At 41.1% G+C, this 72,089-nt stretch overlaps 1 protein-coding gene across 1 annotated transcript; it reads left to right on the top strand.

Annotated features, from left to right (window-relative positions):
- The first annotated feature begins 26,329 nt into the window (after positions 1–26,329).
- Positions 26,330–65,740, top strand: ZDHHC9 (zinc finger DHHC-type palmitoyltransferase 9). The gene is made up of 10 exons (XM_036270360.1): positions 26,330–26,499; positions 28,072–28,372; positions 40,287–40,447; positions 45,700–45,858; positions 57,198–57,335; positions 58,255–58,303; positions 59,049–59,151; positions 59,923–60,026; positions 60,423–60,519; positions 64,627–65,740. The coding sequence occupies exons 2-10, from the start codon at positions 28,206–28,208 to the stop codon at positions 64,741–64,743; spliced, it is 1,095 nt and encodes a 364-aa protein (XP_036126253.1). The 5' UTR covers positions 26,330–26,499; positions 28,072–28,205; the 3' UTR covers positions 64,744–65,740.
- The last annotated feature ends 6,349 nt before the right edge of the window (positions 65,741–72,089 follow it).

Raw genomic sequence — 72,089 nt, 5'->3', positions numbered from 1 at the left:
AATCTGGTATTGTGATCCCACCTACTTTGTCCTTCTTTTTCAAAATTGCTGTGGCTATTCGGGGTCTTTTTGGTTCCATATGAACTTTTGAAGTATGTGTTCTAGTTCTGTGCAATATGCCGTTGGTATTTTGATGGGAATTGCATTGAATCTATAGATTGCTTTGGGTAATATGGACATTTTAATGATGTTAATTCTTCCAATCCATGAACAAGGTATGTGCTTCTACTTTTTTATATCTTGCTCTGTTTCTTTTTTCAATGTCCTGTAGTTTTCTGCAAATAGGTCTTTTACTTCTTTAGTTACGTTTATTCCTAGGTATCTTAATTTTTTGCCGTGATGGTAAATGGGCTGTTTTTTCAGTTTCTCTTTCTGTGAGTTCATCATTGGTGTATAAGAATGCCATTGATTTCTTGACATTAATTTTGTATCCTGCTACTTTGCCAAATTCATTTATTAAGTCTGGTAAATTTTTGATGGAGACTTTGGGGTTTTCTATGTATTGTATCATGTCATCTGCAAATAATGATAGTTTCACTTCCTCCATTCCAATTTGGATCCCTTTTATTTTTTCTTCCTGTCTGATTGCTGTGGCTAAGACTTCCAGTACTATGTTAAATAAGAGTGGTGAAAGTGGGCATCCTTACCTTGTTCCTGTTCTTAAGGGAAATGCTTTAATTTTTGCCCATTGAGTATGATGTTGGCTGTAGGTCTTTCAAATATGGCCTTTATTATGTCAAGATATGATCCCTCAATTCACACATTGCTGAGCGTTTTTATCAGAAATGGGTGGTGGATTTTGTCGAATGCTTTTTCAGCATCTATTGATATGATCATATGATTTTTATCTTTCATTTTGTTTATGTGGTATATCACATTTATTGATTTGCCAATATTGTACCAGCCTTGCATCCCTGCGATGAATCTCGCTTGGTAATGGTGTATAATATTTTTGATGTATTGCTGGATTCGATTTGCTAGTATTTTGTTCAGGATTTGGCGTCTATGTTCATCAGAATTATTGGCCTGTAGTTTTCTTTCTTTGTAGTTTTTTTTTTCTGGTTTTGGAATTACAATTATGCTGGCCTCATAAAACGAGTTTGGAAGTCTTCCTTCTTGAATTTTTTGAAATAGTTTGAGGAGAATGGGTGTTAGTTCTTTTTTGAATGTTCGGTAAAACTCCCCCATGAAGCCATCTGGGCCTGGGCTTTTGTTTGCTGGGAGAGTGTTGATTACCTGTTCAATTTCCTTTGTTGTTATTGGTCTGTTCATATTCTATCTCTTCCCGGTCCAGTTTTGGGAGACTATATGTTTTTAGAAATTTTTCTTGTTTCTTGAGGTAGGCCTGTAGTGTTATGAACTTTTCTCTCAGGACTGCTTTTGCTGTGTCCCATAGATTTTGTGTTGTTGTGTGTACGATAGAGTGGGGAGGGGGAGAGAGAGAGGGACATTGATGTGAAAGGGACACATCGAGTGGTTGACACCCTCATGACTCAACCAGAGCCAAAGACAGACTGCAACCGAGGTACATGCCCTTAGCAGGAACCAAATCCGGGCCTCCCTGGACCGCAGGCCGATGCTCTATCGCTGAGCTAAACTGGCCAGGGCGGTTTCCAGGAAGTTTTTAATTTCTTCCTTGATCTCGTTAGTGACCCATTTGTTCTTTAATAGCATGCTATTTAGCGTCCAAGTGTTTGAATGTTTTTGTGTGATTTTATTGTAATTGAGTTCTAGTTTCATGCCACTGTGATCTGAGAAGATGCTTGATATCATTTTAATTTTCTTGAATTTGTAGAGATTTGCTTTGTGTCCTAACGTGTGGTCTATTTTTGAGAATGACCCATGTGCACTTGAGAAGAATGTATATTTTGCAGCTTTGGGGTGAAATGTTCTGTAAATATCAATTAAGTCCAACTCATCCAGTTTGTCTTGTAAGGACTCTATGTCCTTGTTAATTTTTTGTCTAGAAGATCTATCCAGTGGTGTCAGTAGCATGTTAAAGTCATGCACTATGATCATGTTGCTATTGATCTCTGCCTTGAAGTCCTCCAGAAGTTTTTAAATATATTTTTGTGCTCCCGTATTTGGTGCATATATGTTTACCAGGATTATATCCTCTTGTTGAATTTCTCCTTTTAATATTATGTAGTGACCTTCTCTGTCTCTTTTTATGGCCCTTGTTTTGAAGTCTATCTTGTCAGATATGAGTATTGCTACACCAGCTATTTTTTCATTTCCATTTTCTTGGAAAATTTTATTCCATCCCTTCACTTTCATCCTGTCTGAGTCTTTTGTTGTGAGGTGGGTCTCTTGTAGACACTGTATATATGGGTCATGTTTTCTTATCCAATCAGCTACCCTATGTCTTTTGATTGGAGCATTTAAGCCATTTACATTTAAGGTAATTACTGATAGATAGTTATTAGTTGCCATTTTAATTTTATGCCTGTGTTCCTTTCTCTCCCCCCCCCCCCCCCCCCCGTTTCTTCTTCTTACAACAGTCCCTTCAACATTTCTTGCAATGCTGGTTTGGTGGTGGTAAATACCTTTAGCCTTTTTTTATTTTTTAAAAATCTCTGAACACTTTATTTCTCTAATTTTGAATGAAAGCCTTGCTGGATAGAGTAGTCTTGGATTCAGACCTTTGCCTTGCATTACTTTGTACTGTACACTTTATGCCACTCCCTTCTGGCCTGCATTGTTTCTATTGAGAAATCAGCTGACAGTCTAATGGGTGCTTCCTTGTAGGTAACTTTCTGTCTCTCTCTTGGTTCTTTTAAGATTCTTTCTTTCTCTTTAATGTTTGCCATTTTTATTATGATGTGTCTAGCTGTGGGTCTTCTGGGGTTCATCTTGCTTGGGACTCTCTGTGTTTCCTGGACTTGTGTGACTTTTTCCTTTATCAGTTTAGGGAAGTTTTCTGTCATTATTTTTTCAAACAGGTTCTCTATTTCTTTCTCTGATTCTTCTCCTTCCGGTATCCCTATAATGCGAATGTTGTTACGTTTTGCATTGTTCCACAGCTCCCTTAAACTTGCCTCCTACTTTTTAAATTTTTTTTTTTCAATTTGTTGCTCTATTTGAGTGTTTTTCTCTACCTTGTCTTCTAAGTTGCTGATTCGGTCTTCAGCTTCTTCTAATCTACTATTAAACCCTTCTAAGGTATTTTTTCATAACAGCTATGTCATTCTTTATTTCCTCTTGATTTTTATGCATAGCTTCTACCTTTTTTTAAAAGCTGAAGTAGTTGCCAGTGAACTCTTCATAATTCTTATTAAGTTGCTTGTAGTTCGCACCAAATTGTTTGAGCACCCTTAAAATCATTGCTTTGAATTCTTTATCTGACAACTTGCTGTCTTCCATTTCCTGTAGTTCCTTTTCTGGTGATTCCTCGTTTTCTTTCCTTTGGGTGTTGTTTCTTTGTCTCCCCATTTTAACTGTCTGGTAGCTCTAGACCCGCTGAGGGATGTTTGGATGTATATGCAGCTCACTGTATATCAGATAATTCTACTGTGTCTCCCAGACTGCTTTGTTGCTTGTTGCCTCTTGCCTGCTGTGGATCCTGGACGATTGACTACTGGGGGCTGGTATTGGTGTGTCCTGGTAGGTGCTGCTGCTCAATCACGTGGGCCCCTCTGGAGCTGTGTTCCCAGCTGGTCGCTGGTGCCACCTGTAGCTGTATAGCTCAGGCCCTCTTGGAGCCACGCTCCCTGACCGTACCACAGGCAGCTGGATCACACAGTCCCTTTTGAGACCTGACTCCACACCTATCTTGTGGGTATTTGGGTTGCACAGGCCTCTCTGGTGCCCCAGCACCCCACATGTCCTGTGGGCAGCTGGATTTCTCAGTCTCTTTGGAGACCCAGCTCTATGCTTATCTTGTGCGCAGCTGGGTCGCTCAGGCCTCTCTGGTGCCCCCGCACCCTGCAGGTCCCATGGGTAGGCAGCTGGATCGCACTGGTCCCTCTTGGGCTCTGGCTTCCCACTGCTCTTGTGGGCCGCTGGGTCACACAGGCCTTGGTGTAGCCCCAGGTCCAGTCGCTGGAGGCTGGGGAGTACTGCTGCCCCATGGGGCTCAACTCCTGCTCAGCCTTTGCTGTAGTTTTGGGAGATGGGTCTCAGCTGCTGGTCTGTGCTTCTGTTGCCTGGGGATGGATGTCTGCTTCCCAGCCTCTGTTGCTGAGGGTATATCTAGACTCTGATTGGGCTGCTACTGCTGGCCTACTGGCCGCCTGTGGCTTCCACAACCAGCACCTTGGCAGCTCCACTACTGTGCACTGGTCTGTGTTGACACAGGGTGTCCACTGGTCCAATTGTGCCAGGTGCACTGGTGGGCTCAGGCTGCTGGGCCCTAGCTGCTCCCACTGCCTCCTCCCAGGGAAGACCCAGGATCTTCCAAAATGGTGGGACCTCCCTGCAACACAGGGAGAAGCACCCTAAAGAGCCACTTACTGCAGTAGCCGGCTGCTCTTGTCCACAGCACAGGAACCTTCTGCTCCACATCACTGCACTGCAAGAGCTTGGTTGTCCACCTTCAAGTCCACTCACATTCTCTCACATACTAGTTCACTCTCTCACACACTCACCCTCTCTCCGGTCCTGCCTGCCACCATCTGTCACTGTATATCTTTATTTATTTATTCATTCATTTATTGGGTGCTTTTTGCTTCCTTATATTCCAAATCGATGGTTTGCTTCTTGGCTTTGCCTACTCTACTATCAATTCCTTGTAAATTATTCTTTATTTCAGTTAGTGTATCCTTCATTTCTGACCCGTCCTTTTTTATGTTCTTGAGGTCCTCACTAAGTTCCTTGACATTCTCATGAAGTTCCTTGAAATTCTCACTAAGTTCATTGAGCATCCTTATAACCAGTGTTTTTTTTTTTTTTTGTTTTATCTTCACCCTAGGACATTTTTCCATTTTTTGTTCCGATAGAGTGGGAGGAAGAAAGAGAGAGAGAAACATCGACGTGAAAAAGACACATCGAGTGGCTGCCACCCACACAACCCATCCAGGGCCAGGGACAAACTGCAACTGAGGCACGCGCCCTTAGCAGGAACTGAACCCGGGTCTCTCTGGAACGCAGGTCGACGCTCTAACCGCTGAGCCAAACCGGTCTTTTGAACTCTGCTCTGTTAGATTGCTTACCTCTATTTTGTTTAGTTCTTTTCCTGGAGTTTTGTTCTGTTCTTTCATTTTGGACATGTGTTTTTGTCTTCTAATTGTGGCTGGTTCTTTATATTTGTTTCTATGTATTAGGTAGAATTACTCTGTCTCCCAGGCTTCCTAGCATAGCCTATTGTAGTAGGTGTCCTGTAGGGTCCAGTGGCACAGCCTCCCTGATCACCCTAGGTGGGCCCACGAGGTGCACCCCTTGTGTGAACTGTACACCCTTCTGTTATAATTGAGTCTTGATTGCTGTTGGCACATCAATGGGAGGGATTTACTCAGGCTGATCAGCTCCAAGGACTGGCTGTGCCCACTGACCACTGACTTCTACCTACTTCGGTGAACCAGCTGTGCAGGGGCCCAGCCCACAGAGCAAGTCTATCTTCAGCGGGGCCTTGGTACCCCCTGAGTCCATTCTTTGAGTGTGTCACTTGTGGAGGTGGTTGGGTGGTGGTGCTTCAACATGTTCTAAAGCTGTCCACTGGGTGTGCTGGCTCTGGGGCAAGGTTAGCCACTGCCTGTGTTCTACCTGGGGCCACCAGGCATAAGCTACAAAGCTATCTGCAAATGGCTCCTTCTTGTGCTGGGCTTGGAGGTGCCCAGGAAAAGCCAAGTTGTGAACCAAGGCTGGTTGCTCCTAGTGCCAAGCCTGAGGCCACTTAGTGAGAGGTATGGGGCTCGCTGAGGCCAGATGCTGCTTTTTTGAGAGAATTTAGGAAAATATGAAGCAGGAGCCAAGATAGGCCATTCTTATGGTAAAACCACTGGGAACAGCTTGGGTGGGTCTGAAAATTGGGTAGGACAGGGCCTCTAGGAATCACCAGGGTGGGACAAATAGTGTGAGCCAGGTTGTTGGGATCCCAGCTATGGCAGCTGCCTGCCCTCCTCATTGTGAAAGGGCTCAGGAGAGGAACAATGACCTCCACCAGCCTGTCTGTCTTGGAGAAAGCTGCCTCTTCAGACCTCACCCCAACTAACAACTCAGTTCTTATTGATATGTCTCTGGAACCTTTCAAGCTGCCTCCCTTCCACACTAGCTCAGAGGGAGCAAGTCCGATAAATCTGGGCATGGGCCCTTTAAGAAGAACTGCATGGGATTCCAGCAGCCTTAGCCTCCCTCAGCCCCAATTCCCACTGGTTTTTCTAGCCAGAAGTTATGGGGACTTCTGTTCCTGGCACTGGAACCCTGAGATAGAGGGCCTGGTGTGGGATGGGGACCCCTCACTACTCAGGGAGGACCTTCACAGCTGAAGTATCCCTCCTGATTTTATATCAGCAACATGTCAGTGTGGGACCATCCCTTCTGCGCCTCCGCCCCTCCTACCAGTCTTCATATGGCTTCTCCTTTAATCTCACAGTTGTAGGACTTCCATTTGGCTCGATTTCAGGGGGTTCTGAAGGATGTTTGTTCTGTAGTTTAGCTGTAGTTTTGATGTGGTTGTGGGAGGACGTGTGTGCCAGGTTTACCTACACCACCATCTTTACTGGAAATTCCTCCTTGGCAAAAGCCTTAAAAGAAAAAATGGAGCCAGATTTCTGGCTCATCTCTCTTTAGATGCTCCACAGTCTTGGCCTCTCAACTCCTTTCTACCTGGGTGGCCCTTCAATGGTACAAAAACATTTTTTTAAATATGTTGATGGGCTTGTATACTTGTTCTCAGTGGAATGGTTAGTCTGAAAGAAGTTAGACTGCCATTGACAGAAAGAGAAATTGATGTATACTCATAAACGGTCACTTTGGCTATTGTGTGGAGAGTTAAGATGGGGCAAGAATTGAAATAAGGAAATCAGATAGGAGGCTTGATAAAATAAATGATGGTTTAGATAAGTGTGAAAATATAGATATGGAGAAATGGACATAGGTTGGGAGGTGGGGTAAGAAGAGCTAGAGGGAAATATAGGTCTCTAATGTCTTCATCTTTCAAGGTGGGCAGTTAGGAGAAACTATGGTTGATCAAACAGGAAATATAAATTTATGAATATTATTTATTTTTATTTATTTATTTTTTGGTACATGCCCCTAGTGGGAAACGAACCCGGAACTCTATGGTCCGCAGGCCGATGCTCCAAACGCTGAGCCAAACTGGCCAGGGTTATGAATATTATTTAAAACGAAAAAGATAACTAGTAGAAAAATGAAAATAATGTTAAAACTATATTGGAAGGGATTAATGGGAGGTGGGAGTGGTGGAAGGGAACTTAATCATCATCTCTCATGATGTTATTTAATAGATAATGTCAAAGAAGAAATATAGAGGAGGGAACAATTTGAAGAGTTTTTAGGAGCTAAAGTTTGCAGGGCTTGGTGATTGGTTTAATTTAGTGAACAAGGGAGAGGGATGAGGTGAAGGTGATTTTCAGATTTCTAGCTTGAGTGATTGGGTAGATGTGATATTACAACTGAGGTAAAAAAAATATGAAAGAGTATCTAGTTCAAGAGAGAAGATGTTAAATTCATTTTTTAGTTGTATGTGGTCCATTGTGGCTGAGATGTATAGTAGGAACACACATGTGGGCAAAGGTTCTTACTACAATAACATAATAAAAGACAAATAATACAACCACAGGGGGAACACATGGCCATTAGAAAAATTTAAAATAACTCACCTAAAAAACCTTGGATTAAAGTGGAAATGAAACAAGTGACAAATTATGTATAAATAAATAATAATTACAGCAAAAAAGGGAAAAGAACCTATGCTAATGTTGTTATAAATATCTTCACTTAGTAAACCTCTGTTATAGACTGAACGTTTGTGTCCCCCACAAATTTGTATGTTGAAACCTAACCCCCAAGGTTATGATGTTAGGTAATGGTGCTTGGGAGGTGCTTAGATTATGAGGGTGGAGCTCTCATGAATAGTATTAGTGCCGTTATGAGAGAGACCCCAGAGAACTCCTTTGCTCCTTCTGCCATGTGAGGACACATTGAAAAGATGTTGGCTACCTAGGAAGCAGTTTCTCTCTAGACACCAAATATGCTGGCAGCATGATCTTGGACTTCCCAGTTTTCAGACCTGTGATAAATAAATGTTGGTTGTTTATAAGCCCTAGTTTATGATATTTTGCTGTAGCAGCACGCACAGATTAAGACAACCTCATTGATAACTCTACTTAGGATTCATGGAGTGGGCAAATGAAATGAACTTTACCCTTTCTGTGGTGCTAACTGAGGCCTGTGTTTATCTAGCAGTGCCATACATTTCATTTAGACTTTGATTCACTTATAACCCCCAGCAACAACTCCCTCCCCTAATACTTTGATATAAATTGGCTTCATACTGTAACAGAACTTGGAAATGTTGATAACGCTCAGACTATGGTATCCCGATGTTTCCATAGTAACTAATGCACACCCAGGGGGAAAAGATGGAGAATAAATGAGAATATCATTTTAACAAAATAAGTGAGGGGCAAAGAGGCTTTAGACATGTGATTGCTTCTTGTTTAGGAATATGAAGATATTATACTCCATAATGATGGGGTTATAAAAGTTGTTACAATGAAACTTGTCAGTAGCCATTTATATTCCATTTTTTCTATAATCATCACCATTGAAAGCATTGAAATGCTTCTTGGGTCAATAATACTATAGAGATTATGTTAAAGGGACATAGTTGTCATGCTCCTGTAAGCCTGCAATCAGGGTGGGACAGGTTAGGCCAGCATTCGTATTGCAACCTTCCAGACAGAGCAAATTACTTTGTCCTAGTGATTATTGGGAGGAGTTGAGATTCAAATAAACCTATTCAACCACATGGAATTTATTTGTTTTGATGCAAGACTTTACTAGCAACTCAACGCTCTCCTGGTTAAAGACTGCCAGTATAGGGTGCCGCTGCTCCTTCTTTCCTACTCCACCAGCAGATTTTTTCCCGTTCCTCTCTAATGTTCTATTCTTCCTTTCCCAGCTGCATTCCGTGCACCATCCCCACCAATTCCAAAACAACCTGTTCGCTTCACCTCTTGGCCAGTTCTACCTATATATATGTAGGTAGATACATGCTTCCCACATATATCTCTGATAACCTGCTAATTTACTAAAATACAAACGTCTGTTTTAGTATTAAATCAATTCTTATGAACTGAATTGTGCCCCGCCCTCCCCCCGAATTCATATATTCATATGTTGAAGCCCTGACCCCCAAGATGACTGTATTTGGAGATAAGGCCTGTAAGTAGGTAATAAAGGTACAGTGAGGTCATAAGAGTGGGGCCCTAATCTGATAAGACTGGTGTCCTTAAAAGAAGAGGAAGAGACACCAGATCTCTCTCTCTCTCTCTCTCTCTCCCCCATGTGAGGATGCAGCAAAAAGGCAGTTGTCTGCAAGCCAGGAAGAGAGCTTGCACCAGGAACAGAATTGGCCAACACCTTTATCTGGGACTTCTAGCTTCCAGAACTGTGAGAAAATCCATTTTTGTTGTTTAAGCCACCCATTCGATGGTATTTTGTTATGACAGCCAGAGCAGATGACTGTATCAGTGTATATGCATAACCAATAAAGCTATTATCAGATAGGAACAGACTTTGTGAGGGTGGAGAGATGACTTTTAATTTTAGAATAACAGAGTTTGAATTTCTATAGATAAATATAATAGCTGGTGGGCTATTATTGAACTGAAAACAGAAGCACAGAGAGAAGAGGAACAGAGGTATACTGATTAGCTCCAGGTCAGTAGATAGCCTTGTTTAGCTAATTCAACTTAGCCTGATTCCTTTCCCATTCAGAAATGGGGTTAAGAAGCTCATTTTTAATGGAGTACTATGCAGCTGTAAGAAAGAAAGATCTCTTAACTTTTGAGACGACATGGAGGGACCTGGAGAGTATTATCCTAAGCAAAACAAGCCAAACAGAGAAAGACAAATATCACGTGATCTCACTTATTTGTGGTATATAATGAACATAACTGTCTGAGGAATGGGGTAGTCCCAGAGACATGGAAGTAGAATACAGACTGACAATACCAAGAAGAGGGGGTAGGGGGGAAAGATAAACCACAGAACTTATATGCATGTATGCATAAACAATAGACATGGACAACAAAGCTGGGGACAGGGTGGGAAGGGAGGGGGAGGACGTATTAGTGGGGGAAAAGGGAGAAACATCTGCAACAAAAATAAATAAATTAATTAAAAAAATAAAAAGCAAAAAAACCAAAACCATACATCACCTTTTGAAAATTAGTTTTCAGCTTACCTTCTGTGCAAATGAATTCAGAGATTAGAAACAAGATGTGATGGGAAGTGCCAGCAGAGTGAGGTTCATCAATGGGAATGAAAGTCAATTCCTGGGAGTTGCCAGGGGAAGGTGCATTAGGATATTGATCATCTACCTTAGATGGTTAGGTCTAGTAGGCAGGATCAAGTTCAGAAAGGTCTTAGAGGTCAAATAAAAAAGGAGTACATCTTCATACTAGAGGCTCAGTTTGGACAAGGGACATTTCCATGTTTTGTTTTGTTTTGAACTTGTGATATTCAGTATTATAGTCACTGGAGTAATAGGGAAATTCTGAGGAAATGGAGTTCTCAGTAAAGCATCCTTTTATCCCAAGAGATTTAGTCTTCATTATTATTACATCCAAATTAAAACAAGGCAGGGAACTATTTATTGCTTGATAGATTGGTCTTTGGTTACCTATAACACAGAAAGCTTAAACCTCCTGGTCAATAAATAATCATTTATTATATATTATATTAAAATGTAATTAAAATGTTGTCACTGCATTTTTTCAGGACTCCAATCATCCTTAAAATTGTTGCATTGGCCCAGCCAGTGTGGCTCAGTGTACTGAGTATCGTCCCATGAACTGAGAAGTCCCAGGTTGATTCCCGATCAGGGCACATGCCTAGGTGCAGGCTTGATCCCCAGTGAGGGGCGTGCTGGAGGCAGCCAATTGATGTTTCTGTCTCACGTCAATGTTTCTATCTCATCTCTCTCTCACTTCCTCTCTCTCTCTCAAAAATCAATAGAAATATATTTTAAAAAATTGTTGCTTTGGTGAGGTATATGGACATTACAGTTAGATCAGTTTTCTTCTGCTTATTCCCGTACAATTTAAAGAAAATCATATCAACAGGAACATATCATTACATACATTAATTTCTTTTTAGTTTTTTTTTTCTCAGTGTGGGATTCAGAGCCTAGATTAGATTAAATTAGATTGCCAGAACATGTTTAATAATTCAGTTTTGAATATAAGTATATGATAATTTTACATCCATTTGTAGCTGGGTAGAAGTTCAGGTTGAGATCCAAATACTGTAGTTTTGTATAGGACACTGATATAAAACCTAGTTAATATTTTTATATAGCTAATATATGCACATGGAGCAAAATTTCAAAATTATAAAATGGTATACACTGAAAATTAGGTCTTTCCCCTTTCCTTAGCTCCGAGTTCTCCAGTTTCCACCCCTGAAGAAAACCACTATTACCAGTCGTTTGTGTTTCCTTCCAGAGATATTCCACAGTGTACTGATTCTGGAACAGGATCTTTCCCCCTTCTCTAGCAGGTTCTCAGTATCTGGCAACATAAAAATATTGTTCTTTGAGGCAAAACCTAATGCTCTGAGCAATAGCATGGAATGGTGACAATGCTTGCTCCTTCTCACATCTTTTGCTTGGAAACCATATTCCCCAAATTGATCACCAGACACTTGTGCAAACCATGTTTAAAATTTATTTTTATTTATTTAGTTTTTAAACCCTCACCTGAAGATATTTGCCATTTATTCTCAGATAGAGTGGGAAGAAGGGGGGGGAGAGAGAGAGAGAGAGAGAGAGAGAGAGAGAGAGAGAGAGAGAGAGAGAAACACCGATGTGAGAGAGAGATCGATTGGTTGCCTCTCTTACAACCTCAACCAGGGCTAGGGACCGAATCGCAACCAAGGTATGCATCCTTGACCGGAATCGAACCCACGACTCTCTGGTCCATGAGCCGATGCTCTAACTGCTGAGTCAAACCGGCCAGGGCAAACCACTTTTAACTGGACATAACACTAACATAGACAAATTTATCATGAATGCACAGCAACCAAAACACCTGACAGATCCAACATTAAATATTTACTTAGTTGGGTATGTAAAAAAGGTAGGTGCTTTTGCAGGTTTTTGAGCAAAGAGGGGGTTCTGTTTCTATGTAGGATAGAATCTCTTTTCCAAGGAGTTGGCGATTTCATTAGAGAGATGCTGTGTAAATAACAGAAGGGAGAAACCTTGGCTCAAAGGTGCAGGAAAGGCATGCCAGGCCTCTCTCCTTGGTTTGTAGAGGGCCATCTTTCTGCCATCTCTTCACTTGGTTGGCCCTCTGTGCATGAGCACCCAATGACATCTCTTCATCTTCTTATAAGAATGCCAGTCTTACTGGATTAGAACCCCATCCCAAAGGCCTCATTTTAGCTTAATCATTTATTTAAAGGTCTTATCTCCAAATTCAGTTACATTCTGAGGTACTGGCAGTTGGTACTTCAACATATGAATTTTAAGGGAAAGCAATTCAGCCCAAAATGAACACCTACTGGTGTCAGTCACTGTTATCGGTACTGGGGATACAGCAGTGAACAAAACATGAAAATCCCCACTCTTATTGAGTTTACATTCTAGTGGGGAGAGAAACAATAAACACGGTAAATAATTAAAATATATAGTATGTTAAAAGACAGTAAGTGTTATAGAGAAAAATAAAGCAGAGGAAGGAGATAGGGAGGTCTGGGTGGGCACTGTAATTTCAAATAGTGTAACCATGGCAAACTTCTCTGAGAAGAGGACGTTTGAATAAGGGCCTGAAGGAGGTGATAGAGCAAGTCATGCAGATAGCTTGAGAGACAGAGATCATTCTAGGCAGAAAGAATATCTGGTACAAAGGGCCTGTGGGAAAACATATTCAATTTGTTCAAGGAACAGCAACGAGACCACTGAGGCTCATGCAGAGTGAGCAAGAGGAGGAGGTAACAGGTGTTAGGGGATGGTGAGGTAGATGATTGTGTAAGGTCTAGTAAGTGGCTTTTGTTCTGAGATGGTGTGTTAGAAAAACCTTATTCTTCCCTATGTTACTCCTTTCCTCTCACACTATTACCACATTCACAACACTTTTGATACCAAATGTGTGAGGAATTTTCCCTACAATGAGCAGTTCTCTGTGACACCAACTGAGTGTCCTACACTTCCACTCAATTCTGACACTATCAACCTGGAGATAGCATCAGATTCCATAGGTTAAGAGCTCATCTCATGAGACTGTTCCTACTCCACTTTAGATGCCAAGGGCAAATCCAGGTTGTCATTTGTGCTTCTGACTGATCAGTTATAAATCTGAGGTGTGACCCCCTCCTTGGGTTCAATTAATTTTCTAGAGTGGTTCACAGAACTCAGGGAAATACCTACTGAGGTTTACCAGTTTATTAAAGGATGTGATGAAGGATACAGATGAACAGCTAGATGAAGAGATGCATATACATAGGGGGATGAGAGGGTCTGGAGCATGGTAGCTTCTGCCCCTGTGGAGTTGGGATGTATTACCCTCCAGGTCATGGATGTGTTCCACAACATGGAAGCACTCTGAACCCCATACTTTTGGAGTTTTTATTGGAAACTTCATCACATAGGCATGGTCAATCATTAACTCCATTTACAGCCCTTTTCCCTTTTCAAGAGAATGGTAGGGCTGAAAAGTTCAAGCTTCTAATTCCATGACTTGGTCTTTCAGGTGACTAGCTCTCATCCTATTACCCAGGAATTTACAAGGGTTTCAGGAGCCCTGTGTCAGGAACTAGGGTCAAAGACCAAGTATTAGAACAAAAGATGCTTGTAAGTGCTCTTATCACTTAGTAATTTACAAGAATTTTAGAAGCTCTGTTCCAGGAACTGTGGGCAGAGTATATATTATTTCACAGATGGGAAGCCATTGGACGAGTCATTTTTTGCAAGGTCTCAGTTAATGTTTAAAAGAATCTTTCTAGCTTCTGTGTTAATAGACCAAAAGGGGCAAAAGAGGGAGCAGGGAGACCAGTATGAGGAGTATTGTAATACTCCATTTTCTCTAAATGATATGTCTGTACTGCACTTCCTTGGTTTACCAGCTCTAGACATTATCTAGTGATTTCCCTCTCTAACAGAGGGGGATTTAGCTCACTTACACCACAGCACCACCCCTTTTATTTCCCCTATTTAGTTCCCCCTCCCCATAGACAACCATTTTATTATGTATCTTTTTGTTCTTATGTCTTTTTATTATCTTCGTGCCTTTAATGTAAGACACAAATCTCTATTTCTTGTTCCATCATCTATAGATAGTATCTTCTGATTCTACATGTTCTAAAATTAGAATATCAGGGCCTCTACACATCCTTGTATGTACCTCCCTCAAGTTTGTCTACTTTTCTAATTCTGTACACTATGTTTTTACATCAAGTTTGTTACAATTTGCTTTATATATTGCAATTATAATTACTTTTCCTGTGATTTGTCTCTAGGTTGGATTCCAAAAGTTGAAAAGCAATATAGTATTTACATTGTTATGATTATATGAATATTTTTCAGTGTAAAGTGAAGGGATGAGCCTCAATCATATTTTCTTCTTTATAGTTCCAATTAGGTACAGCTTTCATTACTTGTTCTACATCATTCCAAGTTCTAGTTGCCTTCATTATTGGAAAATGGCATTTTTGAACAATTTAGTGTTTCCCTTGAATTTATGATTGCCTTTTTTTTTTTTTTGCTGTGGGTAGATTAAAAATATATGCCTTCTTTACCATATTTCTGCTATCTTCCAGTTTCTTTATAATTTTGTCTATTGCTTGGAATAAATTCTATCCTTGAAGCCTACTTCCTGTGTTAATCTGAGCCAATTCTTCACATTTTTTTTTCATGAACTTCTTGTACAGCTTTTGTTTTTCCTGGCATTTCTTTATTGTCTTCATTTGGTCTATTTTGGCCTTTAATGTATCCTCAATTTTCCTAGCTCTTAATCATACTATGTTTTTTGCTGAATTCCTTTTTTTCTGGAGTCCTCCTATGTTCTCTATGGTGTTTTTTTGGGGGGAGGGTGTGTGTGTGGCCTTAGTCTTTGTATGTTCAGTCAACACCTTCCAATTCGTATCTTCCAGACATTAATGAGATATATTGTCATCTGATGTCACTGCTGTCTTACTTGTTGTGGGCTTATACTTTTTAAATCTCTTTCTTATCATTTTAATGGTATCGTAGGAAGGAGAGGAGATGAATGCATGGGGTCATTCTGTCATATTGAACAAGAGATACAGGGCCTTAGAATAATTTTTAAAAACTGTATTTTTAAGTCCCAAAATGATAATGCTCCTTGTAACTAATTCAGACATTAAAGAAGTGTATAACGTAAAACTTAATTGTTTGCTCATCACCCCCACTCCCCAGAAGTAAGCACTGTTTGGCAAATATCCACCCACACTTGTTTTTAATCCTTACCTGAGGATATTTTTCTATTTATCTTCATGTAGAGAGAGAGGGAGAGAAAGGGAGAGGGAGAAACATCGATGTGAGAGGGACATATTGACTGGTTGCCTCCTGCATGACCCCGACCAGGGCTGGGTACAAACTGCAACCGAGGTACATGTCCTTGGCTGGAATCAAACCCAGGACTCATTGGTCTGCTGGCCGACTCTCTACCGCTTACCCAAACTGGCCAGGGCTAGCCATCCACACTTTTAAAATATGCATATATACGCCCTGGCCAGTTTGGCTTAATGGTTAGAGGGTCAGCCAGTGGACCAATGAGTTGTGGGTTTGATTCTGATCAAGGGCACGTACCTCGGTTGCAGTTTGTCCTGGCCCTGCTGATGTCTCTCTCTCACTCTTTCTCTCCCTCCCTCCCACTCTATCTGATGATAAATAGAAAAATATCCTCAGGTGAGGATTAAAAGAAAATAATAAAATATGCATATATAAAATTATACACACACACATAATTAGCTTTTGTATTTTATGAAATTGGATTTCATAAATGTTTACTTACTTTTTTTAAAACATAATTTTTTCCCTTTATTCATTTTAGAGAGAGGAAGTGAGAGGGAGAGAGAGATAGAAACATCGATAAGACAGAATATTGACTGGCTGTCTCCTGCATGCCCCACACTGGGGATTGGGCCCACAACCTGGGCACATGTCCTGACCGGGAGTCGAACCAGAGACCTCTTAGTGCATGGGTTGACACTCAACCACTGAGCCACACTGGCCGGACTGTTTACTCACTTTTTTTTTTTTTTAATCCTCACCCGAGGACATTTTTCGATATTTTTTTTTCAGATAGAGTGGGAGGGAGAGAGAGAGAGAGAGAAACATCGACGTGAAAGCGACACATCGAGTGGTTGCCACCCACACAACCCAACCAGGGCCAGGGACAAACTGCAACCAAGGTACGTGCCCTTAGTGGGAACCGAACCCGGGTCTCTCCGGACCGCAGGCTGACGCTCTAACCGCTGAGCCAAACCGGCCAGGGCTGAATACTTAATTTTTAATTGAAATATACAAACATGCAGAAAGGAGATGGTCTGCTATTTCTTGAACATATGCTGTATCTTATTATTTTCAATACCTGCATTGTACTCCACTATGTGGATGTGTAATAATTAAAGAACATATTGCTTGATTACTTTTGCAGTGTACAAGCAATGCTATAGTGAACATCTTTGAACATATATCTTTTTTTTTTTTTTATCCTCACCCGAGGACATTTTTCCATTTTTTGTTCAGGTAGAGTGGGAGGGAGAGAGAGGAACAGAGAGAGAGAGAAACATCGATGTGAAAGGAACACATCGAGTGGCTGCCACCTGCACAACCGACCAGGGCTGGGGACAAACTGCAACCGAGGTACGCGCCCTTAGTGGGAACCGAACCCAGGTCTCTCAGGACCGCAGGCCGACGCTCTAACCGCTGAACCAAACCGGCCAGGGCTGAACATATATCTTTGAGCATTTATGGTAATATTTCTAGATAGAAGTAGGGTTATTGGATCAATGGTTATGTAGTGTAAAAATGTTAAGAGATACTACCAAATAGTGCTATTCAAAGATTTTTTTTTTTTTGACAAATTTACTCTTTTACCAACAGTGTTTGAGAGGGTACAACCTTTTGAGGCAAGCTTTCTTTAAAAGATTGGAGATTGGAGAGTCTGCCCTGGCTGGTTTGGCTCAGCGATTGGAGCGCTGGCCCGCGGATTGGGGAGTCCTGGGTTCAGTTCCTGCCGAGGGCACATGCCTCGGTTGCAGTTTGTCCCCTGCCCTGGTTGGGGTCACGTGGGTGGTAGCCACTCGATGTGTCTCTCTCACGTCGATGTTTTTCTCTCTTTCTCTTCCTCCCTCTCTCCCTCCCACTCTATCTGAAGAAAAAAAATTAAGAAAAGATTGGAGAGTCTGATGTGCACAGTCGAGACCTGGACTTTACACTGTTTTGTTTTTGTTTTTGTTTTTTAAATTTATTTATCTTTAATGACTTCACATGAGCTGCTCTTTTCTCCCTTAGAATATTTTAAGTTCCTTAGAGGGTGGGGTCATGTCAAATACTTCTTTGGTATTTCCCATAGTGCATAGTACAGACTGAAAAAACTGTGGGTGCTCACTTTATACTTGATGATTGACTGATAAACCAGTTTATATTTTTGGGCAACACAATACCTTGAGGTCAGTTTCTGGAATGAGAGGGCTGGACAGAGTCTGAGACTAGGGCTGTGCTGGGTCAGTATCAGATGCTTTCACTTGGACATTAAGTTTAGACCATAATCTAGGAACCAAATCTGTCTAATGCATGTAGCACAATCTCTGGCTCAGACGAGGTTTTAAATAAATGGGTGTTATGATGACTCTTATTTAGTTAGAGGGTAGTCTTAGGGCTAGGGTTGAGGGCTTAAGCACACACCTAAAACTATTCCTGGTGAAGTCAGAAATCCACTGTCTAGAGACAAAACAAAATTGAGAACCAGCAGGAGCAGACAGGCATCAGAGGCAGAAACAGAGGCTCAGTTTGAGCAGTTTAGTTGCATTGTGATATTATCTTCCCTGCCATCAGGCAGGTTTTATTGAGCTTTTTGTATGTTTGGCTTTCACATGGTGGCATCTTAAAGGTGCTTCTCAATCTATGACATAAGCCAACAATTCCAGCACAGTGCTGTGAACATGGGAGATGTGTAATGAAAGAGATCCCATCCATTTCTCGCTGATTGAAACAGATAACGCTATGGTGATGGTTGAGGATTCACTTGAGAGGATGGTGCTGGAGTACAGCTATTTGACTAGAACAAGATTATTGCCCAAGCTTTTCCCAGTCAGGGAGTGGGGTTCCTCCAAGACTGCAAAATCAAGCATTCAGTCATATAAGGATTAACTTCAGTGACAAATTTAGAGTCTATGAAAACATGGTGGCACATGGATGACACAGGTTCAACAAAGTGAAGAATGGGTCTCCTTCTTACCTCTCTACTCTGAGTTGGCAGTGTAGATAAAGGAGGGAGGTGGGAGAGGGCAGTTACGTTTAGATGTCATCCTAACATACTGCATTGATTGTGTTTCTCAACTATGCTGGACATTTAGCATACACTAACTCTAATCCTCTTTATAACTATATGAAGTAGATATTAGCTATATTTTAGATGAGGGAATAGGTTCAGAAAGGATCAATTACTTGATGAAGTTTACACAAGGAACTAAGTAGCAGAGCCAGGATTTGAACCTAGGTCTCTCTGGCCATAAAACTGTTGTACTTTCTACTATGCATACCAGCCTGCCTCTTCTAAGTCAGTGATAGCAGCTCAGGCCTCAGGAAAACAGCTGTTGCTTAAGAATGCTAGTTGGTGATGCATAGGCATGGTGTTCCATAGTTCTTTATTTTGTTTATCAATTCATTTTACAAATGCACATTTATTTATAGCCAGAAAGTAGGGAGAGGAGTGCAGGTCAGGTAGGTCGAAGTGGGGTGGGACATGTGTGTGTGGGGAGAAGGGCAAAGGTACATGGAAGGGTTGAGGCTAGAGTAAATACTGAGGAAAAAAAGGGCCATCACAAGCTTGAATGCAGGATGGGGGCTGATTTTGTGGATCTGTTCTTACATGCAGTACAGAATGGGTTTCTGGGTGTCTGCAGGAGAGCTATCTGGAGCAACACTAACTGACAAGCTGCAACCCAGTGGCAGCACTCAAGATCTGAGGCCTTGCAAATGGCACTTTTCACTTTTACATCAACAAACACACACTCACACAAGAACCATCAATATGGAGACAGACATTTTCTTTTTTTATTACATATATTTTTGTTACAGATGTTTCTCCTTTTCCCCTATTGACACCCTCCTCCCAATCTCGTCCCCCTCCCCCAGCATTATTGTCTATATCCTTGTTTATGCATACATGTATATAAGTTCTGTGGTTTATCTCTTCTCTCCCCCCACATCTACCTCTTCTGAGGTTTGTCAGTCTGCACCCCACTTCCATGTCTCTGGGTCTATTTTGTTCCTCAGCTTGTTTTGTTCATTATATTCCACAAATAAGTGAGATCATGTGATACTTGTCTTTCTCTGACTGGCTTATTTCGCTTAGCATAATACTCTCCAAGTCGCTCCATGTCGTCTCAAAGGATAAGAGATCTTTCTTTCTTACGGCTGCATAGTATTCCATTGTGTATATATACCACAGTTTTTTTTATCCACTCATCTATTGATGTACACTTAGGCTGTTTCTAGCTCTGAGCAATTGTAAATAGTGTTGCTATGAACATAGGGATACATGTATTCTTTCTGATTGGTGTTTCATGCCTCTTAGGGTATATTCCTAGAAGTGGGATCACTGGGTCAAATGGCAGTTCAATTTTTAATTTTTTGAGGTAACACCATATTGTTTTCCATAGTGGCTGTACCAGTCTGCATTCCCACCATCAGTGTACTAGAATCCCTTTTTCTCTACACCCTCGCCAGCACTTCTTGTTTGATGATTTGTTGATGGCAGATAATCTGGCAGGTGTGAGGTGATACCTCATTGTTGTTTTAATTTGCATCTCTCAGATGATTAGTGATGTTGAGCATTTCTTCATATGACTCTTGGCCATTTGTATATCCTGTTTGAAGAGGTATCTGTTTATGTTCTCTGCCCATTTTTTAAATTGGGTTCTTTGTTTTTTGTCTTTCTTTTGTTGAGTTATATGAGTACTCTATATATTTTGGAAATTAGCCCCTTATATGATGTATCGTTGGCAATTGTGTTCTCCCATATAGTGGGTTCCCTTTCCATTTTGATGGCTATTTCTTTTGCTGTGCAGAAGCTTTTTAGTTTGATGTAGTCCCATGTGTTCATTTTTTCCCTTTGTTTCTCTTGCCTTAGGCATTGTACCAGTGAAAATTCTGCTGCATGTGATGTCTGAAATGTTGTTGCCTGCATTTTCTTCTAGGATTTTTATGAATCCATGGGTCACATTTAGATCTTTTATCCATTTTTTAAAAATTTAATTAATTAATTTATTTTTGTTACAGATGTTTCTCCTTTTCCCCCCACTGATTGGTCTTTTACCCATTTTGAGTTTACCCTTTTATATAGTTTAAGTTGATGGACTAGCTTCAATTGTTTGCATGTAGCTGTCCAATTTTCCCAACACTATCTATCTATTTATTTATTTATTTCTACACCCAAGGACATTTTTCCATTTTTTTGTTCAGATAGAGTGGGAGGGAGAGAGGGAGAGGGAGAGGGAGAGAGAGAGAGAGAGAGAGAGAGAGAGAGAGAGAGAGAGAGAGAGAGACATCGATGTGAAAGGGACACATTGAGTGGCCGCCACCTGCACCACCAACCAGGGCTGGGGACAAACTACAACCGAGGTACTTGCCCTTAGTGGGAACCGAATCTGGGTCTCTCTGGACCTCAGGCTGACACTCCAACCGCTGAGCCAAACCGACCAGGGCCCAACACCACTTATTAAAGAGGTTGTCTTTACTCCATTGTATGCTTTTGCCACCTTTGTCAAATATTAATTGAGCATAATGACCTTGGGTCAATTTCTGGGTTCTCTGTTCTGTTCCATTGATCTATATGCCTGTTCTTGTGCCAATACCAGACTGTTTTGATTACAATGGCTTTGTAGTATAACCTGATATCTGGTATTGTGATCCCTCTTACTTTGTTCTTCTTTTTCAAGATTGCCGTAGCTATTCAGGGTTTTTTTTGGTTCTATATAAACTTTTGGAGTATTTATTCTAGTTCTGTGAATTATGTCATTGGTATTTTGATGGGGATTGCATTGAATCTATAGATTGCTTTGGGTAGTATGGACATTTTAATGATGTTAATTCTTCCAATCCATGAACAAGGTATATGCTTCCACTTTTTTTATATCTTCCTCTATTTCTTTTTTCAGTGTCCCGTAGCACCCATTTTTGATAAAAACGGTCAGCAATGTGGGAATAGAGGGATAATATCTTGACATAATAAAGGCAATATATGAAAAACCTACAACCAACATCATACTCAATGGGCAAAAACACAAGCATTTCTCTTAAGAACAGAAACCAGACAGGGATGCCTACTCTTGCCACTGTTATTTAACATTGTACTGGAAGTCTTAGCCACAGCTATCAGACATGAAGAAAACATAAAAGAAATCCAAATTGGAAAGGAGGAAGTGAGACTGTCATTATTTGCAGATGACATGATACTGTACATAGAAAACCCTAAAGACTCCATCAAAAAATCTACTAGATTTAATAAATGAGTTTGGCAAAGTAGTAGGATACAAAATTACCATCAAGAAATCAATGGCATTCTTATACACAAATGATGAACTCACAGAAAGAGAAACTAAGAAAACAATGCCATTTACCATTGAGGCAAAAAAAATTAAGATACCTAGAAATAAACTTAACCAAAGACATTTTTATGACAAATTTTTATCTTTATTGTTGAAAGTATTACATATGTCCCTCCCTTTTTCCCCCATTGACCCCCTCCTCCTTATTCTCAACCCCCTCCTGCCTCCCCCCATACTGTTGTCTGTGTCCATTGGTTATGCATATAAGTTCTTTGGTTTATCTCTTCCAGCCCCCCACCTCTCTTCCCTCTGAAGATTGTCAGTCTGTTCCATGCTTCCATCTCTCGATCTCTGGATCTATTTTGATCAGCAGCTTATTTTGTTCATTATACTCCATAAATAGGTGAGATCATGTGGTACTTGTCTTTCTCTGACTGGCTTATTTCACTTAGCATAATACTCTCCAAGTCCCTCCATGTTGTCTCAAAAGGTAAGAGATCTTTCTTTCTTACAGCTGCATAGTATTCCATTGTGTATATGTACCACAGTTTTTTATCCACTAATTTACTGATGGACACTTGGGGGCTGTTTCCAGATCTTAGCTATTGTAAATAGTCCTGCTGTGAACACAGGAGTGCATATATTCTTTCTGATCGATGTTTCAGGCTTCTTGGGATATACTCTTAGGAGTGGGATCACTGGGTCAAATGGGAGTTCCATTTTTAATATTTTGAGGAAATTCCACATTGTTTTTCATAATGGCTGCACCAGTCTGCATTCCCACCAGCAGTGTACTAGAGTCCCCTTTTCTCCACACACTTGCCAGCACTTGTTGTTTGATGATTTGTTGATGGCGGCCATTCTGACAGGTGTGAGGTAATACCTCATAGTTGTTTTAATTTGCATCTCTCTGATGATTCGTGATGTTGAGCATTTTTTTTCATGTCTCTTGGCCATTTGTATGTCCTGCTTAAAGAAGTGAGACAGATTTAAAAAAAAAAGACAGGCTTATTTCACTTTATTTTTCTTGTATAAAATTATGTGGTGGCCACAGCTAGAGCCTAGGTCCTTTGCACAGAAGGTCTGGTCTGGGTCTCTACAAGATGGTCTGTGAATTCCTGATAGGGAGACTTGGTGAACATGATCTGTTTCCAGAGGTCAGGGGTGAGATAGCTGTAGATATTGGAGATGGCATCAAAGGTGGTTTGGTGAAATTGCCCAGGGTGGCAGTGCAGCCCTTGGCAGAAGTGTAGTAGTTAATATCATCCATCATCAGCAGCTTCTTCAGCACAGGGGCTGAGATGATGCCAGTTCACCTGGGGGTGGGGATTAGGGCACCAGCACAGAGCCACAATGGCCCGTCACTTTGCAAGGGATTTCAAGTAATGGTGTGGGCCTTGCTGTATTGTTCCCTCAGTAGCCTTACCACATAGGGACATTAGAGAGCTTGGCCAGGATAATGGGCCCAAAGATGGCAGTGACTACTTTCTTGGCGCACTTAACAGTCATACTGATATATCTATTGTAGTCCCCTATGGTGACAAATGCCTTGAACCAGGTCCTCTGGCCAGTGCAGGTCTGCTTTTGCATGGGCATAATCTTTTAAACCTCATCCTTGAGGGATGCCTCCAGGGAAAAGTCAATGATTTCAGATTCTTTGATGGGCAGGGAGAAGAGATAGATCTCCTCCAGGGACTTGATCTTCCTCTCCTTGACTAGGTGGCCCAGCTTGGTGATGGGGATCTACTCCTTGTTCTCGACCTTGCCTCTGTGAGCTCAGTGGCCTTGGCCCCAGACCCCTACCCTGGCCAACCATGACCTCAGCCCTGGTGCCACTGCCAAATAATACACAGAAGGCCCTCAGCCTCCCATTCCAGGGCCCTGGGGCCTCCCAGTCTTCCTGAAACACCAGAGTCGTTGGCCAATTGGTGTTTCCTGGGAGAAGGAGCCAGAGACAAGCATTTTTAAACAAGCACACCAGAATGTATGCCATCACACAATGGAAGCCTGTAGCTTTATTCCAGTGGTATTTCTAGTGCTCACCAAGTGACTGTAACACCCCTTGAAAGGAGCCAACAGTAATTTGGGTGCATAAAGTCTTGAGGTTTATTGGAAAGAGAAAAGAACAGAAAATAAACAATCTCAGTTTATAGTCAAAATTTAGTTGTGTGTGTATTAACACTTTCAGAATTATATAAAATTACATAATTAACACAGAAGGAAGTCTTATGGAATGCTTGCCCATATAAATATTCCTTATTTTTATTTTAATGGTGAACACAAATAATAGCAGACTATATTAAACCAAGCCTAACCGCCCTGGCCAGTTTGGCTCAGCAGTTAGAGTGTCGGTCCTCGGACCAGAGAGGCCCGGGTTCAGTTCCCACTAAGGGCACGTACCTCGGTTTCAGTTTGTCTTCCGCCCCGGTTGAGGTCCTGTGGGTGGCAACCACTCAATGTGTCTCTCTCACATCGATGTTTCCCTTTCTCTCTTCCTCCCTCTCTCCCTCCCACTCTATCTCAAGATAAATGAAAAAAAAAAATGTGCTCAGGTGAGGATGAAAATAAATAAATAAATAAATAAATAAATAAATAAATAAATAAAGCAAGCCTAACCTATACAACCACTTAATCCCAGAGGGAATGTGACCCAGAACAGGGAGGGGCAGAACTCAGGAATGTGTTTCCATGACACATTGATTCCAGGATTCCCCAAGCTTCACCTGCACCTGAGATATGTATGAAGTATGTTTGGGTGCTACGGAGGTTTATTTTTGACTGCTCCACAGTCAGGAGGATGGCAGCTGAGGTGACCATGGGTGTTTGGAGTACACAAGCTCAGGAATCCAGGGGTTTGATGGTTCTCAGGAAAGCTCCTCTCCCTTCCATACCAAGTGTGTGCCATATCAGCTCCCTTCAGGATTCAAAGGGGAGAAGAATTGGAGACAGTGGTATTGATCATATGGTTTATCAGAAATAAACTGGTGATTATAATAAGCATGAGTGCTAAGGAGCAAGAGAAGCTTTGTAAAACATACTTTCTCCTACAAATTAATTATAACACATTTCTGTCATAAGAAAATTATCTAGTAACTTTTAAATTATTTAAATTTTTCGTGGAAGGGTGACCTGAAAGTGATAAATGTAATTATCATTAGGTAGCTTTTTGTTTCATATCATCATGTGGGACCCAAATAGTGTAAAGGAGAAACAGTTTTCAACCATGCACATGGTTATTTAACTAACGCAAAAAGTGCTTTGGGAGGACCTTAGGCAGTCTCTTCCGTCATTTGCAAATACCCTCACCCTAGAGAAACTAGATTCAATCTCAGGAAAACAGCTGGCAATCTAGACACTCTCCCCAACAGCGTGATAGGTAAGAAGAGGCCACCTTCAGCCCTTTCTCATATTTCTCCTTATATTTGAAAGCCCGGAGCCATACTAGTGGAAACAAACCCAGTGCCTCTTAAAGTCCATCGTATAATATCAGTGTGGTGATTCTGAACTGTTTCACCCGGTCCAATCTTGAACTTCTAAAAGATGCAATTCACTGGGATCAGTAGTAGTGGCTCATTATGGCAGTAAGTGCAGAGGAAAGGGGCAGAAGAAAAGAATCAACGTGTTAGGTGGGTGGGATTCTGCCTTGGATCCTGGCTTCCTCCTTCCCAATTATCATAAACTCTCCAAAGCGAATAGTAATTTCCAACCATTTTGGCAATCTTTATTTCGTTACCTACCTGGAAGAATTTATGACCCGTCAGTACATTTTCTCTAACTTCCTCACTGTCCATTATTTGTTCTAGGTACTGAAAAAATGATTCTATGTTCTTGAGGACAGTTATCGCTTTCAAGTTCCTTTTTATATTTGTTTTGTTCCGAAAGAGTAAAGCGCGGAGTCGCGGTTGCTTTCGTGCCAGTAGGGTGGAGAGGCCAAAGGCGGACCCAGTTTGGGTTGAACACCCGGATTTGTGAACCAGTGCTGCTTCAGCGTCTCACCGTGTGTGCGTGCGTGCGTGCGTGCTTGCGTGCGCGCACGTGTGTGTGTGTGTGTGTGTGTGTGTGTGTGTGTGTTGGGTAGGGGGGAGACTGGTCCCAGTCCTTCCTTGTCCTATCTGAACTATCTTTCACCTCCGTCTCTGTGTAACTATATTAATAGAAGGCGACACTTGTACTAGCAATTGGACCCCAAAGGGAGGCTTGCAGCGCTTGGCAGGTGGGCACGAAGCCTGGAGATGGGTGGGGAAGTGGGATGGAGGCACCGCTGAGTGGCGTTCAGAGTAGCCAATGGTAGTTAGGGGCAGGGTGGCAGGGGCGGAGACGCTGAGGTCGATCAGCTAATGGAGGGCGAGCAACTACTGGAGCGACCTGGTGACGCGAGGAGCGTTCCATTCGGCCAGCAGTGGGCGGTTGCCACAGCTGTTTTAGGGCCCCTATCATAGGGGCTCGTTGTCTGGTGGAGGCAGCCTCCGGGCTGAGGAGGAGAAGTCGCTGACTTCTCGGGTGGCCGACGCGGTCCCCTGGGACAGTCCACTTCCTGCCCTCAGTCCCTGGCGGAATTTGGGCTTCCAGGTTCAGGTAACAAGGAGTGGGGGTTGGGGTCTCCTGGGCTCGGCCGCATGGTAGGCTGCCAGCTCCTCCGTTGCGTCGGGGCGCGCGGACCTTGGCACTGCCCCGTTTAAGTCGCCAGCTTTGGAGCCCCCAGCCGGGTGACTACACGTGGCGGGGCGTGTGTGAGTATGCACCAGCGTACGGAGGGTGGCGGGCATCCCGAGCCGCCTGGGGCGGTGGTCCGCTGCGTGGTGGAGGCAGGGCAGGCCTCCGGAGGCCGCGCCCGCTGCCTGCCCCGACTCAACTTGGGCCTTGGCCCGGGGCGGGTGGGCGGTCGCTGGTTCTGGACGGATTTTGATCTTTGTTCTCCCAGGCCCGGCTCCCCTTCCTGGTTCTTCTCCTGCTGGGCCGGGTTATCAGGGGGAGACTGTTTTCCAGGTTAGTTTTACACAAAGGAAGTGCTTTCTGCACCTTGGTGCCTCCTCCCCTTTCCCAAGCCCTCCACCTTCTGATTGCTGGGCTCTTCGCCTATTCTCTGTTTGGACCCTTGCCCTCCCCAGCTGGGGAATGATTTCAAGTTGGTTGTTTCTCATCAGTTAGCCAGGCTGCAGGCTTCCGCCTCAGTCGTGCCAACGTGGGGCATGTGGTGTCAGTAAGTAGAGTCCACAGCACCACACTTGAAAGGATGAGAAGGGTGGCAGTAGCTGAGAAAGGATGCTACGTAGAGATGGTACTTATGAAATATCCCAGAAAACACCTTTACGACGGTTTTTAGCTGCTGCCATCTCCTTCCTCCTCCCTCCAGACCTTCCAGAACCTCTCCTGCTTGTCAGCCTTCCACCTACAGGTCTGTGATGTGGTTTCATTAAGATTCCCACAAATGTTAGGCTAGACCAGCAAGATTTGTTCATTTCCTGAACTCAGGAAGTTACCAAGGGTTTGATTAGGGGAAATCTGTTTTGAGTAAATACAACCTGGATATGTGTTCAGAGTGTCTAGAACCTCCTAGCTCTGCGGAGGATGACTTGTTCCCTGGTGTGATTCATATTTGAACGGCTAATTAAAGAAAAAAGGTGAAGAAGTGGAGGGGGGGAGGGAATGGCTCCTTAAGGACAGAAACTCTTATTTGTAGTCCTTTTAATGATGATTATAGAACAATGTGGAAATATAGTGGAAAGTGCCCTGTACTAAAAGTCTGCAGACTTTTTTTTTTTTTTTTGCTTAGCTTTGCAGTTGTGTAACCCTGGATAACTTATTGTCTCTCTCTGATCTTCACTTTACTTATTTCCAACCAACTAATTGGGGCTATCACCTATAAAAACCCTTTTAGTTCCAAGGTTCTATGATGAACAAATCATCAGTATTATATTGAAAGCATGAGGGTTTATTTAAGAAGATATACTAGCCCTCTTCTTTATATTTTTTTTTGGGGGGGGCTTTAACCTTTTCTCCTTTTAGAGAACAAGCATAGATTGAAAATAAACTTTTCCCACTTCCCCACACCCCACCCTTTCAGGCTTATCTTTTGCCTCTGAGAAATGAAGATTGAACTGCATTTTAATGCTCCTACCTCATTTTTTTGGTCTTTTTTTTTTTTAGGGTTAGAAATTGGGCTTTTGATGATGTTTGACCCAGCGGCAGCAGCAGCAGGCAACGTGATTTTAAAGTTGGGCTTGGCTTCTGTTTCTTCCATCTTGTAATCACAAAGTGCATCTGGACCAAGAATTCCAATCATGTCTGTGATGGTGGTGAGAAAGAAGGTGACACGGAAATGGGAGAAACTCCCAGGAAGGAATACTTTCTGCTGTGATGGTCGTGTCATGATGGCCCGGCAAAAGGGCATCTTCTACTTGACCCTTTTCCTCATCCTGGGGACATGTACCCTCTTCTTTGCCTTCGAGTGAGTTTCCATTGAGTAGAGTTGCCTGACAATGATTACTTTGAATCTAGGGGAAGAACCATCTTTCTGGGGAGTCTGTGGGTGGTCCTTGGATGGTTGTCACTGTCCTCTTGAGCAGTATCTATAGATCATGCCAACTGAATTCATTGCTTTATGCTTATAGCAGAGTATGTGTTATCTAAAAAGACCAAGACCTTTGATACCAATATTATAGCACTGATTTGGGGCTACCCCTGACACACTTGAAAAATAAAGGAATTTGTCTTTATTACTCACCTCCCCTTTTCAGTTGTCTCCTTAGGTTCTTAGCAACAGACTGCCTCTTCTTCACCCCTCCCAAGCCCAGGGGCACCCCTTGTGGTCATAACACCACTCCACCATACTCACCTATTCTGTTATTCTGGGTCCTATGTACTTAAGGCTTAGGTCTCAGCTAGCTGTTAAATGGAAAAGCCAACTGAGTTAGGAACCTGCAGATTGGTTCCAACCTCAGCTGTGCTGCAAACTAGCTGTGTGCGTAGCATATATGTGCTTATTAACTGTTGCTCTTTTTTTTTTTCACTCAGAATCACTCAACAAAAACAGTTCTCTATTTTGTATGTGCTTGATACCAGCCTTAGAGTTATATTTTCTGTGATGTAATAGCCAACACCAGAACCACTGTTCAAAGTCTGTGTAGGGCACCTTGCTAGGAAGGTGGCTATTTAGATTCCAGGGTACTGAGACATCACTGCTGGTTGCACTGAGAATGCTATGCACTCTGGGGATGGGAGCAATGCTAATTGGTTTGAGGTTATTATGAGAAGGGCCTTGAGGAGCTAAGAGGTGTGTGTGTGTAGACTGTGAGCTACACCTGACTTGAGTCCGCTGTAGTTAATGTACATGGGTGACCTGGAAATGGAGCTCCCAAACTGCGACTTGGCCATGGCAGGGAAGAGGGGCCTCCTTGACCAGCCTTTGTGGATAACTAAAATGAGCTCTGGTCTGTAGGGGCTCATTTTTCCCTTTCTTTTGTAAGAGTTTCAGGCTTTCCCAGTGCATCAAGAGTGATTTTTTTGAGCTGTTTTGCTAGAGTTCTTGATGGTTGCAGCTGGCTTTGTAATAGCAGGGGGAGGAAGGGGACCCAGTTTATAACAGGGCTAGGAGAGTAAGGTCAGAAGAGCTCTTTGTCAAAGGCACTTTTGCTGCTGCTGCTGTTGACTTTGTGAAGTATTTGGCAAAGTCAGGCAGTTTGATCATGGCTTCTTAGCTGCTTTCCAGTCAGAGTTTCATGGCTGAGTGTGTATATACTTGTATGGGGTACAAGGGAGCATGTGTCATCAGGCAGGCATATGCATAGTGTCAAAAAATTTCCCCTTTCCTGATCCATCTCTCCAAGTTTTCTTTGCTTTACTCCTCCCTTGCTTCTGAACTGAGCTGAATTCTGTTCTATGTCATCCTCACTGTCTTTTGCTTCATCCCTGTGGAATCACTAGCTCTTTCTGCCCCCATCCTGACCCTCTTTGCCTTGGGGTTAATTTTTGTGTGATTAAAACCATTCAAAACATGCCCTGGCAGGTTTGGCTCTGCAGTTAGAGCATTGGCGTATGGACTGAAGTGTCCGGGTTTGATTCCCAGTCAAGGGCACATACCTGGGTTGCAAGTTCGATCCCCGGCCCTGGTTGTGGTTGTGCGGGAGGCAGCCAATCAATGTGTCTCTCTCACATAGATGTTTCTCTCTCTCCCTCCCTTCCACTTCTCTCTCCCTCCCTCCCTTCCACTCTATCTAAAAATCAGTGGAGAAATATCCTCAGGTGAGGATTAACAACAACAACAACAAATTCAAAACAAAAATGAGACTTGTTTTCAGACTCTGAGCAAGCTGGTAAGTCTGGGCCCAGGAAACCTCTGGTTTGACTGGCCAGGGAAACTTGAAATTTGGAGCTTATTAACTTTTGACCCTTTTTGTATCTGGGAGCCAGACAGAGTCTGATTTGAATCTGTACCATTTAGACCCCAAAGGCTTCTGAAGAAAACTGCCTGTGGGATCAGCTTATAATTAGCCAAGTTATGGTTTGACAGAGGCAGGTTGAGTTTTCTACCAAGATGACTTTCTCCCCAAATTATTTCTCATGCTTTCTTTGCCCTCAGATATAAAAGGTGAGGTTGTTTGTAAACTACTTGGAGTTCCAGCTGTCTGTGCGATAGAATTAATACTTTTTATCTTTATTGTTTAAAGTATTACAGATGTCCCCCCTTTTTAGAGTAAATATTTTTAAGGGAAGGGCTGGGGGAAGGAGAAGGAAGTAAATATATTAGCTGAGGAGTGGAATGGGGAAGTGTAACTCTGGCCAAGAGGGAGAGGACCCTGCTGATGAATCCTTTTCACTGAGAATGTGGTGGAATATGTTTTTGAGAGAGAGAGAGAGAGAGAGAGAGAGAGAGAGAGAGAGAGAGAGAGAGACACTAGGTGTTGACTGCCTTGTGCCTTGTCAGTGACAGGCTATACAAAGGAAAGCAGCATGCTTCTGAAGAATGGAGTCACTTTCTGGTCAACCTTTTTCTTTGGAGTCTATAATTTACTACCAAGCACACAGTAGGGGATAGGGTCTGGGGAGCATAATATGGGCTCCTTTGTTAGTATTAGAATTTCGGGAGACCTCAGGAAGTCAGCTGATCTAGTCCCCTGTCTTCAGCCAGGTGAGGGTGACAAAGGACTGTTTATTTTCATCCTCAGATTATCCAGGAGCTTAGACACCTTGACTCTGGCTGCTGAATTTTTGCCTTGGGGAAGAGAGTCTAGATTCTGAGGTACATCTGGATCTGCATTTTAGTAACAGGGTCTTGCTTTCAGCAGGTGCTTAGGAGCAAGTACGAGTTGATTTATAACTGCCTGTGGCACAGCCCTGGGTTGGCCAGATGGCTTGAGAAATCTGGTCAGGCATATGAGTGCCCTTGATGAAAAACATGCAGTGCTAGTAGGGCCAGTGGAAATCTTTTTATTTTGAATTTTTCCTTTACATGTTTAAACTTATCAAAGGATGGACCTGTAATTGTTAGTGGACAGATAATAGGTTGACTACATAGAATGAAAAAAGGTTGTCCATCCAGGAGCTAGTTAGCTGTGTATTGTTAGAGGTGTTTCTAAAGAAGCCAGGTGGCCATCTCTCAGGGATGCTGTCACAGAGTGAATTTTTGCCTGGATGGGAAATTGTGCTAGATTGACACTAAGCCTCTTATAATTCTGAGAGTCTGAAATTCTGTATAACTCTTGTGACTGGCTGGAAGAGTCAAATACATACACAAAAAAGGAGAGGCTAGAAGATTACATGTAGGTAGCTGTATTTAAATATGTTCATATATTTAAGTATAATTTTATCTATGCTAAATGTATTTGAATTTAAAAGCAGAGTGAAAATTGTACAGTGCTTAAAAAAAGATTTTCTAATCTATTCTTTGGGTGAGGTATCTAGGCAATGCGAGTGTGTCTGCCAGTTTCAGCTTTGAGCACATGAACTCTTCTCAGTTCTTTCTGCCCAAACCCTGTCCAGTTTGTATGATGAACACTTAGCCACCAGCTTAGCCTGGAATGTCAGGACACTAGAAGAATGACACTGACAACCTGTGAGCTGTCCAGCTACTGAAAGGCGATTGTGGTATTTAGTCAAACTGTAGTTCATGATAAAGCTTGGGGAAAGGACCAACTATACTGTTTTCTGGCATTGGCTCTCTAACTGCCTCTTTTAACTTTTTTTTTTTTTTTTTAATCCTCACCCGAGGACATTTCTCCATTTTTTGTACAGATAGAGTGGGAGGGAGAGAGAGGAAGGGAGAGAGAGAGAGAGAAACATCGACGTGAAGGGACACATCGAGTGGCTGCCACCCGCACGACCAACCAGGGCTGTGGACAAACCGCAACCGAAGTACGTGCCCTTAGCGGGAACCGAACCCGGGTCTCTCCGGACCGCAGGCCGACGCTCTAACCGCTGAGCCAAACTGGCCAGGGCTGCCTCTTTTAACTTTGTGACCAGATTGCTACTGGGGTCAAGGTCCCCAGACCTCTCTTGTGGCAAGAATGATTGTGTGACTCTTGACCACAGAAGTAGGAGCAGTTTGTTGCTATGATTAATGCTTGTGCCTCACTGTGCTGTATATGGAAGAAATCATATCAAGGCACTATCAAACCTCATTGGATTGACCCTCATGGGTGCTTGTGATGTATGCAGGAGTCATTGAATTCCATGAACTGAAAAATGCTTTGTAGCACTGCTTAGTGATTGTCCCACTTCTAGCCTCTCCAAATTCCACCTCTCTTTCAACTCCCTTCTTGAGTCTTCCTTTATGAAATCTTTCTAGTAATTTCTGCATTCATGGGGCTAGTTGTACATATCACTCATTTAACACATAAGCATATGACATTTCTTACATTTCTGATTTCTGTGGTCATTTGAGCTCTTTCAATGTCAGGAACTATTTCCTATGTCTGTGTGGCCCCCACAATGTCGTCCACCAGGCCCTACATAGAGTAGATGGTCAGTAAATATTGCAGAATTAATACATCCTGGATGCAATTAAAATGTAACAGTCTTGACTCACAGAATCATAGAATAATAGAGCTGGAAAGGACCTTGGAGACTATCCCCATTCTTTTGCAGGTGAGGAAACTAGGTCCACAGAAGTGAGGTTTCTTCATCAAGATCCGTTGGACAGTCAGTGCCTCCATATAACATTATCTTTTATTTTATTGTTAGCTTTTGAATAATGGAATCCTAAAGATATTCAGATTACTAAAGCTGCACATAGGGCCAAATGCTAGACCAGCATATCCCAGGTTCTTGGTCACTAGTGTTTGTTACCTAGTGGCATCTAAGTTATTTGGGCCTCTCCAACTCATGCTCCTAGAAAATGAAGGCATCTTTGTGGAATACTGATAGCATTCTCTCTTGGCATTTTGATAGCCTTGCAAGAGCAGGGAGCCCATCTCTAAGGGTGAACCTAGAAAGTAAGCTTTATGAGTTATGAGGGATTATTACCTCTGGCCATTTCTAGTCCCTGCTGCCAAGATGAGGATGGCTCAGAAAAATTCAGCAATGCATGCCTGTAACTTGTTACTCTGTGGGTGATCCTGATGAAAGAAGCACCATGTCCCTGAGGGCAGTTGGAAGAGAAAAGACAATCTGACAACGCAAAGTGACCAGGTTTGAAGAGACAGGACTATGCAGACTGGAGCCAAATTCTGACATGGCAGAATATTTGGGCTTATAGTGCAAGGTCCAGCTCCCTGAAGTTCCTTAGGTGAGATTGGGAAGAGGAAAAACTGACTTTATCGTGATCTCTAACCAAGAGAGCATTCTCTAGATAATTGTTCTGTAGGGGTTCAGTCTGATGCTTCTTCTAGCCTAAGAGTATGTCTGTGACTTGGCAACAAAAGGGCAGTTTTAGAAAGGAGTAGTTGTCTCTTTGACATCAATCTGTTATAGTACTTAGCTAAGCTCAATTTCCTGATAAAGCACATTCCTGGAGAAAGATTGGGTTATGTCTCCTGAACAGTGTGCTTTCCTTTAACAATTGTTTGTGGTTTTGTCATTCAGAATTTATCTGTATATTTCAGCCTCTACTACCTTTAGTGGTAATGAGTTTCACGCTGTCAATCTTTTATGGAATTTGTCTCCCATCTTTTCAGAATGAGTCTTTTAAAATTTTTTAAATTTATTGATTGATTGGAGAGAGAGAGAGAGAGAGAGAGAGAGAGAGAGAGAGAGATCCATTTGTTGTTCAACTTATTTATGGATTCATTGGTTGATTCTTTTTTTTTATCCTCACCCGAGGACATTTTTGCATTTATCTCCAGATAGAGCAGGAGAGAAGGGGGGAAGAAGAGAGAGAGAGAAACATTGATGTGAGAGAGAAACATCGCTTAGTTACCACCCACACGACCCCAACCGGGGCAGGGGAAAAACTGCAACTGAGGTACATGCCCTTAGCAGGAACCAAACCTGGGACTCTTTGGTCCGCAGGCCGATGCTGTAACCCACAACTCTGGCATATAGGGACGATGCTTTAGCCAACTGAGCTCCTTTGCCAGGGCAGAATGAGTCTTTTAAAAAAATCTTTATTGTTGCCTGGTTGATGTGGCTCAGTGGATTGAGAGTCATCCCATGGACTGAGGGGTGCTGGTCAGGGCACCTGTCCGGGTTGTGGGCTCAGTCCTCAGTAGGGGGTGTGCAGGAGGCAGCCAATCAGTGTTTCTCCCTGACATTGATGTTTCTATCTCTCTCTCTATAAAAAAATAAATAAAAACGTATTTTAAAAAGTCTTTATTGTTGACAGTATTACAGATGTCTCCCCTTTTCTCCCCCATTGTCCCCCTCCACCCAGCTCTCACCTTACCCCCAGAATGAATCTTTTAAAATATATATATATATATATTGCCCTGGCCGGTTTGGCTCAGTGGTTGGAGCATCAGCCTACGGTCCAGAGAGACCCGGGTTCAGTTTCCACTAAGGGCGCGCACCTCGGTTGCAGTTTGTCCCCGGCCCTGGTTGGTTGTGCGGGTGGAAGCTCCTTGATGTGTCCCTTTCACATTGATGTTTCTCTCTCTCCCTCCCACTCTGTCAGAACAAAAAATGGAAAAATGTCGTCGGGTGAGGATAAAAAATATCTATCTATCTATCTATCTATCTATCTATCATCTATCTATCTATCTATCTATCTATCTATCTATCTATCTATCTATCTATCTATTTTTTTTAGCCCTGGCCAGTTTGGCTCAGAGGTAGAGCGTCAGCCCGCAGACCAATGGGTCCTGGGTTTGATTCCGGTCAAGGGCACGTACCTCAGTTGTGGTTTGCTCCCTGGCCCTGGCTTGGGTCGTGCAGGAGGCAACCAGTCGATGGGTCTCTTTCACATCGATGTTTCTCTCTTTCTCTGTCTCCCACTCTACCTGAAGATAAATGAAAAAAAAAAGTATCCTCGGGTGAGGATTTACATATATATATATATATATATATAAAATTTATTGATTGATTGATTTTTTTTTTAGAGAGAGAGAGGGAAGGAGAGATTGAGATTGAGCTGGGGATCAAGCCCGCAACCCGGGCATATGCCTTGACCAGGAACTGAACCAGGACCTCTCAGTCCATGGGACAAGATGCTCAATCCACTGAGCCACACTGGCTGGTCCAGAATGAGTCTTAATTGAGAGTAGTGATCTTCTATTTGGGGGAAAGCAAGCACAAAGAACAGGATGTCCACCAGCATGCTGACATTAGTTGAAGTGTTTGAGAGAGAGAAGACCTAAATCTTTCTCCTCAGAGAGTATTGTGTTTAAGAGTAAAGGAGGCACCTTATGCCTCTTGCAACAGCAAGAAGCTAGTACATTCAGGGTAATTAGGGGGATGATTCTGGAGTGGAGCAATGAGAAGACAATAACTTTATAATGGTGATTAGATAAGGCCAGTTAATGGAGGTTCTTGGAATACTGGCCTATGGAGTTTGGTGCTTAATATAATAAGCAGCTAGGAATTGTTCTAAGTTCTTGAGCAGGAGTATATTATAATTGAAATTTGTTACTTGTTATATTTGAAATTTGTTGTATTTGTTATAGATGAAAGTAAAATTTGTTATTATAACTGAAATTTGGCAACTGCTTAGCACGTTTGGATAGAAACTTTGATCTTTCTCAGTGAGAAGATGGTCTGTTGCCTCAGAATTGAAAATGTTCCTGTTTGGTTCATTTTCATCATTGCTACTGGAGCAAAACAGGGTTATACATTTTCTTCTGACCTTCACATAGTAGTAAATCTGGAGGCTGATTTTAAATTATGTTTTTATTGTCCAAGAAACCTTTTCCCTCTCAGCAGACTCTGAGTGTCATCAGAAGAAATTTGAACCGGTCTTATAGGGAGGGGGCGTTCTTCATGTTTACTGTGCTGTAGAGGTAGGTAGTATGTAAGAGGACAGACAGCCATCTATATCAGAGAAGACTTGTAGCAAAGGCTTATTTCTAGTAGGTGGGGCCAAGGACCACTGTGGGGCTCTTTCGAATCCCTGAGTGCTTCCTGCATTTCCAAGCACAGCTCTTGTTTAAAGCCACCCTTAACAGCTGCTATGGGATCAGTTTCAATTAGCCACACTTTATTGGTCTTATCTCATTCTTTAGCTGTTTCATATGTTAGTTATATTTTCCCCCAAAAAATTAACTCCTATTTCTCTTATTCTTCATTTGTTAAACCCATAAATACATGTTGGTTGATTGAATGTACTGATCCAATAGAAACAACAGAAAACATAGCTAGAAGGCTATTAGGCAGACTTAGAAGCAGAGTATTATATAAGCAGTCCATGCTACCAATCTGTGAGGCAGAGCATTGCCATAGAATCTGTCTGATTATTTACTAGCTCCACTCATGAACCTCTTTGAGCTTTCTCAAGTGAACTGAAGTCTATCATTATCATTGTCCCTCCAATGAACTAGCATGCTAGGAATGGGGAATGGTACGTGACATACCAGCCCACCCTAGCACTGCTGGTTACTGCTGGTCACTACCACCATGTGGTCTGTGGGACATGTGGGAGTCCAGTCATCTAGCGCAGCTATGGAAGCCTGAGGCCAGTCCAGAAGTTGGTTGAGCAGGACTTAAAGTGACGATGCCTCTTCAGGTGGCAGAAATAAAGACTTAGTGGAGACAGGGTTGTATATATGAAATTTACAGGGGAGAAAAGCAATTTCAAACCCCCTGGAAAGGGGAAGGCCTGTTGATACTTTGAAGACAAAGGAGAGTTCTATTTCCAGAAGTGTATGGATATTATTATTCCAAGACGCAATATTGATGGAAAGTACTGGGGAGGTTCAAAAACCAGCTTATATTTGTGAATGGCAGATCCAGTCTTTCAATAAGACAAATTAATGATGTTTGAGGATACTCCTGACTTTTGAGGTTGATTTTGGGAATTACCACCAAATCTTCACACAGCTTATTCCTATCAGAGATGGATCTCTAGCTTAGTTCAATAATGGGACTAACCTAGGGGGATATATTTTTTTATTTGAACTATTAAAGACAGGCATGAAGGGTTGTAGTTTACAACAGTCTTAGCTACTGGCTCTCTAAGTTTCCACTTACTCAGAGTAGAAAGGCCTGCTGGTCCCACATCTGCCTTCCCAGCCACACCCACCCACTAGTGACAACTGGCTGCCAGTAGGCCTCATCTCTGTAGAACAATACAATGGGCCTGTTGTGTACTTGTTGACATACAGACTGTATTGTTTTAGCAGGTGCAGAAGATAGTATGTGTGGAGATTACAGAGAACTTTATCCATGATGGCATAGCATAATTCAAATCTAAGTTGTTTTTTGTCTGATTGATAAGCAGGTGTTGGAAGGGGACTTAGTTAAGCTTGGATGAGACTTTCTGTGCATGGGGGCAACATTAATTTGTTTGTGTGTGTGTGCATATGTGTATTTGTGTGTGTGTGTTTGTTCTATTCTCTGTATCTTTTCCCTGTAATAAAGCAATTTGCACTCTCTTTGGTGTCCATTCAGATGGCTCTGATTTTTCTAAGGCTTTCAATTGGAGACTTTACACCAGGGCAGTGATTTTAGAGAGAGAGGAAGGGAGAGGGAAAGAGAGATAGAAACATTGATGAGAGAGAACATCAATTGGCTGCCTCCTGCATGCTCCCCATTGGGGATCAGGCCCACAACCTGGGCATGTGCCCTGACTTGGAATCAAACCGGTGACCTCTTGGTACATGGGTTGATGCTCAACCACTGAGCCACTCTGACTGGGCGTTCCTTATTTTTTTTTCAATAATGATCTTAGAAAGATGGCTGATTTCTGTTAGTTTGGTGATTTCACTTGGCTTGTTCATGAAATGGAGCCTTGTGTTTCTCCTGTGGCCTTTGGGTTCCTGATAAGTGGAGGTAATTTTCATTTCTGAATTTACTTCCTGATTTTCTGTACCAGTGAAGGGGAAAATGGAAAAGAGGGTACTCCACAAGTTCGTGATACTCAAGGACCTTAATTACCCTGAACTCAGTTAGCCAGATCCTTCAGTTCTCTAAATATTTTCCCCTACCCTTGGTGTTTAGGAGAAGGAAGTAAACCATACAAAAGTAAGCTATGACCAAGGATTTTGTTAAAAACAAAAAGCAGGCAAGCAAACAAAAAGCCACAAAAATAATTTTGCAAGTTCACTATATATATTCACCTTCATGACAAATGGTTCGATCTAATATTACAGTTGGTTTGCATCCCCCATGGAGTCATGTGTGTGGTAGGGAGGCAAGGGAGGATCTCATGGGGATTGTTCCAAAACTGCAGTGAATATACAACTTGGGGTTAAACATTTGTTTAGAGTGGACAGCAGCTTGCTTGACCCCCATGCCAATGAAGTAAGCCTTTTTCCTTAGCTTACTTTCTCCACTCTCCCTCTGGCCGTTGCTTATCCACTTATAGTCTGCCTCCAAGAGAAGATCTCTGTGTTGAAGGAGAAAATGTGCCAGGAGGAGGAGTATAAAAATAGGTCAGTGATAACTCTCATCGCATATTCCCATTTATTCGGTTTGAAATTCAGTTTGACTCAACAAGTATTTGTTGACAGCTTCTTTATTCCCATACTTGCATTAGGCTCTGGGAGATATAAAACCATGATGATAGCTGACATTTACTTAGCATTTACTGTGTGTCAAGTGCAGTTCTAAGCACTTTATTTATATTCATGCATCTGATCCACACAACAACCCCATGAAGTACTATTATTATCATTTCACAGATAAAGAGACTGAAGTTAACTAAGTCACCCAACTAGGAGCTGGTAGAGCCAGAATTCAAACCTAAGCATTCCTGCTCCAAAAAGACAAGATTCTTGCTCTTATGAAATCCAGTTGGGGAAGATGAGGTAAATATAGTAAAAAACAGCTAGGAAAGAGTACAATGCTCTTCAGTGAGGATGATGTGACCAGAGAAAGAAGAGATTAGTGCAGCTTAGGATAAGCCTTTTGGAGGAGGCAAGACCTCTCTAAATCCCAGATTCTTCATCTATCAAATGGGTATAATGGACTACCTCATAGATTTAGTGTGAGAATCGGATGAGATCATGCATATAAAGAGTTTAGTGCAGTGCCTGGCATATGGTGAGTGCTCAGTAAATTATGGTTGTGATGATGACAATGATGGCATTGATGTCTCTGGGACCTGACAGATGAGTAGGGCTGGGATATCCAGAGAGGAAGAGGTATGGCTTTCTAGGTGAATTATGAAGAAAGAGGGGAGAAAACATGATGTTGGGAAGGGTGCTCAGGAGATAGTTTTCTTATTTCCTTATGGTCATAGTTACCTACTAGCTGAGCTAATTTAGCAGAGAAGAGGAAAGGAATGGATGTTGCAAAGTCAGTCATCCCTGAAGCTTTTTATTGGCCTTGAAGCATGCTGGACATACTCTGTCTGACACTGGGACCTTGCTTCATGACTAGTCCTCATCTTTTCTTCCTCCTCCTGGAGCTCAGGCCTAATGCCATACGGGTGGGTATGAAAAGCTTGAGACATTCCCAGAGTGAGAGCAACCTGTGATGTTTGCAAGTCCAGGCTCAATTGCTTCCCTGACCTTAACAGTTGTAAGCCTTTCCTGAGGCATAGAGGAAATGTGACTCCATGCAGGCTGAAAGGAAGGACTGGGCTTGGGGGTAGGGGAGGTCCCCTGAGACTGTCTTCTGTATGTTATAGGTGGCATCAATCAAGTATTTGTTGAGCTCCCATTATGTACAGAACCACATGTTAGGAGTTTTGGGTGATTCACGTGAAGTAAAAAGCATGCTCCCTGCCCTCAAGGTACTGCTTGTTTTGTCGTGGTGATCTGATTGACATACTGGTAACAATTTGTGGTCAATATAGGTTAGGTATAACTAAATATTCAATTGCGTGCTTTCTCCAGATGCCGTTACTTGGCTGTCCAGCTGTCTCCTGCCATCCCTGTGTTTGCTGCCATGCTCTTCCTTTTCTCCATGGCCACACTGTTGAGGACCAGCTTCAGTGACCCTGGAGTGATCCCTCGAGCCCTACCAGATGAAGCAGCTTTCATAGAAATGGAGATAGGTGGGTTTTCTAACCACCTGGCAAGACACTGTGCAGTGGGTGGCTTTAATTAGTAAGGGAATGGAATCATAATAGTGGTTGCAGATTAACAATTCCTTTTAGGCTTTTCCCTCTGAGATCCTGAATCTGAGATCATGCTCACCCTGTGAATTTGCTAAGGCAGGTGTAGGAACATTTGAAAGTCGCATGCTTCCTTCTTCCCTGTGTTGGGTTGCATTTCAGGAGGAATTTGTTAGCAAGATATGCTGCACTGTTCCCAAAAGGATTTTTTTTTAACTCTTTGGGAGTTATCAACTCATTTGAATTTTTCGTGAAAGCTATAAACCTTCTCTTCATAAAAATATTTTATTTATTTATTTATTTATTTTTTATCCTCACCCGAGGACATTTTTTGTTTTGTTTTGCATTTATCTTCAGATAGAGCGGGAAGGGGAGAGGGAGGAAGAGAGAGAGAAACATCGATGTGAGCGAGACACATCGACTGGTTGCCACCCATACAACCTCAACCGGGGCCAGCGACAAACTGCAACCAAGGTACGTGCCCTTAGTGGGAACTGAACCCAGGTCTCTCCGGTCCATGGGCCGACACTCTAACCGCTGAGCCAAACCGGCTAGGGCCATAAAAATATTCTTACATGCATGCACATACATACAATTTTGTATGTAAGTTCAGGGATTCATAGAACTTTTGAAGCATATTCATGGACCTGTGACCAAGAATTCCTGCTTTAGGAGAACACACAAGGTGAGAAGGGACAGCTATGGTGCCAGGAACCATTGAGAATTCTAGGAATGGTAAGGAAGAGGTTACAGGTTCATTACAGAGAAGTCTGCAGCTCACGGTAGGGCTCTTTGGGACGGAGATAGAGTATCACACTACTGAGGAACCAGGGTGGCTTCATGAATTGAAACAACATCCCAGGACTGGAGAAGGGGATATCCTGGGAGCTCACACTGGGAAAGAAGGCTGTACTAGAAGGGACTAGGAGCCCACCAGACCCAACAGCAGTGCCTGCCTAAGCTGTCCTCAAGTCCAGTACCCAAGTAGCTTGAGTCAGCGTCCAAGCCAGATAAAGCAGAAGAAAGGGACCCAGAACTTGTAAGACTGAAAACTATACCAACTGAGCACCAGTCTGTGGTTAGCCTTTAGTTCTTTTAGGGTGTGTGTTTGGTTGTTTTTTATATTTTAATATTATTTTATTTAATTAAAAACACAAACCTAATGGGATTCTAGTAGGTATTACATTTATGTATTATTTTTGAGAGAATTTACATTTTTTGTTGTTAATCCTTACCCAAGGATATTTTTCCATTTATTTTTAGAGAGAGTAGAAGGGAGGGAGGTGGGGGAGAGAGAGAGAAACATCAATGTGAGAGAGACACATTGGTTGCCTCCCATATGACCCCAAGCAGGGTGGGGGATCAAACCTCCAGTGCAGGTATGTACCCTTCACCAGGAATCAAACCCACAACCCTTTGGTCCTCGGGCTGATGCTCTAACTGCTGAGCCAAACTGGCCAACACAGGAATTTATATTTTTATAATATTATCTGCCTACCCCCCAAAAGTATGTCTTTATATTTTCAGATAGAATTTTATGCCCATTAATACATTTTTAATGGTTTTCTTTATGTAGTTTCTGTACTTCCCATATAGAATTTATTCCTAATGTTTATATGCATGCTGTTTTCAGTGAAATATGTTTTTCCATTTCCACTTGATTTCTTTCCCCCCCCTCTAGCTTTGTTGAGATATAATTGACATATAACATTGTATAATTTTAAGGTGTGTAACATGTTGATTCAATACTCTCTTTTTTATCCTCATCCGAGAACATTTTTTCATTTTTTGTTCAGATAGAGCGGGAGGGAGAGAGAGAGAGTGAGAGAAACATTGACATGAAAGGTACACATCGAGTGGCTGCCACCCACACGACCCAACCAGGGCCGGGGACAAACTGCAACTGAAGTACGTGCCCTTAGCGGGAACCAAACCCGGGTCTCTCTGGACTGCAGGCTGATGCTCTAACTGCTGAGCCAAACTGGCCAGGGCTGATTCAGTACTCTTAGAGTGCTTTTAAAGCTTCCAAACTTTTGTATTTCTTCATTTTAGCTGTGTTTCGCTCTAGCTTCTTAGTGAATTTCTTTTTGAAAAATTTTATCTAGTTTCAGTTGAGCTATGGGTATATAGGTTTGTGCACATCTGAGCTTGAACTACTTAGGGATGGGTGACGATGGGACTGGTGGGAAGAAAGTAGAGGCGAGGTGTGTTGGCGCAGCTGGAGTTCATGGAGACCCAGTAGAGCTGGGGTAGTTAAGAGCAAGATAGAAGGGAGAGTTGTGAGTGCTGTCTTTTCTCCACCTGTGTTATTGTTTTAACATCCCCTTTCTACTTCCATATGGACAAATTGAAGGTTAGGGCAGTGCCTTGACTTGTCTCTTGCATGTCACGGCAAGTTCCTTAGCAAGGTAAGCTCTGTTTTGCCAGATCACTGGGCCTGGGGTCTAGGCTTGAGCCATCATGTTTGTGACCTCTGCATTTAGCGTGTTTTTCTTGGTAGAAGAATGCGTTCCTGAATTCATACTCGTGTGTATGTTTGTTTATTTATTTATTTATTTATCCTCACCCGAGGACATTTTTCCATTTTTTGTTCAGATAGAGTGAGGGGGAGAGAGAGAGAGAGAGAGAGAGAGAGATCGAAACATCGACGTGAAAGGGACACATCGAGTGGCTGCCACCCCCACAACCAACCAGGGCCAGGGACAAACCACAACCGAGGTACGTGCCCTTAGCCGGAACCGAACCTGAGTCTCTCTGGACCACAGGCTGACACTCTAACCGCTGAGCCAAACCGGCCAGGGCCATGTGTATGTTTATTTTTATGCCAACAAGTTTTTGTCAACTTATATTCAACATTGAGCCCTGTATAGCAGGTTCTTGAATAACATTGTTTATTCAACAGTTTCATTACAACATGGATGAGATGCCATGGGGACTTAACTTTTGTTGATATTAATTAGCCTATGGTAAAATTGGTTTCATTATACATTGTTTCACTTAAAGTCACAGAACCTATTGAAGATGCTAAATGAGGACTTACTGTACTGAGTGTGCTATGGGTGGGGGGAACAGAGAGAAGAAGACAGGTGATTCCCTTGTATCATAGTACCTCATAGGGAGGGTTAACCATGAATTCTATCCTCCAGGTGTGTTTATATAAATAATATGCAAAGGAATATTAAGGTGGCATTAAGGTGGTACTCATATCCTTTAATGAACAGCCATTCCAATCCTTTTAAGACTTGTGAAAATGTTATTGTTTGATTTCACGACATCCACCCTACTCTGCAAAAAAGGGAAAACTTCCATATGACAGATATTTTTAAAAATCAAAATGAATTGAAAAAATAATCTGTTTTTAGAATCATCTTGCATAGTGGGGGTGCAATAAGATAGGCACTCTCATGTGCTGCAGATGGGCAGGTGTGCAAATCTATCAATTTATGAAGCAGTTTGGCAATAGTAATATGGGCTTTAAGGGTTCATACCCTTTGACCAAGTAATTCCACTTCTCTCAGGGTTCAGCTAATGGAAATAAACAGAGATCTACAGAAATTATTGTGGAAGGATTTTTAGTGCACTGTTTTTTCTTTTTAAAATGGGCCTAGCTATTTTAATGCTGGCAATTTCATATATTATTGCCCAGACTTCAACACTTTGCTGTTCTCTTTATGTTTTAGAAATTAATTTTAACACATGAATATATTCTTGAGGAAGGGAGGAGGTGGATGAGATTGGAATGATGATCAAGGGGATTTAGCTTTATTTGTAATATTGTAAGTTTTTGCATGCAGCATGATTTAAATAGTAAAAGACCACAGGCTACTTAAATGCCCAACAATATGGAATGAGTAAATAAATAACAGTACATGTATACGATGGAATTTTGTATTGCCAATAGTGATGTTTTAAAAAAAATTAACAATCACAGAAAAATGTTTATTGTATAATCTTAAGTAAAAAATGCAGGGTACAACATTGCATTTATAACATGATCTCAAATTTTAAAAAAAATCATGAATGTTTATCTGTTAAGAGAAGATAAAGGAAATACACCAAAATGCATGAATATCCTTGAGCTGAGAGACTGTCAGTGATTTTTTTAAATACTTTATTGATTTTTAGAGAGAGAGGAAGACAGAGGGAGAGAGAAACATCAATGTGAGATGTGAGAGCAGAACATTGATTGGCTGTCTCCTGCACGCCCCTTACCAGGAATTGTGAGCCCACAACCCAAGCATGTGCCCTGACTGGGAACTGAACTAGCAACCTTTTGGTGCACTGGATGACACCCAACCAACTGAGCCACACCGGCCAGGGCTTCTTATTTATATTTTCTGTTTTTTACAAATTTTTTACAACAAGCATGTATTACTCTTATTTTTAAATGATTGTGTTTTTTCTGATTCTAAGTATTAGCAGCTTTTTTTTCATGCATATATTTTAATTTTGCAAGATAATATTCTTTCTATATGTTGCTTTTCAGCGTACATTTTTATTTTGTAATATATTGTGAATATTTTCCTGTCATCATTTGCTCATCTACAACATTTTAAATAGCTGCATAATATTTTATCCTATGCATGTATCATAATTTACTTTGCTAATCTCCTATTGTGACATTGAAGTTTTCAGTTTTTTGACTCTGTGACAAATAGTTTTGTGTCAGCATTTTTTGTACCTTTCATTGTAATTTTGATAAGTTCCTAGAAGTAGTATTTCTGGGTAAAAAAATAAGTACATTTAAAATTTTGGTAGCCACTGCTACATTGCTTACTGGTAATGTATAAAAATACCTCTTCCCCATCCTTGCCGACACTATGTGTTTTTATTCTTTTTAATGTTTGTCAATACAGTGGTGGAAATGGTACTTTTGTGTTAATTTTTATTTCTTTATGAGTGAAGTTGGTTATTTTCATTTTATGTTTTTTAACCATTTTATTTTTTTATAAATGGTTTTCTTTGTAATTAGCAAAAACCTTGAAGAAACTCTTTTTCACACGCACACAAAAGTATTGCATGGCACTCAGTGGACACTCTGATGTTGAGAGTCTAATCTGGAAATGCTAGTCTGGAGAAGACAATGGGTCTAAGGAACCTTTGATTACTCTCATGGCTTTTGGAAAAATGGTGAGAACTTTGGCTTCAAATAATGGCTGGCAGTGATGTTAACTGTCTTTACTGATCTACAGAATCTACCAATGGTGCGGTGCCCCAGGGCCAGCGACCACCCCCTCGTATTAAGAATTTCCAGATAAACAACCAGATTGTAAAGCTGAAATACTGTTATACATGCAAGATCTTCCGGCCTCCCCGGGCCTCCCATTGCAGTATCTGTGACAACTGTGTGGGTGAGTAAAACCACTAGGGCGTTGTCTGGGGGAAAGGCTGAATTGAAGAAGAGGGTCAGGATAATTTTTTCTTGGAAAAATTAGTAGGGGTATATAGGGAAGATAGAATTAGATAGGAAACTGTAAATCAACTGTACTTCTGTAGATCAAATTGGAATTTAAATACCTTCCAGTCTAAAATATTTTTAAAAACCACCTTTTTGGTTAATGAGGAAATAAACGACCTGTTTTTCAAATGTAGATGTTCCTCTATAGGATCTGTTTCAAGTGGAAATCACCTTGCATAGGGGCAGGAGAACCTTAGTCCACTGGGGGGCAGCATCAGGGAAGGAAGGGCTCTGTAAGAAGTAGTGTTCTCAAGAAGAAAGTTGCTAGCATTTATTGAGTTCCTACTATATACTAGGCACTGTGTGAAGTGCTTCCCCTTTCTCTCATTTAAGACTAAGAACCCTGCCAGATAGGTATTAGTCCCATTTTATAGACGAGGAAATAGGTGAAACACTATTGTGTGGGTTCACATAATTAGTAAGAGATGAAGCTGGAACAGGTATGATTCCTAAACTCCCATTTCTTCTTTCTGTGCTGCTGCTGCAAGGGTGGTAGGTGTATGTGTGTGCATGATGTAGCCTGGCTTAGTTGTAATCATTGCCTACTGTGTACTGAGCCTGGGAAAGATCAGAAACAGTCAGTAAATATGTCTTTCGATAGGCATATGTGTACAATTCCTTATAATATCACTAGGCATACTTCCAGTGTTCTTTTCTTTAGTTAATCCTCATCCAAGGATATTTTCCCATTAATTTTTAGATAGAATGGAAGGGGGGGGGAGAGAGAGAGAAACATCGATGTGAGAGAGACACATCAATCAGTTGCCTCCCACGCGACCCTGGCCAGTACCGGGGATTGAATCTGCAACCCAGGCAAATGCCCTTGACTGACAGTCAAACCTGAGACCCTTTGGTCCACGGGCCTATGCTCACTGCTGAGACAAACCGGCCAGGGCCCAGCATTCTTTATATTGCCATGGAACAAGCTTGGGTACATTGCTTTCTTCTTATTAACCAGTTCTTTAGACAAAGTTTGAAAAAATGTATCTTATTTTATACGGTAAAAAGCTATATGTAGATAGGATTTTTATAAATTGAAACCCATTTTAAATGAGCCAGGAAACTTGATGTTTCAAGAAGTTCTGTTGTGAAGGTTTTCATAAAGAATTCCCTCTCCTTATTAATATTCTTAACTATAGAGATCTCATACAAATTGATTTTTTAAAAAAGAAGCACTAACATTTCAGTAGAAATATGGACAGTTTATAACACAAAAAATACAATTCGCTTGTTAACATGAAAAATATGTATCCCTACTAAATATAAAATAAATAAAAATTAAATCTAGAAAATAAGCAAGGAAAACTTGAAATTGCTTAGTGCTACACTGGTAGGAGGGTAAATTGGAACAAACTTTCTAGAAAGCAATCTAATAAGATTCCTAAAAGCCTTAAAACATGTTATACCCTTTGACACCTGTGATCACCTTTCTGGAAATTCCTAAGAAAATAATCAAGAATGTGGTAGAAGATTTAGGTATGAAAATATTTACCTCAGGATTATTATAATAGTGAAAAATTGGGTAAACCTAATTGTCCACCAGTAGATAAATGGTTGAATAAATTGTGGGACATTCATACAATGGACTTTTATGGGAAAACCTTATACCAGAAAGCCAAATGAAATAAAACAGAAGATAGGCTACATGTATAGTGTAATCTCAGTTACACATTTAAAAAGTATAAATATGTATAAAGAGATATGCAAAGAAATACTCCAGAATGCTTTTAGTTTGTTATCTGTAGGGTGTATAATTATACACAGGGGTGTATAATTGACTCAGACAACCGAGCGCATGCTGTATCATTTTTACTGTCATGATCAATTTTTTAATGAATATATTTGAAAAAACTGCAGTAGAGTGAAGCTGTGAAAGTCAAAGTGCGAAGTGGTTAGGGATGATTAACTACGAAACTAAAGAAGCAGCCGCATTGAGACTGGTAGGAGTGGCGGAGGTGCAGATAGGCGGGTCCCACACCCATGTGTGGTGAATAAAAATTGGGAGGCTACCTCAGTTGTGAGGGGTCCCCGTCCCACATCAGGCACCCAGCTCAGGGTTCCAGTGCCAGGAAGAGAAGTCCCTATAACTTCTGGCTGGAAAACCAGTGGGAACTGAGGCTCAGGGAAGGTGCGGCTGCCGGAGCCCCAGGCAGCTCCTCTTAAAGGGCCCGAGCATGGACTTACTCGGACTTGCTCCCTCTAAGCTTAGAGGGGAAGCTGCTTGAGAGGCGCCAGAGATATACAGGGAAGAACTGAACTGTTTGGCATTGGAACGAGGGCTGGAGAGGCGGCTTTCTCCTGAACAGACATGCTGGTGGAGGCTGACGTTCCTTTGGCGAGCCCTTCCCTGGGGCACAGACGGCCGCCATATCTGAGACTCCAGCAACCTGGCTCACACTGTTTGCCCTGCCCTGATGATTCCCTGAGGCCCTGCCTCACCCAAATTTTGGGCCCACCCAAGCTATTTCCAGTGGCTTTACCATAGGATTGGCTTGGCTTGGATCCTGCTTCAGAGTTTCCTAAAATCTCTCAAACAAGCAACATCTGGACTCAGCAAGCCCCATACCTCTCATTAAGTGGTTCCAGGCCTGGCACTAGAAGCAACCAGCCTTGGTTCACAACTTAGCTTTTCCTGGGCACCTCCAAGCCCAGAACAAGAAGCAGCCATCACTGTAGCATATGCCGGGTGGCCCCAGGTAGAACACAGGCAATGGCTGACCTTGCTCCAGAGCCAGCACAGCGAGTGGACAGTTTCAGACCCCATCGAAACACCACCATTCAACCACCTCCACAAGTGACACACTCAGTGATCGAACTCTGGGTACCAGAGCCCTGATGAGGTAAGTCTTGCTTTGTGTGTTGGGCCCCTACACTGCTGATCCTCCAAGGGAGTCAGAGGCCAGTGGTCAGTGGGCACAGCCAGTCCTTGCAGCTGATCAGCCTGAGTAAATCCCTCCCATTGACGTGCCAACAGCAATCAAGACTCAATTACAACAGAAGGGTGTACAGGCTACACTAGGGGTGCACCTCGAGGGCCCAGCTGGGGTGGTCACGGAGGCTGTGCTACTGGACCCTGCAGGACATCTACAATAATAGGCCATTCTACTAAGTCTAGGAGACATAGCAGCTCTACCTAATACATAGAAACAATTACAAAGCAGCAGCCAAAATGAGACAAAGAAACATGTCCCAAATGAAAGAAAAGAAAAAAACTCCAGGAAAAGAATTAAACAAATTGGAGATAAGCAATCAATCAGATGCAGAGTTCAAAACACAAGTTGCAAGGTTGCTCAAGGAACTTGGTGAGACATTCAAGGAACTTAGTGAGAACATCAACAACATAAAAAAAGACCAGTCCGAAATGAAGGATGCACTAACTGAAATAAAGAATAATTTACAGGGAATCAATAGTAGAGTAGGTAAATCCAAGAAACAAACCATCGATTTGGAATATAAGGAAGAAAAAAACACCCAATTCGAATAGCAAAATTAAAAAATCCAAAAAAAATGAGGATAATGTAAGGAGATTCTGGGACAACTTCAAACTTGCCGACATTTGCATCATAGGGGTGCCGGAAGGAGAAGAGAGAAAATAAGAAATTGAAAACCTGTTTAAAACAATAATGACAGAAAACTTTCCTAACTTGGTGAAGGAAACAGACATACAAGTCCAGGAAGCAGAGAGAGTCCCAAACAAGATGAACCCAAAGAGGCCCACACCAAGACACATCATCATTAAAATGTAAAAGATTAAAGACAAAGAGAATCTCAAAAGCAGCAAGAGAAAAGCAGTCAGTTACCTACAAAGGAGCTCCCATAAGACTGTCAGTTGATTTCTAAAAAAACTTTGCAGGCCAGAAAGGAGTGGCAGGAGATATCAAGATGATATAAAGCAACCACCTACAACCAAGATTACTCTATCCTGCAAAGCTATCATTTAGAATCAATGGCCATATAAAGAGTTTCCCAGACAAGAAAAAGCTAAAGGAGTTCATCACCACCAAACCAGTGTTATATGAAATGTTGAATGGTCTTCTTGAAGGAGAAACAGAACAAAAATATAAACAATAAAATGGCAATTAATACATATCTATCAACAATTGAATCTACAAACAAAATGAGCAAGCAGAACAGAAACACTCATAGATACAGAGAACTTTTTGTTGCTTGCCAGATGGGTGGGTGCTGGGGGATAGGTGAAAAAGATGAAGGAATTAAGAAGCACAAATTGGTTGTTAGACTGATGATCCTCAAAGGGAAGGGGGGAGGGAGGTAGGGATAAGATAAACCAAAGAACTTCTATGCATATATTCATAACCAATGGACTCTGACAATAGTGTGGGGAAGGCAGGAGAGGAGTGAGATTGGGGAGGAGGGAGTCAATGGGATAAAAAAGGAGGGAACATCTGTAATACATTTAACAATAAAGATGAGTTAAAAAAAATTAAATACAGTAAAAATGTATCTGGAAATCTGCATTTCCCTTGTTTTTATATGGCACGTTTGCTTAGAGTAAGAGTTCAACGTGTCAATCTTTTCTACTTTTTTTTTCTCTTTTCTGGAAAGATACATTGTAGCCTTTGAACTGGGAGATGTATCATTCTTACAGTCTTATTTTTAACAATATACAGTTCCTTTTTTTTTTTTTTCTTGTTTTTTTTTTTATCCTCACCCGAGGACATTCTTCCATCCTTTGTTCAGATAGAGTGGGAGGGAGGGAGAGGAAGAGAGAGGGAGAGAGAAACATCGACGTGAAAGTGACACATCGAGTGGCTGCCACCCGCACGACCAACCAAGGCCGGGGACAAACTGCATCCGAGATACGCGCCCTTAGTGGGAACCGAACCTGGGTCTCTCTGGACCGCAGGCTGACGCTCTAACCGCTGAGCCAAACCGGCCAGGGCTACAGTTCCTTGTTTTTTAAAGATGATATGTTTTATTCTTTGTGCCTTTTTGGTTCATTCAAATAATACATGTTCATTGTAGAAAATATGGGGAGTACAGAAAGTGTAAATAAAACTTAATCTCAAATTCACTCTCCATTTTGCTGTATTTTCTTCCAGTCTCACTTTTGTTTGTGAAATTAGATTACCTGTGATTGTAGTTTTATTCCTGCCTTTGTCACTTAGCATTATATCCTATGCATTTTTTACATCTTTAATATATGTTTTTTAATATTTGAGTTTAATGACTATATAATTCATTATTATATGGTTATATTCTAATTTATTTAGGCAGTCTCCTATCATTGGATGTTATTTATGATTCCATTTTATTCATTATTATAACACTGTAATAAAATTATTTAATATACACATGGTAAAATTAGAAACTTTATACATTTCTGGTGGGAATGTAAAATGATTCAACCACTGTGAAAAAGTTTGGCAGTTCCTCAAAAAGTTAAGCATAGAATTATCATATGATCCAGCAATTCCACCCTTGGGTATATATCTGTATTAGTCTGCTTGGGCTGCCATAATAAATACACAGACTGGATGACTTAAATAACAGAAATTAATTTTCTCACAGTTCTGGAGTTTAGAAGTCCAAGATCAAGGTATCATTGGCAAGATTGACTTCTGGTAAGGCCTCCCTCTCTGTCTTACATGTGGCCACCTTCTTTTTAATATAATTTTTAAAGAATGTTTTTTTTTTTTTTAATTTTAGAGAGAGAGGAAGGTAAAGGAGGAGAGAGAGAAAAACATCGATATGAGAAACATCAATCACAGGTGGCCAACTTCTTGCTGTGTCCTCAAAGATACGTTTTCCCTGTGCTTGTGCAGTCCTGCTGTCTTGTCCTTTTTTTTTATAAGGATACCAGTCATATAGGATTAGGGCCATACCCTTATAGCCTCATTTAACCTTAGTTACTTCCTTATCAGCCCTATCTCCAAATACGGTCACAATATATGAACTTTGGGGTGAACACAATTCTGTCCGTAACAGTACCAAAGAGAATGAAAACAGAGATTCAAACATTTTCGTATGTCAGTGTTCATAGCAGCATTGTTCACAATAGCCAAGAGGTGGAAACAACCCAAGTGTCCATCAACAGATGAATGAATAATCAAAAAGTGGTATATCCACACAATGGAATATTATTCAGCCTTAAGGAGGAATGAAGTGCTGATACATACTACAACATGGATGAACCTTGAAAACATAAGCCAGACACAAAAGGTCACATATTATGTGATTTCACTTATATGAAATATCTAAAGTAGGAAAATTCATGTAAAGATAGTAAGAAGATTAGAGTTACCAGGGGCCGGGGGAAGGGGAAAATGGAGAATTACTGTTTAATGAGTACAGAGTTTTTCTTTGATGGTGATGAATTTTTGTTTTTTTGTTTTTTGTTAATCCTCACCCAGGGATATTTCTTCCATTGATTCTTAGAGAGTGGGAGGGAGCTAGGGAGCGGGAGAGAGAGAGAGAGAGACTTTGATGTGAGAGGGACACAATGCTTAGTTGCCTCCCGCATACTCCTTGACTGGGGTTGGGGATTGAACGTGCAACCCAGGTACATGCCCTTGACCAGGAATTGAACCAGTGACCCTTCGGTGCATGGGCTGACACTCTAACCACTTAGCCACACCAGCCAGAGTGGTGGTGAAAATTTTTGGAAATAGGTAGTGGTGATGGTTGAACATTTTGAATGTAATTAATGCCACTTAATTGTACACTTAAAATGAATAAAATGACAAATTGTATGTTATATGTATTTTAGCACAATAAAAATGTAATAAAAATTATTGAACTTAAATTTCTGTGCATATCCCTATTTTCTTATTGCTGATAATGGACTTATTTTGTGCTAAAGGAATGTGGGCATTATTGAGGTACTTGATACATACTGCTAAATTGCTTCCCAGAAAAGTTTTCTCAATTTATATTCCCACAAACAGCATATTAGAGTGTCCATTTTACTCTATCCTCACTAGCACTGGATATTATTTTTTATATTTTTATTTTGATAGGTAAAAAGTGCCTCATTGTTATGCTAGTATTGCACTGAATTATTGTTGAATCTGAAAACATTTAAATATATATTTATATGGAATTTATTAACTGTTTTTGCCTTTGACTATTGAAGGAGTATTTGTATTTTGTTATTGCTTTGTAAGGACTTTTTATGTACTAAGATAGAAAATTTACATACATTACTGTTGGGTTTATTTCCTCCTTAATTTTCTTTCTTTTTTTTTATTAACTTATTTTTGTTACAGATGGTTCTGCTTTTTCCACCATTGACACCCTCCTCCCAATCCCACCCCTCCAGCATAGTTGTCTATGTCCATTGGTTACACATACATTCATATAAGTTCTGTGGTCTAGTTCTTCCCTTCCCACACCCCCTCTTCTGAGGTTTCTCAGTCTCTACCCCACATCCACGTCTCTGGGTCCATTCTGTTCATCATTTTGTTTTGTTCATGTATTGCACAAATAAGTGAGATCATGTGATATTTGTCTTTCTCTGATTGGCTTGTTTTGCTTAAGATAATACTCTCCAGGTCCCTCCATGTTGTCTCAAAGGATAAGAGATCTTTCTTTCTTATAGCTGCATAGTATTCCATTGTGTATATGTACCACAGCTTTTTTATCCACACATCTATTGATGGACACTTGGGCTGTTTCCAGATCTTAGCAATTGTAAATAGTGATGCTATGAACATAGGGGTACATATATTTTTTCTGATTGGTGTTTCAGGCTTCTTAGGGTATATTCCTAGAAGTGGGATCACTGGGTCAAATGGCAGTTCCATGTTTAACTTTTTGAGGAAACACCTTATGGATTTCCATAGTTGCTGCACCAGTCTGCATTCCCACCAGCAGTGGACTAGAGTCTCCTTTTCTCTACACCCTCGCCAGCACTTGTGTGATGATTTGTTGATGGCAGCCATTCTGGCAGGTGTGTGGTGATAGCTGATAGTCGTTTTAATTTGCAACTCTCTGATAATTAGTGACGTTGAGCATTTTTTCATGTCGCTTAGCCATTTGCATGTCCTGTTTGGAGAGGTGTCTGTTTAGGTCCTCTATCCATTTTTTAATTGGATTCTTTGTCTTCCTTTTGTTGAGTTGTATGAGTACTCTATCTGTGTTGGAGATTAACCCCTTATCTGATGTATCATTGGCAGTTATGCTCTTCTATGTAGTGGGTTCCCTTTCCATTTTGATGGTTGCTTCTTTTGCTGTGCAGAAGCTTTTTAGTTTGATGTAGTCCCATGTGTTCATTTTTTCCTTTGTTTTTCTTGCCTTAGGTGTTGTGGCAGTGAAAATTCTGCTGCGTGTGATATCTGAAATTTTGTTGCCTGCATTTTCTTATAGGATTTTTATGGATTCACGAGTCACAATTAAGTATTTTATCCTTTTTTTTATCCTCACCCGAGGACATTTTTGCACTTATCTTCAGATAGAACGGTAGGGAGAGGATGGGAAGAGAGAGAGAAACATCAATGTGAGAGAGACACATCGACTGGTTGCCACCCACACGACCCCAACTGGGGCCAGGGACAAACTGCATCTGAAGTATGTGCCCTTACTGGAAACCGAACCCGTGACTCTCTGGTTCGCGGGCTGACGCCCTAACCGCTGAGCCAAACTAGCCAGGGCTCTTTTATCCATTTTGAGTTTATTCTTGTATATGGTGTAAGTTGGTGGTCTAACTTCATTTTTTTGCATGTACCTGTCCAATTTTCCCAACACCAATTATTAAAGAGGCTCCATTGTATGCTCTTGCCACCTTTGTCAAATGTCAGTTGAGCATAATGTCTTGGGTCCATTTCTGGGTTCTCTGTCCTGTTCCATTGATCTATATGCCTGTTCTACCAGGCTGTTTTGATTACAATGGCTTAGTAGTATAACCTGATATTTGGTATTGTGATCCCTCCTAATTTGTTCTTCTTTTTCAAGATTGCTGTGGCTATTCAGGGTCTTTTTTGGTCCCATAAAAACTTTTGGAGTATTTGATCTAGTTCCATGAAATGTGACATCGGTATTTTAATGGGCATTGCATTGAATCTATAGATTGCTTTGGGTAGAACTGACATTTTAATGATCTTGATTCTTCTAATCTATGAACAAGGTATATGCTTTCACTTTTTTATATCTTTCTCTATTTCTTTTTACAATGTCCTATAGTTTTCTGAGAACAGGTCTTTTACTTCTTTGGTTAAGTTTATTCCTAGGTATCTTAATTTTTTTGCTGCAATGGTAAATGGGATTGTTTTTTTAGTTTCTCTTTTTGTGAGTTCGTTGTTGGTGTTTAAGAATGCCGTCAATTTCTTGAGATTAATTTTGTACCCTGCTACTTTGCCAAATTCCTTTATTAGCTCCAGTAGGTTTTTTGATGGAGTCTTTAGGGTTTCACCAAGAAACAAAAAGAGAGGACCTAAATAAACAAAATCAGAAATGAAAGAGGAGAAGTAACAACTGACATCACAGAAATACAAGTGATCATTAAAAAATATTATGAACAATTATACAACAACATATTGGACAATCTAAGTGAAATGGACACATTTCTAGAAACACACAGTCTCCCAAAACTGAATCAAGAAGAGATAGAAAACTTGAACAGGCCAATAACAATTAAGGAAATTGAAGATGTAATCAAGAAACTTCCAGCAAACAAAAGCCCAGGCCTGGACGGCTTCATGGGGGAGTTTTACCGAACATTCAAAGAAGATCTAACACCCGTTCTACTCAAACTATTCCAAAAAATCCAAGAAGAAGGAAGACATCCAAACTCTTTTTATAAGGTCAGCATAATTCTACTTCCAAAACCAGATAAAGGCACTACAAAGAAAGAAAAGTACTGGCCAATATCCCTGATGAACATAGATGCCAAAATCCTTAACAAAATATTAGCAAATTGGATCCAGCAATACACCAAAATAATTATTCACCATGACCAAGTGGGATTCATCCCAGGGATGCATGGCTGGTACAATATTTGCAAATCAATAAATGTGATACACCACATAAACAAAATGAAAGTTAAAAACCATATGATCATATCAATACATGCTGAAAAAGCATTCGATATAATTCAGCACCCATTTCTGATAAAAATGGTCTGCAATGTGGGAATAGAGGGATCATATCCTGACATAATAGAGACTATATATGAAGAACCTACAGCCAACATCATACTCAGTGGGCAAAAACTAAAACCATTTCCTTTAAGAACAGGAACAAGATAAGGATGCCCACTCTCGCCACTCTTATTTAACATAGTACTGGAAGTCTTAGCCACAGCAATCAGACAGGAAAAAAAAATAAAAGGGATCCAAATTGGGAAGGAGGAAGTGAAACTGTCATTATTTGCAGATGACATGATATTGTACATAGAAAACTCTAAAGACTCCTCTTTAATTTTCTTTATAGAATATTATTTTTTTAAAGTTCATGGAGTTAAATCAATTTTTCTTTGTCATTTGTGTTTTTTCCCATTACTTTCATGTTCAGAAAATCCTCTACATGGGGGATAAATGTTCATCTATTCCTTATGGTTATTTTGTGGTTTCACTTTATTTTTATATTTAACTCTTTAATTCATCTGTAAATAATTTTGATAAATTGTGTGTGTGTGTGTGTGTAGGCGGGGGGGGGGGGGGGGATCAAACCTTATTTTCCACCAAAAAGCCAATTGTCTCAGAGTTGTTTATGGAAAAGTACTTCTTTTCACTACTGATTTTTGTAATGCTGCCTTTATTAGACAATAAATTCATTATATATTCTAGAGTCTGTTTCTGGGCACTGTTCATTTCATTAAGCTATGCCACACCTTTTTAAGTATTGTCGTTTTATTGTCTTTTACTAACTGGAGGTTAAGAAAAATCACACTACTCATTTTTCAAATGTGTTTAGCTATTTTCACCTATTTATTCTTCTCAAACTTAGTAGGCCCACCTATTAAGATTTTTTTTGGAAAAACAAAGTCTCTGCTGTTAACTGGCAGTGAGACAAATCACTTAATCCTTCAATTCCTTAGTTTCCTCATCAGAAAAATGGGGGAAAAATGTTTTCTTTTGCTCAACTTCCAGGGTGTTGGGGGGCTCAAATTAGATGGCTATGAAAACATCGTGAAAAGTGAAAGACGTAAAACAGGTTTTTGCAATTGAAATAGGCAGTGATCCTGGGGTCTTTATATTAGTTATTCATATGTGAATGGTGGGGTTGCACTGTGTTTTGGAGGCTTTGGCACTAGATTCTCTCTTTTTCCCACAGAGCGTTTTGACCATCACTGCCCCTGGGTGGGGAATTGTGTTGGAAAGAGGAACTACCGTTATTTCTACCTCTTCATCCTTTCTCTCTCCCTCCTCACCATCTATGTCTTCGCCTTCAACATCGTCTATGTGGCCCTCAGTGAGTATGCAGGGCAGTGCCTGTTGTTGGAGTGGGGGTGGGATGGGAGAAGATTTGAGGATAGCTTAGGGGGGTGGTTGGGTTTCCTGATGGGACTTTACCTTTGTGAAGGTGCCTTAGGACCAGTTAGAAATAAACACTACTGTCTGCTCTTGAGCAGGTCTCCAAACCTCAGTTCACATCAATCACTGTTTACCAAGTGAGTTGGCCCTCTGCTGGGGACCCAGGCCATAATAACTGGTCTATACCCAGAGTACTGGGCATTTCTGAGGTGATCCCAGAGGTTGGGGATGTATTTTGGCTGTCTGCATCCTCTCTTTTTCTGCTTTATAAGACCTGCCCTGTGGCAGGTGGTAGAAGGGGTTATGCCAGATAAATGCCTTTGGGAGATAGAAAATACACACTCATGTGAGTACACACACACACACTCACACACATACTCACACACAAATCAGCAGATAACAAATAAGACCAGATGGGATGTGGAATTAAAGGAGTGATCTTGATCAAGACAACTTCCTGGGAAGAAATGAGTTCTCAGCTGGATTTTGAACAAGGGAAGACACAGATTGGTGAGGAAAGAGGATTTTAAAAAATATTTCTGATTTATTTTATCTATGAATGAGTATCCCCCTCTATGCCCATAATTGGGGGCTAGGGAAAAGGGAGGGGAGCCAGATGCTTGGCTTCTGCCCAACTCTCTAGACCAATGCCAGGTCCTACACTGGAGATGTGAACCCTTTGGTCAGGTGACTACCTGTTTTGGGGTACGAGTCCCTTGTCTGAGTGAGGGCTTATCTCTTGCTAGCTTGTAACAAGGGATAGGGAAGAAAGGAAGTGAGTAAGTATTAGGATAAGTGTGCATTTTTTAAATTAAAGTCACTAATTTTTTTCTCTACTGCTCCTCCCAATTTCATAGAATCCTTGAAAATTGGCTTCCTGGAGACGTTGAAAGAAACTCCTGGAACATATCCTCCCCTGGCAGTATGTCCCTGTGAATTCCTCTTAAATTACTTTCCAGCATGCTTTCTGTCTGCAGTTCTCCCATCATCTTATTTTCGGACATCAGAGTGCGCCACATTCTAAAATAAAAAAAAATGTAGTCTCAGTGGTAGCAACCAGAATAGAAGTGTGGCCTTTCCTTTACCCGGTTCTCTACTGCCTCCCTTCCAATTCCTTATGATCACACCCTCAGCCCTGCCTCCTCTAGTGGGCTGTCTTTGCCTCAATATACTTCTTATGTCACTTGCTGGAAGTCAACCTTTCTGTTACAGCTAAGACTTATTTTGTACAGCAGTTGCATTTATGAAAAGGAGATTCAGATGGGATGTCTATAAATCACATCCTGTTTTTCCCACCAATTTTTCATTTTTAAAGTTTATTTTTTGATGGGTTTTCCATTGGCACTGATGGCCAACGTTGCTTAGCTTTGGCCCCCTCCTAAACATCCCCTTCAAAAATCTAATGATCTAAAAACACAGAAACACTTAAATATACTAGAGATGTTAGTAACTCACTGTGAATAGACAGGAGTCCTTTACCTGTCATAAGGGATGTACCCAGTGAGTTTAGAATTTATCTATTATATATGATACTTGGCCATTTGTGATACATGTTTCAAGAGGTAAAGATGGTATGATTGGTGCCATGAGAAGGGCTGAAGCATTGAGTCTGCTGGTGTGGCTTCTTCAACATTCCTTAACATCACCTCACTGTTCTAGAAGTACTCATTTGCTTCTTCACACTCTGGTCCGTCGTGGGACTGACTGGATTTCACACTTTCCTTGTGGCTCTCAACCAGACAACCAATGAAGACGTGAGTCAACTTTCCCATCTCATCACATATTTTTTCTTTTCCCCAAAGTCTATTCTCTAGTTACCTGGGACATTGAGGCAGGCAGAAACCTGGTGTGGGAGATAGTTAAATCTGATGTGTGGAAGAGACAGTAGACTGCTTTATTTGGAGCTGAATGCCTGTAGAGAATTAGGAAGAAGAGGTTGAATGGGTGGGGAGGTACAAGGTGTTCATCTGTTCATACGTCTTTAAAGTCCAGTTGGTGCCTCTGGATTAGGAATGGACAAGGACAGGTGCACTGAATAAATCCTTGCTTTTTTAAAGTTACCAATTAATCTATGTTCATTGCAGAAAATCAGAAAATACAGATGAGTAAAAATAGCAAATAAGTCCCTGTAACTTTACCTCCTATACATCACCATTGTTAATGGTATGATTTATAGTCTTCTAGACTTGTCTAGACTTGTTCCCATGTTTGTTTATGTGACTATATGTTTTGAATTTTTAAATGAAAATAAATACATATTGTTTAGTTATCTGCTTTTTTCACTCTATTGTGGACATTTTCCCATGGCTACGGATTGTATTTCTTTTTTGCTATTGTGGTAAGATACTCATTATGTAAAATGTACCATTCTAATCATTTTAAGTGTATAATTCAGTGACATTAAATACATTCATGCTGTTGTGCAACCATTATCACCATTCATTTCCAGAACTTTTACATCTTCCCATGCTGCATGTACTTCTTCAACATAAATTTTAATGTAAGCCTTGGTTTTTATCTTGCAGATCAAAGGTTCATGGACAGGGAAGAATCGTGTCCAGAATCCCTACAGCCATGGCAACATTGTGAAGAACTGCTGTGAAGTGCTGTGTGGCCCCTTGCCCCCCAGGTACTCAGATGACTAGAAGGTCCTGGGACTCTTGGGATGAGCAACTCAACCCAAACCTATGACATGGTCTGATACCTTCTGAATGTGACCTCTTGGTGCCAGGTCTTCCCAGCGATTGTCGCTTAGTAGAATATCTACATGGACCATAGACCATGGGCTGGCTATTTTGAAGAGATGACCTTTCATTCTTATTTCATTTGTTTTTTGCCCTGGTTAATGTGGTGTTCCCTGGTTTGTGGAAGAAAAAGTGAGTGGAAGACAGGAGGCATGTGCTAGGATCAGGTTAGACTGCCAAATGGCAGGTTTATATTTTCTGGTACACATAGCAAGGTTCAGGGTGTAGGTGGCTGGAGGGGTGAATGTGAAGTGTTTTGTTAACTCGCCTATCTCCTGCAGTGTGCTGGATCGAAGGGGTATTTTGCCACTGGAGGAAAGTGGAAGTCGACCTCCTAGTACTCAAGAGACCACTAGCAGCCTCTTGCCACAGAGCTCAGTAAGTGTTCCTGACTTTAAGACTTTAAGGCTAGCCCTGGCCGGTTTGGCTCAGCGGTTAGAGCATCGGCCTGCGGTCCGGAGAGACCCGGGTTCAGTTCCCGCTAAGGGCATGTACTTCGGTTGCAGTTTGTCCCCGGCCCTGGTTGGTTGTGCGGGTGGCAGCCACTCGATGTGTCCCTTCACATCGATGTTTCTCTCTCTCTCTCTCTTCCTCTCTCTCCCTCCCACTCTATCTGTACAAAAAATAGAAAAATATCCTCGGGTGAGGATAAAAAAAAAAAAAAAAAAAGACTTTAAGGCTAAACTGCCAATGGAGGGTGTAGGCTAAATTGATACCTTACAGATATAATTAGGCAATTTCAAGTCCAATTGCTCCAGATTCCCTGTCTCTGCTTCCACCCTGACATTACTTCAGTTCTTTGTACCCTTGAAGTATAGATTAGGTTCTACTCATTTCTTCGGCATTCTGTGCCAGCCACTATACTAAAGGCAGGATACACCAGTGAACAAGGCAAATCATGTCCCTGCTCTCAAGGAGGTCATTGTCTAGTGGGGATCAGAGATTAGAAAAACAGACCATTGCTCCATGTCTTGAAAAGTGCCTTGATGAGGGAAGCATAAAATGCTATAGGAGCAAAGATGGAGTTAGAGAGTGGGTTGCAATTAATGGTGTAGTTACCTTGGTAAAAATAAAAAAAAATGGGTTTCCTCACTGAAATATGCAGATGTTATGGAAACTCTCCCAGCTGTCCTACTCAAGATATACTTTATAAAGTATGTTCCTAAAATATTTATTATTTGAACTTCCTTTTTTTTTTATAATAGCTTTATTGAAATATAATTCCCATACCATGAATTCCCTATTTAAAATGTATGATTCATGTCCATCCTGTGTGGCTCAGTTGGTTGAGCATTGGCCTATGCACCAGGAGGTCGCCAGTTCGATTTCCTGTCAGGGCACATGCCCTGGTTGCTGGCTTGATCCCCAGTACGGGGCATGCAGGAGGCAGCCAATTGATGTTTCTCTCTCATAGGTGTTTTTAACACTCTTTTCCTCTCTGAAATCAATAAAAACATATTTAAAATAAAAAAAATAAAATGTACAATTCATTGGTTTATAGCATATTTACAGTTATACAGTCATGCCAACAATTAATTTTAAAACATTTCATCAGGCATTCTGAGGGTTTTCCTCGCAAAAAACCCGGTACCCATTAGCAGTTACTCTTCCTTTTCCCCCAGTTCTCCCAGCCCCATCTCTGGGCAACTACTAATCTACTCTTTTTTTGCTATAGATTTGCCTCTTCTATACATTTTATAAAAATAGAATCATATAATATGTGGTTCTTTGTGACTGGTTTCTTTCACCTAACATAATATTTTCAAGTTTTATCTATATTGTAGCAGCACTTTATTCTTTTATATGGCTAATAATATTTCATTACATGAACAGACCACATTGTATTTATCCATTCATCAGTCAGTGGACATTTGAGTTGTTTTCACCTTTTGGTTAGTATGAATAATGCTACTATGACCATTTATGTGCAAGTTTTTGCATGGACATACATGTTTTCATTTCTTTTAGCTATATACCTAGGAGTAAAATGGCTGGGTCTTATGGTGACTCTGTTTAATTTTTTGAGGCACTACTGGACTACTTTCCAAAGAGACTGCACCATTTTATATCTCCACCAGTAGTGTATTAGGGTTCTAATTTGTCCATATACTTGGCATCACTTATTAGCTGACATTTTGATTCTAGCCAACCTAGTAGGTGTGAAATAGTATCCATTGTGGTTTTAATTTGCATTTCCCTGATGACTAATGATGTTGAACACATCTTTTCATGAGCATATTGGTCATTTGTATATCTTCTTTGGAGAAGTGTGTATTCAGATCCTTTGTCCATTTGTGTTGATTGGGTTTTTTAAAATTGTTGAGTGGTAAGAATTCTTTATACATTTTATATACAAGTCTCTTATCAGATATGATTTGAATTTTTTTCTCCCATTCTGTGGGTTGGCTTTCACTTTTTTTATGGTGTCCTTTAAAGGTTTAAATTTTGATATCCAATTTTTATTTTTAAAAATATGATTTTATTGATTTCAGACAGAGGAAGGCGGAGGGAGAGAGAGAGAGATACAAACATCTTTTGGCTGCCTCCTGCAGGCCCCCTACTAGGATTGAGCCCTAAACCTGGGCATATGCTCCAATAAGGAATCGAACTGTTGACCTCCTGGTGCATGGGCCAATGCTCAACCAACTGAGCCACACCAGCCTGGGTCTTATTTTTCTTTCTTTCTTTGTTGTTGAGGTACTTTGGTGGTCAGGTCTAAGAGACTATCGCCTAATCCAGTGTCTTGAAGATTTATGCTTCTATTTTCTTCTAAAAGTTTTATTGTTTTAGCTCTTACATTTAAGTCTTTGATCCATTTTGAGTTAATTTTTATATATGGTCCAAATTCTTTCTTTTGCATGTGGCTATCCAGTTGTCTCAGCACCATTTGTTGAAAAGACTATTCTTTCACCATTGAATTGTCATGACACTCTTGTCAAAAAACTATTGACCGTAAATGTGAGAGTTTGTTTCTGGACTCTCAATCCTATTCCATTGAACAGTATGTCTATTTGTATGTCAGTACTATATTGTCCTAGTTACTATAGTTTCGTAGTTAAGTTTTGAAACTAAGAAGAGTGAGTCTTCCAACCCTATTCTTTTTTATTTTTAATTTTTTTCTTTATTGATTTTAGAGAGAGAGTAAGGGAGAAGGAGAGAGAGATAGAAACATCAATGAGAGAGTACGTCGATTGGCCGCCTCCTGCATGCTCCTCACTGGGGGGTCAGACCCACAACCTGGGTATATGCCCTAACCGGGAATCGAACCGGCGACCTCTTGGTGCATGGGTTGACGCTTGACCAGTGAGCCACACCAGCCGGGCACCAACCTTATTCTTTATTTATTCAATTGTTTTGGCTATTCTGGGTCACTTGGATTTCCATATGAAATTTAGAATCAGCTTGTCAATTTCTGCAAAGAAGCCAGCTGGAATTTTGATAGGGATTGTATTGAATCTATGGATCAATTTGTGGAGTATTGCCATCCTAAGCAGATTAAGTATTCCAAACCATTAACGTGGACTTTTCTTTTCATTTACTACGGTCTTTTTAAATTTCTTTCAACAATATTTTTAGCTTTCAGAGTATAAGTTTTACGGTTTTGTTACATTTATTTATAAGCATTTTATTTTTGATGTTATTGTAAGTAACATTATTTTCCTAATTTCATTTTTGGATTGTTGTTTGGGAGTATATAGAAATACAATTGATTTTTGTATATTGATCTTGTATCTTGAAACTTTGTTGAACTTGTTTATTAGTTCTATATAATAGATTTTTAATAGATTTGAAATTTCTTTTAAAAGAGAATCTTACTTTTATGTGAATGCTTTTTATAAGGTAGATAATTGTTCTCTACTTTGCTTTTTCTAAATTTTGAAGTTTCTGTTTTGAATTACAGAAAATCAATTTTATATATTATTATCATTATTTTGAATATCATGTTTCTGATAAGTCTGGTCTTAATTCATAACAATTTAGGTCAGTAATTTTCAGTTGAATGTGGAGAAGGGTGATTTTTTAGAATCACTCTGGGGGCATTTTCAAACCACATAATATCATCTGAAAATGTTCCCATCCCACCCCTTTTGGTTTAGAATCACTATTCTTGAGAGCTGAGTGTTAGGGCAGAAACAAAATTGAGAGCCACTGGATCGGGCCTTGTTAGACGATTATGTTATAACATTCTGTTGTGAAGGAGAGGGGCTTGTCAATTATTTGTGTTCCCTGTTATTATTATTATCATGAATAGCAATGGAAGCATCTCTCCATAATAGTTAAGAATTGAACTCAAAGAAATGTCATTTGCACTTGGCTGAGAAGACGATAGTCTGGTCTTGGTTCTGAGTTTGGTGTCGGTGGTTGCATATCTGTAGCATCAGTGTGATTGATGGGTTTAGAGGAAGAGCTCAGTGTCTACTGATTATCTCCATTTGGATTTTGAGAATAGGCTTTGCATTGAATTTGATATATTTTCCTTCTTAGGCCCTAACAGAACATCTGAGCTCAAATGAGATGCTGGAGGACACCAGAACTCCTGAAGAGATGCCACCCCCAGAACCCCCAGAGCCACCACAGGAGGTGGCTAAAGCTGACAAGTAGCCCATCTATGGAAGAGACTTTTGTTTGTATTTAATTAGGGCTGTGAGAGATTTAAGGGGAGAAGATAAACCTGAGACAGAGAACAAGTAAGCTGTTTTTCTTTGGTCTTTATTCACCCAATTGCACACTGGCATTTTCTTGCTGCAAGTATTTTTTCCCCCCTGGGCTCAAGGCAGTCACAAAAGATGTCAGTGACCTTTGGTAACTGGACAAATGGGTCTCTTTGGCCCTGACACTGGTTTTCCATGGCCTCAGCCATGGAGTCTCCTTGGACTCCCCATTTCTCCCCTCCAGATCCTGGCTCTCCTGCTTGGGGTGGTTGGTCCATTTGTGCGTTTAAAGTTTCTTGAGACTGGCTCAAATCCTCTCCAGTTGCTGCTTGGCATGAGTCCAGAGGTGGTTACAGAGAACTCTGGCCAGGGAATCCTAACTGGATTCTTGGGGCCTTCAGAATTAAGGAGGATGGCGAGTGGGGTTGGAGGAATCTCCTGGCTATTAAGTGCCAACATTACCAACAGATCCTTTCAGGAATGGGGCAGGTAGCTTCCACTTGTTGTATTTATTCATGTAGTTTCTCCTTTGTCCCCCATCCACTTTCTAACCCCCAAACCCCACTCTTTTCCAACTAGAAATATGTAAGTAGTTGCAGTATAGATAACAATTTACATTTCTTGTAGATTACCCGGAAACTTTTTAATACCTGTGCCATTCTCAGTAAGAATTTATGAGATGCCAATGGTATCACCACTTGTACTCTGTGTCTCATCTCTCCTCCTTTCTCATTAGCCTGTTTTAATTTGTTTTCCTTCCGACTCTTGCTCCTATTAGGAGCAGAAATGGCAGTAATAAAAGTCTGCACTTTGGTAGTTCCTCTCCTCAGAGGAAGCCTGAGTGCTCACTTAAATACTAACCCCACCCCCAGACTCCCTGTGTGGCCTACAGAGGCCCTGAATGCACAAATGGGGAAACCAAGGCACAGAGAGGATCTCCTCTCCTCCCCTCCCCTCTCCTCCCCTCCCCTCTCCTCCCCTCCCCTCTCCTCCCCTCCCCCCTCCCCTGCCCTCCCCTCTCCCCCTATGCCCCCTCAAAAAAGTAAAAAAAAAAAAAAAGACCACTAGTACTTCATTAAGCCTCAGCTGAGAGAGGAGGGAAAGCCCAGCACTGCTGCCCTCCCGGGTAACCCACTCCAAGGCCTTGGCCCACCTTGGGCTTGGTAACCACACCGGGGGCTTCCGCCAAGCCTCACTCTTCCAGCTCTTCCACCGGCAGAGTCCCAGAGCACTTCACCCTGGGGTGGGCAGTGACCCTCCCCCCCACTCAGCTCTGCTCAGGACCCACTCTATTTCAGGGAAGAATATTTATGTATTATATGTGGCTATATTTCCTAGAGCACCTGTGTTTTTCTCTTTCTAAGCCAGGGTCCTGTCTGGATGACTTATGGGGAGGGAGAAGTGTAAATCAGAACTTTTAATCTATTTGAAGGTAATTAAACTGTGTCTAATGCAAACTGCCTGCCTCCTCCTTCCCCCTTCCATTTCAAGAATCACCATGGTGGTGTGAGTGTCTTTATGTGGTAGAGTGGGGTTTGGGTTTGGGTTGAAGGGTTTGCTAGTTACTACCCATCCTTCCATTTTCCAGGGGACCCTTGGGTTGGAGAGAGAGCTCCCAAACTCTCCATTGATCTCTACTACATTCTGGGCTGAAGCTTACCTTATTCTGGACTATAAAGAAAGGGCTTTCAAGGCAATAAACAGTGTTAGCAAGATGGGGAGGGCCAGAGGGTATATTAACTTAAGAGAACAAGTTCTTTATTGAGATACTGTGTTTATGCAGATGGATGCGGTTAATTGTAAACGAGTCTTGGCTGTTAAAGCAGGTTATCAGGGCCTCTCCTGGGAAATACTTTGTTAGTGATCTTTTACAAGTGATGTTACAGATTTCGTTTTTTCTCTACAGCTTTGTATTTTCCTTATAACAGAATTTGAGTTGAGAGAGAGAGAGAGAGAGATTGAGAGAGAGAGAGAGGCAGGGTAGAGAGAGACTCTGACTCAGATTCCTCTCTTCTTTGCCCTACTTTACCATTCTCTTTCTGGCTGTCTCAGTTTGTCCTTGTAGTTACATTTTATTTAGTTCAAAATATCACAAAGCCTGGAGAATTTGAAAGCTATTGGATATTTTTCAGTTAACCTGCCACTCAAATGAATCTCTTTTTAGTCAGTTTTCAGCCCATCCTGTCTCAGCCCATCCTCTCCTGGATTAGGACGTATTTCTCTCCTCCTTTAATTTACCTCAACCACTCTTCTTCTGACCCTTACGTCAGTCAGAGGAGCTTTCTCTTTCTAAGTTGAAGGGTCAACATGGCAATCTCTTATCTCTAGTATGAAATATATTTTCTAGGTTTTTGCTTTTTCATACTCCCTGACCTCTTTTTTACTTGTATAAATCTTCTATATTTAAGACCTTGGCCTGAAGATCTATTCCATTCATACCATGTACCATCCAGGACTGTTCTTCATCTGAGTTCTGATCAGAGAGGAGATTGAAGAATTGGTTGTTTCAATGGCTTACATCCTCTCTGCCTCTTCCCTTCCTTCAAATTCCTTAAATTTCCTATGCACCTCACTTTTCCAGGTGCGGATGGTTGGCACAGGTCCAAAAACCTCTGGGGATTAGGGGGATTTTGCTATTTGGGGCCATTTCTTCATGTCTATTTGGCTCTGGGGCCCTCCTTGCCCTAGCAGAAAGCATCCACTCTCCCTTTGCTTTTTTCCCCTAGTGGCAAGTGTGGATTCTAGTTGTATAGCCGCTAAATTCCATTCTTCCTGCCCTAATCTACCTGCCTTTACCCCTAATGCCCCTTTTCCTATTGACCAAATTGATTTACCTTTTGAGGGAAAGAAAAAAATATTTTGTTTTTAAATCTATTTTCTAACTTAAATGCAATTTAATATGTACATTTCCACACTTTTGTGTGAGCCTACACATATGTATATGTGATGGGGTTTTCACTCTCTGGTAATTCATAATAAAGAAACCTTTCTTTTTGGGGAAGCCAATTAATGAAGGAGACTTGAATGGTTTTAGAAATACAGGGATGTGTGCTGCTTTGTGCTTTTGCCTCATTTCTTTACTTGTGCCTAGCATGAGTTGCTGGCTCCTCCCCCACCTTTTGACCCCCTTCCTTTGAGAGGGCCCTCAGCATAGTGGGGCAGAGAGAGGGTCCTGTCCTGTGTCTGGTATCCCTCTGGGACCACTTGGATTGTCTCAAAAGGTAATCTAGCAACCTAGCTCCCATCCCTTTCTCCATGGCCTAGCCTTGTTAGTACTTTTCTTCCAGCTCATTTTACTTTATACTCCTGAGGCTGGGGCTAGGCTAGGGAAATTCACCAAGGGATCAGAGTAAATGGTTTTAAAAAATGATAATTTGCTCTCGTGCCTTGGTGCTATTAAAGAAGGGCAGTGTTTCTAATAATTCAAAAAGCATCTGTGTTAGTTTTGAGAATACTTTCTAGGAATTGCTTGCTGTTCTTAGGTGATAGGTTTTAGGAATAGTAAGGCAAAAATTGTGAGTATCATTAGTTTTAAAAGGATGCAAGCCCAACTCACAAAAAAGCAAGTCATTGTAGATTTCATGTTTCAAATAAATGTGAAAAGAGAATGGGAACTAGAAATCTGTATTTGTAAACTCTTAAATGACATATAGGACATCAATATACGTGGAAAAACCTAGTGTAACTGAGCCTAATTATTACACAAATAAACGGAAAATGTGTTTTTACAGTTTTAACATATACACTAAATTCCAGGAATGCAACCATTGTGTACATTCAGGGAAGATGGTACTTTATTTTGTTTAGAACTTTAATAAGAGTTGTGATTTTTGAAAATCATGTCACCAATATCACTGCCATTTATGGATTTTTAAGTTGCCAGTACAGTGTACCTGTATTAATCTTCCTTTGTAGTAGTTGATTTCATAGTGAATCTATAGCCCTGGCTGGTTTGGCTCAGTGGTTAGAGTGTTGACCCACAGACCGAAGGGTCATGGGTTCAATTCTGTTCAAGGGCACATACCTGGGTTGCAGGTTCGATCCCCAGTCAGGGTTGTGTGGGAGGCAACCAATCAATGTGTCTCTCTCACATTGATGTTTCTCTCTCTCTCTCTCTCTCTCTCTCTGTCCCTCCCTCCCTCCTTTCTACTCTATTTAAAATCAATGGGAAAAAAATATCCTCAGGTGAGGATTAACAACAACCAAAAACACATAATGAATCTACATATATAAGTAGAAACATCTGACCTCTTTCTTATATTTTTAAATATGGTCTTGTCCAGGCATTTACATATTGAAATACATATTGTTTCACTATAAACTACTTTCCTTTTATTTCTCCTTTATATTATAGTTAGTGTATCATATTGCTTTTCTGGAAAGTATGTGTATCTACAAATTATATTAACTATGAAATTTCTTTCAGGGTAGCAAAGGATTCATTACAAAATATTGTATATATCCAGGAAGGATTGGGACTGATAGGGTTGAGAACCATTGTACTAGATTATTTTAAATGTCCTTTTCTACTTCTAAATATTTGGAAAACTTAGAGAGAAAATAAACCTCTTCCTCCCTTCACATATTTAATGTGTTTTTAATTTTAAAAGTAACACATGCCCATTATTGAAAACTGGGAAAGTAAGAAGATTTTTAAAAATCACCCATAAACTCATTACTAAGGTATAATAATCACTGTTAGTGTTTTGATATATTTCTTTCTAGTCTTTTTTTGTGCATGTATATTTTTAAACATAACTAGAATTCAACTATGAATATAGTTTTATAATCCTGCTGTTTTTACTTAGCATTTTTCATATCATTAGAAATTATTTGAAAATATTTCTTAATGACTCCATAATATGTACATGACCCTTCCCCTATTGTCAGACATTTAGAAGTTTCCAATTTGTCATTATTATAAATAATGCTGCGATGAGCTTTTTTTATCTTTGAGAATATCTGTGATTATTTCCTTAGGATAGATTCCTAGGAGTGGATTTACTGAGTCAAAGGGAGTGTTCTCTGAAAGGCTTTTGACAAATATGGCCAAATTGCTTCACAGAAAGGCTGTCCCAGTTTGTCCTGCCAAGTAGTGTCTCAGAAAGCTTGCTTCACATCTCATTTAAACATTTAAACACATCTCATTTAAACATTCTGTAATTTGATCGTTGTAAAGTGGTATCTCAGTGTCACTTAATTTCTATTCCTTTCATTAATAATGAGTTTAAATGTTTTCTGCCCCTCCTCACTGTTTTATGTTTCTCACCATTTGTATTCTGTGACTTGCCTGTCCAAATCCCGTGTTTATTTTTCTTCCAGTATTGGGGGGTTTTCTACTCAGTTAATAAATGAGAGCTTGATAGCTCACACTCCGCTATGGACCAAGAAATGAAGGGACCACAATTTAGAAGTGGTTTTACAACTCTGGGACTGAGAGTAGAATTACCTCCCTAATATCATATGCCCCTTCACTTTCTTCATGCCTGCCACCCCTGCCCATTTTCAGCTGCCTTGATGTTCCAATGTGGCTAAAAGGGTTGTTGTTTTTTGCTCAAATTAGAGACATGATGATTTGTCGTAAAACCTGCGCTCTGTTGGATGATATCACGGAAAGAAGCATCCTGATCATGTAGTCCATGCTACTTGCACTCGCTCCTGCTCTCTCTCTCTCTCATCCAATTAAGTACTGTGACTTCCCACAGGTCACATAAAAGTTACTGGTAGAGCTAAGACCAGAAGCCAGATGCCCTGACTCCCTGTCCAGAGAGCTTTCTGACACAACCCAGGTATAGACAGATAAAGGGGTTTGAGTAACTCCAAGTGTCACTTGACTGAAATGAGCCTTTCATTTATTTAACATTTAGTAAATGCTTGTTGAAAACTGACCATGTGTTAGGGTTAACTTTAGGAAAAATTTCATTGCTGACCCCATTCTCTTGTAAGTGAGCTGAGAACCAGCAATGATTTTAGATTTTTTTTTTTCCATTTTGGATTACTTTGACCAATGATCTCTCCATTTTAGGCATACGAAGGGCTTACTATAAATAGTTGAGCTGATATGTGGGTGGTTGTTGGGTTTTGTGTTAAACTTAAATCTCTTAACTCTCTCTCCAGACCCCTGCACTTAGGTTGAACTGATGGTGGGATTTCTTTAGCACAGGAAATCAGGAAGTTGCCTTGTCGGTTCCCACAGTCAAGTTGGCTGTCCCTTTGTGAGGGCCACTGCCCTGGGCTCTTTCTGACGCTATCCCTGGCAGGTCCCAGAGGCAATGGTATACAAATGCTATATTGGTAACAGAAGTTATAGGAAAAGGTGAAGCCTACATATCAAGTGCTATAGAATTCCGTTTATTTAGGGCCTTCCTAGAGGAGGAGTCTTGGCTGGGGAGGCAGTTCCTTCCCACTTGATTGTGTTGTTGGCTGAATAGTATAGAATGAGGCTGAAGTTGTGTGAGAAGCTAAGGTAGCCTCTATTGTGAAGGAGGTGGGAGAGCCACTTCTTTTCCCCAGCTGGGAAACCTCATACCTCATCCTGAATTTCCTGAGTTGGCAGAGGGGGAAGGTGTTGGAGTTCACCGAGACTATAGTGATCAGTGCCCTTCTTTCTTTAAAAATCCCTTTTAGCCTTGGTTTTAATGTTCTTGGTCTTCAATGGCCCCACTGCAGGCTGTCATTTATGTGAAAAACCTGGGCAGGGGTCTCTGTGACCAAGAGTTGGAAGCGGTGGCTGGGGATTGTGTTAGACCATGCTGGTATAGGACTTGGGGGAATTTGTGGAAGCGAGAGCCTTCATTGTGGGGTGTTTGGGGTGCTGATCAGAACCTATATGGAGAAGTCTAAGGCAAGGTCATGAGAAACAGAGGCAACAACTGAGAGGGGAGCTAGTTCAGCTGGGATGCTCTGACACCCTCAGCTGTTTCTCCTTCTTGCCCAGGGGGAAGAAGGCACCTCTAACCTTGAACTGGGGAGGAACTGACTGGACTCCAAATCTTTCTTCTTGAATCTGGCCTTTTTCCTCTTCCATCTAGCAGCCCATGGATATCCAAGTGAGTTGCCTAAAACAAGTCTAATGCCCAGGGCTGATCATTGTGCTCTGAACTTGGGAGAGCCAGGCTTGCCCAGGCTCCTTAGGTGGGCTTTCTCACTATCACCAGCCTCTCTGGGCACTAGAGCTGGCACCTTCTAACCTGGATCGAAATACCCTCTGGGACCTTGGATATCAGTTTGTCTCTGGGCTATAGAAGTTAGTCTGCAGACAAGTACATATCAACAGGGCTTTTATGCCCAGTTGTA

Source organism: Molossus molossus, unplaced genomic scaffold (assembly GCF_014108415.1).
Source record: "Molossus molossus isolate mMolMol1 unplaced genomic scaffold, mMolMol1.p scaffold_m16_p_2, whole genome shotgun sequence".
NCBI lineage: Eukaryota > Metazoa > Chordata > Mammalia > Chiroptera > Molossidae > Molossus > Molossus molossus.
Note: the sequence above shows the minus strand (reverse complement) of the source record. Positions and strands in the feature narration are given on the sequence as shown.

Bases quoted from the DNA above. Each gene is read 5' to 3' on its own strand.
- ZDHHC9 (XM_036270360.1), top strand. From the start codon at position 28,206: ATGTCTGTGATGGTGGTGAGAAAGAAGGTGACACGGAAATGGGAGAAA. The intron at 45,859-57,197 runs GTGAGTAAAACC...TTTTTCCCACAG, and splicing joins TATCTGTGACAACTGTGTGG to AGCGTTTTGACCATCACTGC. The intron at 57,336-58,254 runs GTGAGTATGCAG...CCAATTTCATAG, and splicing joins CATCGTCTATGTGGCCCTCA to AATCCTTGAAAATTGGCTTC.